This window comes from Chelon labrosus (genome assembly GCF_963514085.1).
Source record: "Chelon labrosus genome assembly, chromosome: 12".
Lineage (NCBI taxonomy): Eukaryota > Metazoa > Chordata > Actinopteri > Mugiliformes > Mugilidae > Chelon > Chelon labrosus.
In genome coordinates this window covers 4,310,567-4,382,655 of record NC_140345.1, presented here as the reverse complement: position 1 = coordinate 4,382,655, position 72,089 = coordinate 4,310,567, and the positions used below count along the sequence as shown (strand labels likewise).

Below are 72,089 nucleotides of genomic sequence, written 5' to 3'. Positions count from 1 at the left end.
CTCTGAAGACGACTCAAGATGGACCTCCTGGCCTTAGCCGTTGGCTCTCCATCTGCGTCGTATGGAGATGGAGGGGTGAAATGGAGACTTGTCCCCACCTGTTCTTCACACCACACTGTGCCATCTTTCGCCGTCTCTGTCCGGTCAGTCCCCACCCGAGCTTACTGTTACTTACTGTTTATTTTTCCCTACTAGAGTTTTACTACAGCTTATTTTAATCCCACTCAAAGGAAGTTCACCGTTCATTATTTAATGTTCACCATTTTATTATTCAATCACTTTTTCTATAACTATTTGCAAACCACTGCTGTTGTTTGTCTGCAAACTGCTCTGTGTGCTTGCTGCTGCGGAAAACTCAAATTTCCCTGAGGGAGTCACCCCAAAGGGATCAATAAAGTTTTAAGTCTAAGTTCTAAGTCTAAGTCTCACTCACTTCCACTCTCTAACACTGTATCCTGATAATGCATTTTTTTTTTATTATTATTTGTAAATATGTGTAAATATCATGAAGGCCCAGTTGGGATAACCACAGATTTTGAGTGCTTTTTTGATGTGGTTCTGTTCTTTTACTTTTCCTATGTGTCTGGTGGGGATGTTGGAAGCCCAGTGTTGTAGGGTCCTGATAAATTCTACATCCTTCTACATATATTACATTTTGATTCAGCTCATTTGTTCTGCCCAGGCTGCCACCTGGTGAAACTGGTGAAAGACAGACAGTCAGTTAGCAGACCGGACAGAGCAAATGAGTTCACAGCCCTCAGGTGTGCCTCCCTCCCCCACACACTCTGGCCTCCAAACCCCCAGCAATCTTGCTCCTCTCCGATTCTCCACCTCCCCCATTTTATGTCAAGGTGTTTTGTCTTTGGGATGAACCAGTTTCTGTCTCAAGGTGTTGCCAGGTTAGAAGTGAACAGCCACCCTCTCCCCCATAAACTCTCTGGGCCCACTCCCCCTCCCCTCCCCACGGGTTTCCTTGAAGTGGCTCAGCATGTCCCCTCCTGTGGTGCCCCAGTGACTGCCTTGTTTACATAACTAAAGGAGGGTTCACAGGTGATTAGGATATTAGCTAAAAGCCTTCCAGCCGATCGGCTGCCCTCTGGGTTTTATAGGTAGAGCAAAAAATGCTGGGACTTCTAGTGTTAACCGCGAGCTAACCGGGATTTAACCGCGGACCCGCGGGACTTAACCGCGAGTTAGCCGCGGGAGTTAGCCGCGAGCTAACGCGGAGGCTAGTGGGGTTAGCCACTAAAACTGTGTCAAACTGATATATTATTCCATCACATAAAGTAGGAAACGTTTATGGCTTGTAACAACATTAATGACAGTATATATAAATAATTGGAGTAATTTAATATAATATGATGTTTTTAATTAAATAAATAATGAGCTGTTGAACACTCATAAGAGTTATATTCAGTATGTTACATAACATTATTTGACAGGTCTATTTGTCCGCGTATAGTTTTCCTCCAGCTGATCCAGACAGACTGCAGTGACGTCCAACATGAGACAAAGAGCTGGACTAACAGGACAATTTGAAGGTCTTCACTTCATCGCTGATTCCTTGTTACAGCCTGGATGTGTTAAGTTTATTATAGATGTTTTTCTAAATGTAACACTGTGCCGTAAACTGTTAAACTATTGCTCAGATAGCAGTAATGAGTTTTATTATTAAAATTATTATGATTAATGATCAGTTATTAAGGTTTTCTTGTTCTTTGTCTGGGGATCCTAGTGAGGACAGCCCTCTTAAAGGTGGGGGTGTGACGATCCCTCCCACTCTCTTCCTTATTTGATGCTGGCTTTCAGGTGGAGCTGGGAGGGGTCTGCTGCCTGTACCTGCCCTTCAGTTTGTAGAAGGCGAAGCATAAAGGACGACCCTTCTCAGTGTCTCTCTCTCTCAGCCAGGCCTACTGCATCCTCCTCATCCTGTTTGGTTTGTTGTACCCTGCATGACATCAAACTCACACCCATCCAGTCACTTTGTTGCCGGGTTGCCGAATTTAATAATGTGATATAGTATGATGTTTTTCCTTATAAAATGATTTACCACGCACACTTGAAACTGGACGTCAGCATCATCGGCACAGTCAAAATTTCCGCAGGAATTTTCTAGTTATTCTTATATTTCTTCCGTAATTTTTCGGTTCGCTACTCCTCCCAGAGTTTTGGAGACAAATAGACAAATTGTATATCCAGACGTGCGCCTTAATCGGGACAAGTGTGCTATGACTTTTCTAAGCGATTCTTCCAACGGGGCGAGAATAATCGGGCAAAAACCGGGCGTTTTGGCCCATTGAAATGAATGGAGACGCCCGAAAAAAGCGGCAACATTCCAAAATGTCCTGCTTCGCTTTCCTGAGCGATTACTCGGCCGTGCTTCACAGTAGAAAAATGCTTGGAAGTTTGTACGAGGCACGGGAAGTAGGGCTTTATTTTCCCGAAAAACGGCGTTTCGATACCTTTTACGGTTTGGTCAGGGTCGCAGTTTACGTTTTGGAGAAATTTTGGAAAAAACGTCAGAAATCATCGTTTATAATGGATCTCTATGAGCACACTCTAACTGTCACTCTAGCTTCAGAGTTTCGTCGAAATTCATAAAAAAAAAAGGTTCAATCTTATGGGGTGGCCACAGTTTTTGAGGTAGAGAGATAAAAACTATATAAAAACGTAGGGATTTTTGTTGGCTTTCAGATGGTGTGGGTTTTATTTGTGTGGGACGTACGGTTTGGTCTGGAGGTTCCTCCGAGCGAGGAGTGCGCCGATCAGTTTTCGAATTTTTCCCCATGTGTGTGTATGTGGAAAGCGAGAGGGATTTTTCGACGATTTTTCGTGTCGCATATTTTTTTCCTAAAACGACTACGGCAACAATTTTCGCAGTAGGCGCGTGGGAACAACACTAAATTGTAGAAAACCCTCGGCTGACGCTCACAATGTGCTCGTTTTCCCGATAGGACTTGTAGTTTTTGATTTATGAGCATTTGTTCGGAGGGCAAATCCTAGGGTCCAGTTTTTTTGGACCTCCTTCTCACTCAGTCAGAGGTGAGAGTCAGAAGGAGACTTCAGCAGCAGGTGGCCCTGGTAGCCATGACAACCGGACCCTAACGAGCTTACACACGCAGCAGAAGAGGAGCACATTCACACAGACACAGAGTGACAAAACATTAGGGACTCTCAGACTGTTACAATGGGGAGGCAGAACACTCCATGACCCCCCCCCCCCCCCCCCCCCCTTCTCCCTCCTCTGTTGGTGCTATCACTTTATTAGGTAAGTGAGTTTCTAGAATTATTTATATGTTAAGTGTTTATGCCCAACATAGCTGAACTGTTAATAGAAGTTAACTACTAGCCGCCCAATGTTTTAGCCTTAGGCTAGCCTTCCAGCATAGCTCATGTATGTTAGCGAGCTAGCGGAGCTAGCCGCTAGCTTACCGCGGCGGACTCAACCGCGGAGTTAGCCTCGAGCTAACCGCGAGCTAGCCTCGAGTTAACCACGAGCTAACCGGGATTTAACCGCGAGCTAACCGGGATTTAACCGCGGACCCGCGGGACTTAACCGTTCGCCGTGGGAGTTAGCCGTTAGCGAGCTAACGCGGAGGCTAGTGGGGTTAGCCGCCGGCTAATTCGCCGCGTTGCTGGCGGGAGCTTTTCACAGTCATCAAACCGGCACTGAAGTTAAAACATAATGTTGAAGTTTTACAATTTAAAGGGAAGATATTTTTAAATAAAACTGTGTCAAACTGAAAAATATATTATTCCACCACATAAATTAGGAAACGTTTGTGGCTTGTAACAACATTAATGACAGTATATATATAGTTGGAGTAATTTAATATTTATGATGTTTTAAATTAAATAAGCTCTTCCTCCCTCCTCTCTCTCCCTTCCTCCCTCCCTCCTCTCCCCCTCCTCTCCATCCTCTGTCTCCCTTCCCCCCTCCCTCCTCTCCCTGCTCTCCCCCCTCCCTCCCTCCTCTCTCTCCCTTCCTCCCTCCCTCCTTTCTCTCCCCCCTCCTCTCCATCCTCTCTCCCCCTCCCTCCCTCCTCTCTCCCTTCCTCCCTCCCTCCCTCCTCTCTCCGCCTCCCTCCCTCCCTCCTCTCTATCCCTCCCTCTTCCTCTCCCTCCCTCCTCTCACTCCTCTTCCCCTCCCTCCTTTCTCTCCCCCCCTCCTCTCCCTCCCTCCTCTCCCTGCTCTCCCCCCTCCCTCCCCTCTCTCCCCCTCCCTCCCTCCTCTCTCTCCCTTCCTTCCCTTCTCCCTCCCCCCCTCTCTTTCCCCCCCTCCAACATGCATGACATCAAACTCACACCCATCCAGTCACTTTGAGCCTAGCAGCCAGGCCTTTAGACCACGCACACTTGAAACTGGACGTCAGCATCATCGGCACAGTCAAAATTTCCGCAGGAATTTTCTAGTTATTCTTATATTTCTTCCGTAATTTTTCGGTTCGCTACTCCTCCCAGAGTTTTGGAGACAAATAGACAAATTGTATATCCAGTAGTGCGCCTTAATCGGGACAAGTGTGCTATGACTTTTCTAAGCGATTCTTCCAACGGGGCGAGAATAATCGGGCAAAAAGCGGGCGTTTTGGCCCATTGAAATGAATGGAGACGCCCGAAAAAAGCGGCAACATTCCAAAATGTCCTGCTTCGCTTTCCTGAGCGATTACTCGGCCGTGCTTCACAGTAGAAAAATGCTTGGAAGTTTGTACGAGGCACGGGAAGTGGGGCTTTATTTTCCCGAAAACGGCGTTTCGATACCTTTTACGGTTTGGTCAGGGTCGCAGTTTACGTTTTGGAGAAATTTTGGAAAAAACGTCAGAAATCATCGTTTATAATGGATCTCTATGAGCACACTCTAACTGTCACTCTAGCTTCAAAGTTTCGTCGAAATTCATAAAAAAAAAAGGTTCAGTCTTACGGGGTGGCCACAGTTTTTGAGGTAGAGAGATAAAAACTATATAAAAACGTAGGGATTTTTGTTGGCTTTCAGATGGTGTGGGTTTTATTTGTGTGGGACGTACGGTTTGGGCTGGAGGCTCCTCCGAGCGAGGAGTGCGCCGATCAGTTTTCGAATTTTTCTCCATGTGTGTGTATGTGAAAAGCGAGAGCGATTTTTCGACGATTTTTCGTGTCGCATATTTTTTTTCTAAAACGACTATGGCCACAATTTTCGCAGTACACGCGTGGGAACAACACTAAATTGTAGAAAACCCTCGGCTGACGCTCACAATGTGTTCGTTTTCCCGATAGGACTTGTAGTTTTTGATTTATGAGCATTTGTTCGGAGGGCAAATCCTAGGGTCCAGTTTTTTTGGACCTCCCTCTCACTCAGGCAGAGGTGAGAGGCAGAAGGAGACTCCAGCAGCAGGTGGCCCTGGTAGCCATGACAACCGGACCCTAACGAGCTTACACACGCTTACACACGCAGCAGAAGAGGAGCACATTCACACAGACACAGAGTGACAAAACATTAGGGACTCTCAGACTGTTACAATGGGGAGGCAGAACACTCCATGACCCCCCCTCCTCTGTTGGTGCTATCACTTTATTAGGTAAGTGAGTTTCTAGAATTATTTATATGTTAAGTGTTTGTGCCCAACATAGCTGAACTGTTAATAGAAGTTAACTACTAGCCGCCCAATGTTTTAGCCTTAGGCTAGCCTTCCAGCATAGCTCATGTATGTTAGCGAGCTAGCGGTGCTAGCCGCTAGCTAATCGCGGCGGACTCAACCGCGGAGTTAGCCTCGAGCTAACCGCGAGCTAGCCTCGAGTTAACCGCGAGCTAACCGGGTATTAACCGCGAGCTGAGCGGGATTTAACCGCGGACCGGCGGGATTTAACCGCGGACCCGCGGGACTTAACCGCGAGTTAGCCGCGGGAGTTAGCCGCGAGCTAACGCGGAGGCTAGTGGGGTTAGCCGCCGGCTAATTCGCCACGTTGCTAGCGGGAGCTTATCACAGTCATCAAACCGGCACTGAAGTTAAAACATAATGTTGAAGTTTTACAATTTAAAGGGAAGATATTTTTAAATTAAACTGTGTCAAACTGAAAAATATTATTCCACCACATGAAGTACGAAACGTTTATTGCTTGCAACAACATTAATGACAGTATATATATAGTTGGAGTAATTTAATATCATATGATGTTTTTAATTAAATAAATAATGAGCTGTTGAACACTCATAAGAGTTATATTAAGTATGTTACCTAACATTTTGTGGGTATTATGAAGCTATCTAGTAGCTGTACTGTGTTGTTTGAAGTCTGGGGATCCGAGTGAGGACACCCCTCTTAAAGGTGGGAGTGTGACGATCCCTCCCACTCTCTTCCTTATTTGATGCTGGCTTTCAGGTGGAGCTGGGAGGGGTCTGCTGCATGTACCTGCCCTTGTGGACTCGTTTGTAGAAGGGCATAAAGGACGACCCTTCTCAGTGTCTCTCTCTCTCACCCAGGCCTACTGCATCCTCCTCATCCTGTTTGGTTTGTTGTACCCTGCATGACATGAAACTCACACCCATCCACTCAGTAGGAACCAGGCCTTTAGGGCAGACATCACGCACACTTGAAACTGGACGTCAGCATCATCGGCACAGTCAAAATTTCCGCAGGAATTTTCTAGTTCTTATTTATCTTCCGTAATTTTTCGGTTCGCTACTCCTCCCAGAGTTCTTAAGAAAAATAGACAAATTGTATATCCAGACGTGCGCCTTGATCGGGACAAGTGTGCTAAGACTTTCCTAAGCGATTCTTCCAACGGGGCGAGAATAATCGGGCAAAAAGCGGGCGTTTTGGCCCATTGAAATGAATGGAGAAGCCCGAAAAAAGCGGCAACATTCCAAAATGTCAAGCTTCGCTTTGCCGAGCGATTACTCGGCCGTGCTTCGGAGTAGAAAAATGCTTGGAAGTTTGTACGAGGCACGGGAAGTGTAGCTTTTTTATTCTGAAAACGGCGTTTCGATACCTTTTACGGTTTGGTCAGGGTCGCAGTTTACGTTTTGGAGAAATTTTGGAAAAAACGTCAGAAATTATCGTTTATAATGGTTCTCTATGGGCGCACTCTGGCGCTCACTCTAACTTCAGAGTTTCGTCGAAATTCAGAAAAAAAAATGGTTCAATGTTACGGGGTGGCCACAGTTTTTGAGGTACAGAGATAAAAAATACGTAAAAACGTAGGGATTTTTGTTGGCTTTCAGATGGTGTGGGTTTTATTTGTGTGGGACGTACGGTTTGGGCTGGAGGTTCCACCGAGCGAGGAGTGCGCCGATCAGTTTTCGCCTTTTTCCCCATGTGTGTGTATGTGGAAAGCGAGAGGGATTTTTCGACGATTTTTCGTGTCGCATATTTTTTTTCTAAAACGACTACTGCCACAATTTTCGCAGTACGTGCGTGGGAACAACACTAAATTGTAGAAAACCCTCGGCTGACGCTCACAATGTGCTCGTTTTCCCGATAGGACTTGTAGTTTTTGATTTATGAGCATTTGTTCTGAGGGCAAATCCTAGGGTCCAGTTTTTTTGGACCTCCTTCTCACTCAGGCAGAGGTGAGAGGCAGAAGGAGACTTCAACAGCAGGTGGCCCTGGTAGCCATGACAACCGGACCCTAACGAGCTTACACACGCAGCTGAAGAGGAGCACATTCACACAGACACAGAGTGCCAAAACATTATGACCAATCCTGACGAGCAGGCTCAGCACAGGTGCACACAGAAGGCTGAGGGAGACAGAGGGAGACGATCTGCCAAAACATTAGAACTACCCCTTCCACTACTGTAGGAGACCAGAACCTGACACTATGACCCCCCCACTCCAACCCCCCCACCTCCCCTCCCACTATAGCATTACAGACACAGACTGACAAAACATTAGGGACTCTCAGACTGTTACAGTAGGGAGTCTCTCCCTCACCCCCTCTCCCTCTCTCTCCCTCCCCCTCTTCCTCTCTTTCCCTCACCCCTCTCCCTCATCCCCTCTCCCTCCCTCTCTCTCTCCCTCCCTCTCTCCCTCCTTCCGCCTCTCCCTCTCTCCCTCTCCCTCCCTCTCTTCCTCCCTCTCGCTCTCCCTCCTTCCCTCTCTCTCTCCCTCCCTCTGTCCCTCCTTCCCTCTCTCTTTCCCTCTCTCACTCCTCTCCCTTCCTCTCTCCCTCCCTCCCTCTCTGTCCCTCCCTGTCTCTATCCCTCTCCCTCCCTCTCCCTCCCTTCCTCTCTCCCTCCTTCCCTCTCTCTCTCCCTCCCTCTCTCCCTCCTTCCCTCTCTCTTTCCCTCTCTCACTCCCTCTCCCTTCCTCTCTCCCTCCCTCCCTCTCTGTCCCTCCCTGTCTCTATCCCTCTCCCTCCCTTCCTCCCTCCCTCCTCTCCCTCCTTTCTCTCCCCCCTCCTCTCCCTCCTCTGTCTCCCTTCCCCCCTCCCTCCTCTCCCTGCTCTCCCCCCTCCCTCCCCCCTCTCTCCCCCTCCCTCCCTCCTCTCTCTCCCTTCCTCCCTCCCTCCTCTCTCTCTTCCTCCCTCCCTCCCTCCCTCCTCTCTCTCCCTTCCTCCCTCCCTCCTCTCTATCCCTCCCTCTTCCTCTCCCTCCCTCCTCTCTCTCCCTTCCTCCCTCCCTCCTCTCTATCCCTCCCTCTTCCTCTCCCTCCCTCCTCTCTCTCCCTTCCTCCCTCCCTCCTCTCTACCCCTCCCTCCCTCCCTCCCTTCCTGCCTCCCTCCCTCCTCTCTACCCCTCCCTCCCTCTCTCCTCTCTCTCCGTTCCTCCCTCCCTCCCCCCTCTCTTTTCCCCCCCTCCAACATGCATGACATCAAACTCACACCCATCCAGTCACTTTGAGCCTAGCAGCCAGGCCTTTAGACCACGCACACTTGAAACTGGACGTCAGCATCATCGGCACAGTCAAAATTTCCGCAGGAATTTTCTAGTTTATAATTAAGCTTTATTTTTTCAAAGATGAAGAATAACAAATTAACTCACATAAAACAGTAAGTGCTGAAGTTTTACTGCTGTTTGATTGATTGCTGCCATCTGAGAAGCAGTGAAGGTCAGAACAGAGGTCTGGACTTTAGTTTTGTCCTGATTCTCCTGCAGTGTCTCCTGACTGTCACCCAGTCTGGGGCTCCATGTCAGAGTTGGAGGATGAGACAGACAGGGAGCTGGAGCAGAGCACGTCAGACTCACTGAGGTTCCCTCCTCCACCTCCAGTGTGGACGGAGTCAGAGTGGGTGAGGGAGGATCAGCTGGTAGGAAGGAACAGTTGGACCAGTCAATAGATAATCAGCAATTTAAGACTGATTACTTCATTTGTAGTAAATCCACTATTGAATTGTAAAACAATTTTATAGATAAATATCACGATTTCCCTTTGACATTAATGTTGATTGGGTTGGAGCTAAAGCTGTATTTCAAGTCATTCTCACATTCCAGTCAGAAGTAATATGTGTCATCAGAAACCATGTTATTCAGGGTTGTGGTGCAGTCTCTGTCTGTCAGTACTCCCATCAATTCTCCATTTGTTCTAGTTTTACTATCAAACGCAACTGCGTTATTACTTTTCTTTCTCCATATTGCTTTGCATGTCTCTCTTAAATGGTGGATATATTTCCTCTCTATATATCAAAGGAGCAGGGGATGGTCACACAGGATCCTCTCAGAACCTCTATATTCTGCGACATATTGACTTTCCACTGTCCACACTGGACACCTGAAATAAAACGTTTTGAGAAGACTTTTAAGAAGCCATTTTCTGCTCTCATTTTTCTGAAATGATCGTAAAATAAAATACAATACAATACAAAATTAAAAACATTATACATATACTGAAGGCTGAACAGCGCTTTTCCATGTATAAATGAACTCAAACTTGCCTTTCAGAAGACAACAAATCAGAAGTAAAGTCAGGGCTCGAGACATCTTTGTTTGTCAGGAGAGGTCAATTTTCAAACTGTCTGGGGGTTATTGGAACATGTCGGATGTAAAACAGAAAATAAAAACAGAAAAGCATCAGTAATATCATGTAAGTGAGTTAAGATTTGGAGTTGTTATTGATACAAATTAAATTGTATAATCAAGAATAAGAATTATTGTAATATATTCACTGACAGGTCAGTATAGACAGGCTATGCCCTTATTGGAGAGTACTGAAGACATAAACACTGTTCCTCTTTCTGAAATACTATACTTTAGCAAGCAAGCATTTGTAAAGAACATTTACAACAATTATGCCTTTCTAACAGTCAGCCACATGTGATGAAACATTTTGGGAAAACAAAACAAAACAGTGCAGAACAAAATAATCAGAAAGATGAAAGTAGTAATTAACAGTGACAGAAATATGATGTGCAATGTTGCATTAAGATTTTTAAAGTCTATATATAATTTTAATGATCAAATACATTCAAGACCAATGACGAGCAGTGAAAAAAAAGAAAAAGGGAATTCTCATCTAATCTATTAAATATTTCATCACGAATCCTGACTCTTATTTATATAGCATCACTAACAATATAAATTGTCTCAAGACACTTTACAAAACCTGAAGTGAAAGCCCCAGAGCAAACGTGAAGGTGGCAAGGAAAAACTCCCAAGAAGAAGAAGAAGAAGAAGAAGAAGAAGAAGAAACCTTGAGCAGAACCCAGCTCATATGGAGGGACCCATCTGCCTAAGGGCGGCCGGGTAGAGATAGAAAAGAGAGAAGAGAACAGCAGGAGAAACAAGATAAACATACATCTGTCAAAGATACATACATCTGACTAAAGAATACAAGTCGAATCTAATGTGGTCTGTTGTGCAGATGGAGACAAGTCAAGTTTAGAAGTGAGGTGACAATGAGAAACTATTTTGAAAATGAGGAACTTTAACAAGTGTGCATGCAGTGTGAAAATGCTTTAATGCCCTTCTTGTTTTCTTCATCTGTTATTTATATTAACTCGCGTGTAAAGTTATTTTTACACCACAGAACAGTGACTCATTTCAGTCTTCAGGTGGCTGATTAGTTTATTACATTGGTTTGTCAAAAAGTCATTCACTATCACTGTTTTACCCGACTCAAAGATTTTAGGTCGGTTTAACCCGTGGTTTCTGCATAACATGTGCAGAGGAAACAACAGTTTATGCTTAGATTTACTTGACACCACAGAGAGAAGTAATGCTTTATTTTACAGCTGAAACATGTAATCAGTTTAAAAGTGTATTTGTGCTGTTAACGTGACTCTTGGGGGACTCTTAATATGCTGATTTATGATAGCTGAGGTGAAAGAATCACATTTGGCTATAGGATTTTAGGAACTCCTTGAGCTTTGTTTGGAGACCCTCTGTGTTCGCCCCTTTCTCCACCTTTTCTCCTGCCTCCTGGAGTTCCTTCAACTTGGTCTCTGTAAACCTGGATCTCTTCAACCTAGTCCAAGTAGGCCTTATTGGGGTTGAACGACTTTTTCAACGAGATTGAACGAGATCTTTTAAAGTCAACTAATATGTGGTGAAAGTCGAGTCGACGTCGACTAATCGGGGATGCCACACATAAAAACAAAGTAGAAAGTAATATTTTGTAGCGTCTCACACAAAAGAAGCCACAGAGGCTTTTCTGCAAGTTTGCTGAAGCTTGAACACAAACTACTGTCAGCTGTAGTAGCCCACATCAACACCATAGACATCATCAGGCCAAAAGCGGCCCGCCACATGGTCTAATCTGTACAAGGGTACAAAAATTAGAAGACTGCAGTTTTTCAATTAGCCCTAGATTGTCCACTGTTTTAGTAAGAGAAGTGGACAGAACACAACACAGACACCCAGGACTAAACAACAGACAGCAAAGTGCCCAAACTGCACCTATTTTACTTACGAAATTTTGCTTTTTAAAGGCTAGTTTATCAACTGTAAACATTCTCCTAATTTACTTGTTCTTTTTTGCACTAAAACAAATGAAAAAAATCAGGAGCTGTCGTTACTTATAGGTTATTATCTTACTGGTCCGGCCCGCTTGAGATCAAATTGGGACTGTATGTGGCCCTCGAACTAAAATGAGTTTGACGCCCCTGGCTTAGCCTATCAGCACCGTCAGTAGCCTTTAATGCAATAGCGCTCCTACCGGTAACAGGAGAGTATTGCGGATTGCGGGGATTAATCCGCGACATCGGTATGTCATAGCTGGACGCAGTAGCGGTTTTAGGCAAGGGCGAACCGGGACTGGGGCGGCATTTTTTGATGACACAAGAGGGGCGGCAGAGGCGGTCCTGGCTGAATTTATGCCCTGGGTGAACCATCCCTTGTAAGAAGACTTACCCCCAAACCCCGCCACCAACACAACAATATATATTATATTATTTGTATTATTTTATTATATATAATCTTAAATACAAAAAGGTAACAAGAACAAAGAAAAAACAAGATAAATAAATGAAATACAGTATATAAACACCAATATCAATTGCACAAATCCTTCATCACAGGATCTAATAACCATGCTTGAAAAATCCCTGATGAAAGCTAATAAATAAATAAATAAATAAATAAATAAAAAACTACATAAAAAAAAAAATCCTGCAAAACTATTTCGTATTTTGCATACGAGTTTTGTTTTGCATCATCCTAATACCATATGAACAGTTCCAGTTAAGATGAAGACTGGACATCATTAACTCTTGGGATTAGCTTTTGCCAACACCGTCCGTTCGCCCTTCAATCAACCGGAGTTACGTGAGAATTCGAGGCAGTAACCAAGGAGCTAAGTGTTCCTCCCTGAAAGATCTAGCTTCTAATGACAGACACTAGCGTGTAAGGGCATGTTTATTTAAATGTACTGAGTTATATTGTAGTCTACGGTCGTTTGATGTCAGTTTCAAATGCAATTCAATTGCAATTTCAGGGGTACTTCTGAATATTTCTATACTTCTATATTGGAGGTGGAGATTGTGCACTTCAAAAAGTGTGTTTCCTGTTGTAATTGCAATAGTTAACTGTATTCTCTCAAGTGTGATTTTCAAATGTTCTATTGAAGGATTTGTGCAATTGAGAAATATAAGTTTCTGTTTCACTTATATTGTTATAATAAACATGGCTGTTTGTGCAAAATTTTGTGTAATTTCTTTTCAATGTAGAACCGCCACTGGTTGGACGAATTAAGGTAAGTACAGCAAATGTGTTTAATTAACATTTGAGAACAATATAACATGTTGTCAGCTCGTTTTAATGTTGTTTCGCTGTCTGGTATACTATCTAGAATTACTACGGGGATAAAATTAACGTTATAAGAGCTAACGTTACATTAAAACAATGCTTGCCAAAAGTTATTTTTTTGCAATGTAAGCTTGCTAGCTAGCTAGCTAGCTAGCATTGTAACAGCTATGTAAATTAGACTTTTAGAATGGAAAAGGACAGACAGATAAGACAGGTGTCCATTGGTGTCTGTAAGCCGATTTCAAATGCTATTATCATACTTTACATACTTAATTTACCAATCACAGTATCTATTGTTCTGAAGAGAAAGCGTGTATTGAAGTAGTTAAGTAATATATTAATTTATAACTGCCCTATGTCTGAAATCAGGCATGGTCCCTGAGAACCTGAGGCCCTCTTGACAGGTCAGAGTGATCATTGGATCATTTAAAAGTGTGTCATCAGTAATTTTATTATCACTATATGAATACCTGTCAAACTTTTTTTTTTTTTTTCAGTGAGAACAGTCTCCTTCTCGCCTTCTCTTAACTCATAGCCTGCATCGTTTGATTGGAAATGACTTCTACAAAGGAACATAATGTCATGAAGGGGTAGCAGGGGTTGGAGATTTGGACTCAAATGCAGGACTTAAGAGGCAGGAGTAGGCGAAAAACAGTTTTTAATTAACAAAAAAAATGACAAAGCTAACAAAACCAAAAGTGCTGCCGAGGTGGCAGGAAATCCAAGAACTAAAAAACAAAAATCAAAAACACTATCAAAACTACAATGTGGCATGAAAATCTGTGGCAAGAATAAGAATAAGAAAAAAACTTTATTCGTCCCACAATGGCGAAATTGCAGTTTGCAACAGCCTGCAGAAATGACACAGATATAATAAATAATAGCTATATTGCACATATTAGGAGTGCTCATTGTGGACCCTAACAGCAGCAGGAAGGAAAGACCTTCTGTATCTTTCCTTCACACATCGAGGGTGAAGCAGTCTGTCACTGAAGCTGCTCCTCAGTCCCATCAGGTCCCTGTGCAGGGGGTGGGACTCATTGTCCAGCATGGAGGACAGTTTAGCCAGAACTCTCCTGTCACCCACCTCCCTCACTGAGTCCAAGGGGCAGCCCAGGACAGAGCTGGACTTCCTGATGATCTTATCCAGCTTCTTCCTCTCCCTCTCTGTGATGCCACTGTTCCAGCAGACCACTCCATACAAGATGGCTGATGCCACTACAGAGTCATAGAAGGTCTTCAGGAGTGCCCCTTTTACTCCAAAAGACCTCAGTCTCCTCAGAAGGTAGAGCCTGCTCTGTCCCTTCCTATAGAGCGCATCAGTGTGGTGAGACCAGTCCAATTTGGTGTTGAGGTGAACACCCAGGTACTTATAAGAGTCCACTTGCTCAATGTCCATTCCCTGGATGTTCACTGGTGAGGGGAGGGCAGAACGGCGTCTACGAAAATCCACCACCATCTCGTTGGTTTTCCCTGCGTTGATAAGGAGGTGGTTTCGCTGACACCAGTCTACAAAGTTCCCCATCAGTCCTCTATACTCTGCGTCATCATCGTCTCTGATGAGGCCTACAATTTCAGAGTCATCAGAGAACTTCAGCAGTACACAGCTGTCAGTGTTGTGTCTGAAGTCTGTTGTGTAGAGGATGAAAAGAAAGGGGGCCTGGACAGTCCCCTGAGGGGCACCCGTGCTGCCGGTGAGCAGGTCAGACATACAGTTCCTGCTTCTCACAAACTGTGGTCGGTGTGCGAGGTAGTCCAAGATCCATGTGGACAGCTGGTGGTCCACACCCATCCTCTCCAGTTTGTCCCTCTGAATCACCGGCTGGATGGTGTTGAACGCACTGGAAAAATCAAAAAAGGTGATTCTGAGGTCTTTAGGGTGAGATGTTTTGGGCACCGGTACCACGCACGAGGTCTTCCAAATCTGTGGTACCACTCTCAGCTCAAGGCTCAGGTTGAAGACATGCTCCATAACTCCTGACAGTTCATTTGCACAGGACTTAAGGAGCCTGGAGCTGATACCATCCGGTCCAGCTGCTTTCCTCGCTTTTATCTTCCTGAGCTCTTTTCTCACCTGGTCTACTGTGAAGGACAAGGGTGGGGGATGAGTGGCTCCATCTTGGTGAAAAGATGTGAGTTCATGGTCTGGTGAGCCAAAGGTGTGAGAGGCTGAGTGAGGAGGGCATAAGCCAGGTGACAACAAGTGAGGGAGCAGCTGCATGGGGGGAGGAGTGGGTGCTTGATCAAACCTATTGAAATGTAGATTTAGATCACTGACCCACTGTCGATCCCCCTCAACCTGTGCATGGGGTGTTTTATAACCCAAAATGGTTTCCAGGCTTCTCCACACCCCTCTGATGTCCTGCCGCTGCAGCTTTTCCTCCATCTTCCTCCTGTAGCTGGCCTTTCCCTCCCTGATCTTCTTTCTCAGCTCCTTCTGCACAGTCCTCAGCTCCTCCTTATTCCCTGATCTTCTTCTCCTTCAGCAGAGCTTTAATATCAGGGTTGATCCATGGCTTGTTATTTGAGAAGCACCGTACCACCCTGGAGGGAACGGTGTTCTCAAAGCAGAAGTTTATGTAGTGTGTACTGCAGTCTGTCATGGCACTGATGTCCTCCCCATGTGGATCACAGAGTTCTGTCCACACAGTGGTGTTGAAGCAGTCCCTGAGAGCTGCCTCACTCTCCGCAGTCCACCTCTTCACCATGCGTGGGACCACAAGCAGCCTGTGTACAGTAGGCTTATACACAGGCTGCAGGTGCGCAATGTTGTGGTCAGCTCTTCCTAGGGGAGGGAGGTGGGATGCAGAATATGCCTCCTTGATGTTTGCATAAAACAAGTCCAGTGTTTTATTGTCTCTTGTGGGGCAGGTGACATACTGAGTGAATGTGGGCAGAACCGATGAGGGAGAAACATGATTGAAGTCCCCAGAGATGAGGAAGAGGGCCTGTGGGTGCTGTGTCTGCAGCTTGGTGGTAACTGAGAGCAGGGCATCAGAAGCTGTGTCGGTCTTAGCAGATGGGGGGACGTACACCGCTATCACAATAGCATGTGAAAACTCCCGCGGCAGATAGTATGGCCTCATGCTAACTGTTAACAATTCGGTGTCCTTACTACACAGTTGTTCTTTAACAGTGCAGTGTGTAGATTTACACCATCTCTCGTCCACAAACACAGCCAGGCCTCCTCCTTTCCCCTTACCGCTGTCAGCTGTTCTGTCTGTCTGCAGAAGGTGAAAGTTGTCCAGCATAACAGTGGCGTCCGGGATGCTCGGTGTAAGCCAGGTCTCCGTGAAAAGAAGGACGCTGCTCTCTCTGTACTCCCGTTGGTATCGTGATAGCGTTGTTTTCCTGCTCGGCATCCACGATGGGTCTTACGAAGTATCTCCGTAGGGATCTCATGTCTGTCCCGAGGAAACACTACAGCGCTACACAGGGCAATCAGCTGTTCCCTCCTGTAAACAATGCGTACGCTGGCCGCATCTTGCATAGTTACGCCGGCCGTTTTTTTCATAGTTGCACCGGCCAGTCTGGATGTTATTAAAAATATGACGAGACTCCCAATAAAAAATAAAACTTAGAAAGTGCAATACAGTCTTAAAAAGTATATACAAAAGTATTCTCCACAAAACGGGAAGCAAAAAGTGAATTAAATTGTTTGTTTGTTTGTTTGCCAAGTGTTTTATGACCTAGAACACTTGGCAGACAAACAGTATGACACGACAAGGAACAAAGGGGAAGGCAGGGCCATATATACACACACGAGGAACAGAGGGGTGACAAGACACAGGTGAAGCAAATAAAGGAACAAGACAAGGAGAAACCAATGACCTAATCAAAAGGAAAAAAGACATGGAGTAACAAACAGGAAATCCAGAACTTAACAAATTAAAACAGGAAACAGAACAGAAAAACTAAACACTAACCATGACTATGAAAAACCAAGAACTTAACAAAATACAATAAACAGAAACCCAAGAAACTAAACCATGACAGAAAACATGACACATAACATGCATATAATAGTAAGCTATTGACTGGAAAATAAGGGGCAAACATGAAGTTAAACAGACAGGTAGCTCCTTGATTAGACAGTTTTGCTGTTGTCATCCAGCATCAAAAGGACTTAAAGTCAAATCTAATTTTATTTATACAGCCCGAAATCAAATCAGTTAAATTTGTCCCAGGGGGTTTACAATCTATACAGTATGTGACATCCTCTGTCCTTAGACCCTCAATTTTGGAACGACTATGATTTGTGTTGGGAAACCAAATTCTGTCATAAGTTTCTGCAGTACATTATATTTCTGTTGTTTGAACTTTGACATGTTTGTACCTTGTAGGTGCCTGACTACATAGTAGTTGTGTACTACATGCATACTGTGTTACATAATGCACTTTTTTATCTAACTTGGCTACACTAATTTATCACTTCAAATATAGGCTGTTGCATACATATACAGAAAGTGGATCATTTTACCAGGTATTCTGATTACAAAATGCCTGCATAACTGAGGAATCAATGTGTCATTGGAAATTGCACATTTTCCAATAACAAAACAATTAAACAGTAATACTTGCTGTCTATCTATCTATCTTGCAGTGGGACAAAGTGGAAAAACTCCTGGGAGCCAAAAGACAACATTCAAGGCTAACATCCCGAAATAGCCAATAAATTGTTTGACACTGTTATTGTGTCATATTGATTTTGTTATTGTTGCTGTGTTGCATTGTTTGTTATTGTTGCTGTGTTGTATGGCAGTTATGGAGACTGACAGTTATTATATATTCTTTGATATAACTGCTTTATGATCTGTTTTGCTTGATCTTTGAGGAGGCAGGCTACATGAATTAATTCATTCATTCATTTTCTATACCCGCTTATTCCTGTTAAGGGTCGCGGGGTCTGCTGGAGCCTATCCCAGCTGTCATCGGGCGAGAGGCAGGGTACACCCTGGACAGGTCACCAGTCTATCGCAGGGCTAACATAGAGAGACAGACAACCATTCACACTCACATTCACACCTACGGCCAATTTAGAATCACCAATTAACCTTTATGAGCATGTCTTTGGATGGCGGGAGGAAGCCAGAGTACCCGGAGAGAACACATGCAGACACAGGGAGAACATGCAAAATCCACACAGAAAGGCCCAGTCGGCCCATGGATTCGAACCCAGGACCTTCTTAAATTAGCAGCCTGAATAGGTTTGTTTTCACTAAAAAGGGTGAGGGGTTAACAGACAACTTCATCCAATCACACCCATTACAGTAGCTTAGCCAGCATAAAAGACAAGCCCATGTCATCAAGAAGTACATTCTTACCCATCAGCTGTATTTTTGTGCTTATATTGCTTGTTAATCACTCAGAATGGATTTAGTTTTGATTAACATTTATTGTTAAAGGCATAAGCCGTGAATCTGTAGTTCCACTATAGGTGAGGATAGAAGTCACAATATTCTGAAATCAAGGAATGCCCCCTGTTGCATATCCTCATTAGTGTTTTGTTGAGATGCTGTTTTTTTATTGAAACACAGAGATGTCAGAAATGACCTATTGGAGATCATAACAATGGTATGTGTAACTGATTTACTCAAAGTCCCTTGACAAATAGCTGTTGTGATGTTCGTTTTCACACTGGTCCAAGATGTCTGGTGGAATTAATTAACTGGCAAAAACGAAATGAGCAGATACAATAGAAATTACTAATTCAGTTGTAAATCTGTCAGATATGATTACCTTACATGATTTTTCTCATTGTTATTAAAAAAAAAATAAAATCCTTATTTCATGGGCTGAGCCCTCAAAAGGCTCTCTGAATCTAAGCCTGTGCACAGCTGTGTCCATGAAATGTGAAAATCCATACTTTGTTGTAGGATAGGAAAGATATTGTTGGAAAGGGCTCAACCTGGGGGATAACATTCGTCAGTTTGGGGATTGTAAATGGCTCCTTCTTTGAACTATTGACCTTTGAACCCTGACTTGTGAGAAGTTCTGAAGGGCTGTAATTCTGCATCAAAAGGGGCTATAGACCAGTGGCGGCTGGTCAATAGAGGGCGCTAGGGCGCCGCCCCTCCTGTGAAATATTGACTGTTTTATATATCTACCAAGATCAACCATGAATCAATCAAACCTAACAAATACGAAATAAATACACAAAAATACATCGCGTTTTTACTTGTGCAATGGTGTAGTGGTACCTGCCACACTGCCAGCAACCATTAAATGCGTCTGACTTTAGGCTAAGCTTGCGATTTGCCATTCGATATAAAGCCCTCCTCCAGGTCAAGGGCGCCGGTAATGCTGGAGTCTATGAGAGCTAGCAAACTTTTTTACTGTTTACGAGCAGAAACAGCTTTTCATTGGCGCATGAAAATTCGATTCTAGTTCGCAGCTCTCTGCGCCCAGACCAATGGCATTGTTTTCTATTTTTTTTTATCTTAGCATGATTGGACAATTCATCAATCAATCACGTCCATCAGCAAGCATTCGGGCCACAGCTGTATCTCGTTCTAAGAGACAAGATGGCTAACGTTAATAGCGGAGACTCAATGATGCTTAAGGAAAACTCAATTATTTCACTTAAAAAAACTCCATTTTTTCGTCGGTCGGCTGTGGAGAAGAAAAGGGTGAAGGAGTTGGGACTCGACTGTCCGGACTTAAACATTTCGCAGCAGGCTACTGATCGTGGGAGGACATATACAAAGAGCTTCACCTCAAATGTGTATGCTAAACGGAATTGGCTAGCTGGATGTGCAGTAGGTAATGCTTTTTTTTGTTTCCCCTGCGTGCTGTTTCAAAGTCCCGGGACAGAGATGTTATTATGGACTACAACGGGGATGAAGGACTTAAAACATTTCTCTCTCTCTCACACACACTCTCACTCTCTCACTCTCTCTCTCTCTCTCTCTCAAACTATACAAACAGAGAGAGAATGTTAACTTGTGTATAATTCCTATTTTTATTGATGTATTAGCACTTTTAAACTTGCTGGATTTTACAAGGCAAATAAATTAAGTTAAAACTTAGTTCCATATGCCCCATTTGTCTTTGTAAGGAAATGTTCTATTTTGTCTTTATTATTTTGTCAGAATGCACCAGAATGCTTAGTTTGTATGTGAAAATCACAAAAAAAATCTACTGGGGGAGGATGCCCCCAGACCCCCCTACAGGGGTTTGATTTACAGACTTTGCGCCCCCCAACATAAAATTCACCAGCCGCCACTGCTATAGACATAGGACAAAGTGTTCTAGAAAGCTTATGAACTCAGCCGTGTGACTATACCTATCGGATATAGACAGCAGGGGGGTTAAAAAATGGTAAACGTATCTTTTGATACAAAGTCGCATGATATTTGCAGTTTTTCGGTTTTCAAACACATGTTAAAATTGGGCTGTAAAAAGATATATACTGATTACATCAAATATCTAGTATTGCCGAACTAGTGATGACATTGCTTTAAGTTGATATATGTTAAGAAAAGTGTTTTCACACTAATCGGCTCGTTTTCTACCCCGGGATGACGACGGAGGTTGACCAGCCGATCACCTCAGGAGGCCGGCTGCTCGTCTCTGAGATGACCCGCTGCTCCCGGTCAGCTGGTTCCACAGGTGGCGCTTCACTCCTCCGAAAACGTCCGAGCAAACTTCCAAACAGGCGTTATTTGAATAAACTGGTCACATATTGGGGATCTACATGGTTACTTTCTCGAATGAAAAAATATTAAAACTTAATTAAGTGACATATTAACAGCTCTAGAGCGGGAATTAAAACAGCTTTTAGCCTGCTTATTACGATGCCGCTAGAGGTCACTAGCGCGGCTAGTCACCCTCAAACGTAACACTGAGTCGTAATTTGGGTGCATGCTAAACGACAACTGTGACCAGAGTGTCGATATTTACTCGACCACTAGAGGTCACTTAACTTTGAAACGTAACATGCGGTCGTAATATGCCGCTTGTACAAACGACCTATGTGGTCGTTTTTTCAAGGAGGACAGTCTCCTGCAAGCTTATATACACACAGTATACAGCACAAACATCATAAGAGGCCAGATCAATTTAAATTAAATAAATTTCGTTCGTTCGTTCGTCGTCTTCCGCTTATCCGGGTCCGGGTCGCGGGGGCAACAGCTTCAGCAGGGAAGCCCAGACAGCCCTCTCCCCAGCCACTTCCGCCAGCTCTTCCGGAGGAACCCCCAGGCGTTCCCAGGCCAGACGAGAGATATAATCCCTCCATCGTGTCCTGGGTCGGCCTCGAGGTCTCCTACCGGTGGGACATGCCCGAAACACCTCTCCCGGGAGGCGTCCGGGAGGCATCCTTACCAGATGCCCTAGCCACCTCAACTGACTCCTCTCGACGTGGAGGAGCAGTGGCTCTACTCTGAGCTCCTCCCGTATGTCCGAGCTCCTAACCCTATCTCTAAGGCTGAGCCCGGCCACCCTACGAAGGAAACTCATTTCGGCCACTTGTATTCGTGATCTTATTCTTTCGGTCATTACCCAAAGTTCATGACCATAGGTGAGGATTGGAACGTAGATCGACCGGTAAATTGAGAGCTTCGCCTTTCGGCTTAGCTCTCTCTTCACCACGACCGACCGGTTAAGCATCCGCATCACTGCAGATGCCGCTCCGATCCGCCTGTCGATCTCTCGCTCCCTTTTACCCTCACTCGTGAACAAGACCCCGAAATACTTGAACTCCTCCACTTGAAGCAGGACCTCCTCCCCGACCCGGAGTGGGCAATCCACCCTTTTCCGACTGAGGACCATGGCCTCAGACTTGGAGGTGCTGATCTTCATCCCAGCCGCTTCACACTCGGCTGCGAACCGCCCCAGCAGGAGCTGAAGGTCGTTATTCGATGAAGCTAAGAGGACCACGTCATCCGCAAAAAGCAGGGATGGGATCCTCCCATCACCGAACACAACACCCTCCTCCACCCGGCTGTGCCTAGAAATTCTGTCCATAAAAGTTATGAACAGAACCGGTGACAAAGGGCAGCCCTGGCGGAGTCCAACCCTCACTGGGAACAGGTCCGACTTACTACCGGCTACACGGACCAAACTCGCACTCCTTTGGTACAGGGACTGAATGGCCCTTAGTAAGGAGCCATCCACCCCATACTCCCGGAGCACCCCCCACAGGATGCTCCTGGGGACACGGTCGTAAGCCTTCTCCAGATCCACAAAACACATGTGGACTGGTTGGGCAAACTCCCATTTCCCCTCCAGCACCCTAGTGAGGGTAAAGAGCTGGTCCATGGTTCCACGTCCGGGACGAAAACCGCATTGTTCCTCCTCGATCTGAGGTTCAACCATCGACCGGACCCTCATTTCCAGCACCCTGGCATAGACCTTGCCAGGGAGGCTGAGGATTTTTAAATAAATAAATTTAAAAAAAGAAAACACACACACAAATTCCTCTGCCACTGCAGGACATATTTAACTTAAATTTAACTAAAATTAACTAAAATAATTTAACACATATTGGTCCCTCACCAGCCGACCACTGTCGTCATCAGGGAAGATTGCAGGATTGTCCCAGTCCATGGCGGGTGGCACTCTGGGGGCCCTCTCCTTCCTTAGGCAGGCCACATTGTGGAGGACAGCATAAGCCACAGTAATGTCACATGCCCTCAAAGGTCTGACCCTTAATTTGTGAAGACACTGAAAGCGTGCCTTCAGGAGGCCAAAGGTCATTTCAACCCTGGCCCTGGTCCTGGCATGGGCATGGTTGTAGGCCTGCTGTGCTTCCTGGGGGTCTGTGAAAGGTGTCAGGAGAAAAGGCTGGCAGGCATACCCCCTGTCTCCTAGCAACACACCAGAGAATTCACCTGTTAACACAAAATCTCATCATTACAACCTCACAAACAGAGTGACATTCTTGACACAGCCATGATCAATGTTCACTCTAATTTTTCATGTGTCTGGGCATACACAAAAACTCAGTGAGTACACTGTGAGCAACGTCAGACACCGTGGCCACACATCAGTATCACACCTGTCCAAAACCCGAGATCATAGCAAGTTACATGGTTTATTAAAAGAATCACATTATAGCAGTAATTTCCGTTACTTTTAATGTAAGTGATTTGGCCCACTTAACATGGAAAGGACAAAAATCTTGTTGTTCATGAGCTGTGTAGTATGTTATATGTCAGTCAGAGGCGCACCTTGTCAACAGGCAAGGCAGGCAACTGCTTGGAGCCCCGTGCTGCTAGGGGCCCCCGATTGCCGGTGGGACAAACGAGAATTTCGTCCATAGGGATTGAATGATGGATTACGTGATTTTGCGTGCTCCTGTCCTGTTGTACAAACAATACATCTGTACATGTATGCTATCTGACTGTGTTCAAACGAGTTCAAAGAATCCACACATATAGCCTATATTTTTTTTAAAACGACCGACATGCGCGATATTCTTACCATGTTTTGCTTAATTTAGCAACAAAGCTAGAAGATAGTTGCTAACGTTCACTGGTCAAGACGGCTGAAGTGCACACACAGTTCTAGTGATTATAAGAGATGTTGTCTCATCGTAGTGAAAGTGTCATGATACATACTTATGTAATCGATATGAATATGATTGTCACAAACATCTTTTAATGAACACATTGATTCTCGGATGGCCAGCTACACCCGGTAGATAAATAGCAACAGGCGAATACGTATCAAGGGCCAACGTAGAAAGGGCCTACTTAACACGAGTGCATATCAAAATTCCGATTGGATGGAATGTTGATTGACATTGGCTTTGCTCAGTCAAAATCCAGCCCAGGTGGATAACTTCCCCGTTTCGAAAATGAACGTAGCGAATGAGTGACGTTGTATCATTCAGTAACCTAAATTGGAAAATTAGCTGCAGGAAAATGAAGAGGAGCTATCCATCTAGTGAAAAGAAGAAAAAAAAAAAGAAGAAGAAGCAAAAAGAAAGAAAGACAGTGGTAAGTGAAGCAGATAATGATTTAGGCTACTTTAAATTTTGTACAAAGTTTATATTGGGTTGTTAAAGCAATTTACTGTATTTTATTATACAGTTATTTTATTATTATTTTTATTTATTTATTCTTTACTTTTATTATTTTATATTTTCCAAAATAACAAGGTTGTTCATGTTTAGAACATTTGGAATTAAAAAAGGTTTTATTTCATACATTTTTCGTTGGTGTCAGATTATTTATAGCCTAACATAATGGTGATGAACACCGGTTGGTAGGGCCCTCTAGGAATTTTTGCTTGGGGCCCCCACAGACTCTAGAATCGCCTCTGATGTCAGTGTGAGGGTCCTGCTGTGGTCTGGCTGAGGGAGAGTCCTGCTCTGGAAGAACTGAGACATGTACACCTTTCAGAGATAAAATAAACCCTGTATTAAAATTTTTTTTAAAATTTACAGAATAAAAAAAAATATCTTTCTTAAACAGAAACCTGTCCTGTTTAACTTCAAACTGTATAAATTAATATTAAACAATAGAAAGCAGAACATTCCTCTTGTAATAGTGCAATAAGAAAAGTGCAAACAGAAAGTGTGAGAAAAAGTTGTTGCTTTGTTGTCTTCTGGTATCTTCTTCACAAGCAACAGTACCTCGACCAATGAGATGAGAGGGATTCCTGCTGTCACCTCATTGGTCACAGAGCAGGAGACGGGAATAAGTTTATCGTAAATTTTCATATAAAGCGTCCTGTTATTCATTAATTCCACTGACATTTTACACACTATTTTTGTTTCTCACGGTAATACGGGACAAAGTGCGTCCCGTTTCAGCTCTAAATACGGGACGATTCTGTTTTTCAAGGCATGGTTGGCAACGCCAACTAGTAGTAACATCATGTTTTGCAGAGCAGACCTTTCTCTCTCGAAAAAGAAAAAAATCTCACGCAGTTTCACCGCTTGTTCTTTTGTTTGTACACACTCCGACAGCCATTACATCTTAAAAGAACCACATTTAATTTTTACTTTGTCCTGGTGGTTGGATGCGCCACTGCCTTAACTCCGGCGCACTGTTACTGTTAGGGAGGCATTTGTGGTGATGCAGATGAAGAAGAAGAAGTACCAGAGTCCTGTATGTCTTATGCTGAAGGAGTTTATTTAGGCTCGTACGAGGAGAACAAAAGCTTCGTCATCACAATATAAGTGCGTGAGTCCACCTCAATTCTAAGGGTCAAACAGTAAAGCTCAGATTCTTATACTAGAAAGGTGGGCCGAGGCAGCAAAGGGGAGGTATGTTAATATCCAATTGGCTATAGTACATAAACATGAAGATAAGGATTCACACCAGCTAGGAAATACAAAGTGTCACCCAGTGACGGAGGGCGTTATCATCTAACTCTACAGCTGTGTCTGTAGACAGCCAGAGAGTGAGATTGAAGACGCCAAAGAGGGACCATGGCCTTGGCATGTTCCTCAGAGAGAAAATAGGGCAGATAACTGACCCTAGCAGTAATCTAACATTAACTACACAAACTATCTATAGGCAAGTTAAATTATTCTCTAACAGTTACCTAGCTAACCTGCAAAACACCGGCGCCGCGGCCCGTATGGGCAGGCACGTACTGTCATGGATTGACAGCGTAAGTGAACCGCATCATATCATTGGCTGGACACCTGTCACTCACTGAGTTACATTGCAAAATGGTACATAAACAAATAATTTATAAACAAATAATTTCATTGTTTAATTTATTTACAGTTCATGTTGGATTTTACTTTATGCGCTGCATAGATTTTCTTGTGCGCGGAGAATGTGCGAGCAGTGCGCAATTGCGCAAGCGCGCAGCTTAGCGGGATCATTGGCCATGATGTAAAAAGTGGTTGTTAATAGGGGTTGTGTGGCTCACCTTGTGATAGGCGCTGATAGATTTCAGAGATCTGAAAGACTCTGGAGTCATGGACTGAGCCAGGCCATTTTGTTACAACATTGCTGATCAGACAGTCAGCATTGCAGACCATCTGAAATCATAAGATGAGGACTATTAAACCAATCAATGCACATCACAAGCAATGTACAGTGTTCATCAATTGACAACATCAAAAAGTTACGTTCACCTGAATATTAATGCTGTGAAAGGATTTCCTATTCACAAAATCCGCCTCATGGGCACCTGAGGGGGATTTTATCCTGATGTGTGTACAGTCCAGTGCACCAGTGACATTGGGGAAACCTGTAACACCAAGTAATGAGTATCCTACTATGACTGTTAACAGTTGTCCTGTAATTTGTAGATTCTCTTACCTGCAATCCTATAGAACTCCTCTTTGATGTTACAGAGTCTTCTGTGGCCAGGGAAGGAGATGAAGACATCTGACAATGCTTTGATAGCCAGACACACACTCCTTATTGTGCGGCAAATTGTGGCCTTGTTCAGCTGTTCTGCATCCCCCACTGAGTACAGGAAGCCTCCACTTGCAAAAAAGCGCAAGGCCACACAAACCATTTGCTCCACACTCAGTGCATGGCTCCGTGCTGTGCGGTGTTTAATCCTGGGACCCAGCAGTCTGCACAGATACCTGATGCCATCTGCAGAAAACCTGTACCTTTCATATAGATGGTCATCAGGGAAGGCCAGTGAGTCCAAAAGGTCCCTGGAGGCCCTGTCTGGCCTGAAGGCTCTCCTTATTTAAGGTGTGTCATCCTCTTGGAGCTGGAAGGAGAATAATGATTAATACATTTGTGTTACAGTCAGCATACAGTGTGCATTGAAGGCATAACTCACCTCCCGCCCAAGTTTTTTTATTTTAAGGTCCAATTTTCCAATTGTCCTCTTTTTTTATTTCGGACTCCAGTGCAAGGTTTTCCATCTTTTTCTTCTTGTACTGCATGTCTATATCTGCCAGTTGTATTTGGTGCTGGGGGTGGTTGGCATACAACTGTCTGATAGCTTGTGAGTTCTGTAAACACATGACAATTGGCACAGCGGGAATTTTGCACAATGGAGTGTCCTTCCATTAATACTCACGATGTTGCCAGGCTGGCTTTCCCCCTGTACAACATCTGGGTCCTGTTACAGAAATGAGATTTTGTGATTTTATGATGACTCCTCACCATTGTAGACTGAATAATACTTTCACAGTCTTGACATGATACCTCATGCCTTCTGGAATCCAGAGAGATGGTCTCCTCATCATCATCATCGGCGTCATCTGCTGTTGCTGCTGCACTGGTGCCTTCACCCTGTCACATTTAATGGGATTCATACTGAAGCTAGTAGACAAGACATGCCAGGCCTACAGTATGCCTTTGATGGAGTACTCACTGGATCAGCATCGTCTGGTGCTTGTGCTGGTGGCTCTAACAGTGAGACAGTGCTGCCAGAAACTGCAAGGCAATAGGCAAACCAAAGTCAGACAGTCCAGATGGATTCAATATGAATGTGGTTGTGTCCCACGCAGAGGTGGAAGAATATACCTTGTATGAAGCGGGTGGCATCATGGGAGGGACATATGCTTGTCTCTGTCCCCCCAGGGATCCCCTCCAACACGGGCCTGCCTTTATTTAGTTCCAAGGCTATGTCCTCTGCTGGGGTGAGGTCAGCTTTTGGTGACCCACCACCCGTGCCTTGTCTGTGGGTTTTCTTTTTCACTGCTAAAACAGTCAAAACAATTTGACCAGAGACTTTGGAAGTTAACTACAGTAGATCTTTCACTTTGAGAGATGTTATCAGAGACAGTGAGATGCTAAAGAATGAATTCTTTAAATTAGGAACAGTACACTCTGATAATCTTTAAATAATCTCTTTACAAACCAAGTGTTAATGAACCTCAACAGAACATTGTTAGTGGGGGCCTTTGGGTCCTATGGGTTGAGGGGAGGGGCAGTTTTAAAACTTTAGTGCCATTCATCAATGAGTTCACACCAACTCTCATTCCATGCTGTCTAATATTAATGATGCTACAAAAGCTATTGACGTTATTAAACACAGAAGGGAAAGACTCTATAATCAATCATGTGATCATTTTAATTGATTCATTTTGGCTAACAGTGGCTAACAGTTGGCAATGCAAATCTATCCACTACACAGGCCACATCAGCCATCCAATAAGGATATGTGAGAAACTGACTTCACAAACTGAATTCACAATCAGATAACTCACATAAAGATGTAAAAATCACAAAATATCTCATTGAAACATGCAGAACTATAATTATAGCCTCTTATCATAGGGTGATTGAGAAAATCATAATTATCCCATGAAGCTCATAATGTCAAACAAGAATTGAATTAATAGCAAAGAAAAGAAACATTAGGCTGTGATATGTCCAGCAGGTACTGTCATAACACATTGCAGTTAGGAGTCATGCACTAGAATTTCTAGAATGACATGTCAAAAGGACCACTGTGATGTTGTTGAAGTAATACACATATGTAACTCAAGACAGAAAGAAAGATATTAACAATTAATGTACTGTATATATTCCATATCATCCTGTCTCTACACTTGAACAAATAATATAAAAGAGATATTTAACTTATATATGACTAACAACTGCATTTCAGTAATGGAAGAATCCACAGCATTTTATATAATTTGCTTAAATTATTATATACAAACTAAAAAATATGTTCCATGAATATATACCATGATAATAAAGAACGTGTTATTTCAAACCATGTTAATATTGACACAGTTTTGCATCAGGCTTTGCAGACTAACCCCACTCTGGACTGTGTTGATATAGAGCCAGACTGTCCCACAGACTAAGATGCTGCTGTGCATTGGTACATTTATCAAATCAACCAGCCAGTCCTCAGTCTTTTCCCATGTGTTGTGTGACACATGAAAAAAAAAGACTGGAGCTAATTTTTGCTCCCTTCAACTGATGGGGGACCTTCAACATGGAGGTTTATTGTGCACTCTGGCATCTGGCAATATTAGGAATACATTTTTGTGTCTTCCTCAACTTTGGTTTACAGTGTTGTGTCCTTTCAATGTTACACAATAAGAAAACATACATGTAAGACAGAAAGACTAGTTATTTTTCAGCATCAATGGCATTAATACAAAACAGTCTATTTACGTATAGTGCTCTTCTTCTTAAATTTAACTTAAACTTAAATTTAGCATATTCACACTCCACTTCCTTCTCCACATTTCTAGGCTCTTCTTCACCATACAGCAGGGGTGTCAAACTGATCCGTGAAAGGGCCGCTGTGGCTGCAGGTTTTAATTCCAACCATGCAGCACCCATGCAGTGGGTGTGGCTGGCAAGTTTTTGTTCCAATCAAGCAAGAGGACGCCTGAAGTGACTGTGTGAAGGCAGTTCAGTTGATTGATTAAGCCAAGTCAGGTGTGCTGCTGCATGGTTAGAATGAAACTGCAGCCACAGTGGCCCTTTCACGGATCAGTTTGACACATGTGTCATACAGGTTTCCCATCACCATTGCGTTGCTTACAATTTTTTTCACATGCCCTCTGCCATGTACTTTTCCTCCTCCAGATAGGAGCTACCAGATGGATTCATGTCCACAGAGTCTTCTACCTTGTTTTTCTTGCTTTTCTTTTTCCAATTCACAGCAGAGTAAACCAAATCGCTCCCTTCTCCATTCTTCTCCGAGCTTTGGCTTTCTCCTTGTACATTTTCTGGCCCAGCACTTGCCAAGTTTGTTCCATTTTGTTCAGAGATAGTTCCAGGGTGAGCTGAGTCTGCTTGTCTCAACTCATCTGTGTTGACATATATGTCCTCTTCTCTTTTGTTGGGTACCTACAGTTACAGAGGAAATGTCAGTGATAGAGATACTCTTTGTACCCTCTAATTCAGATCAAACTCTAATTCAGAGTACCTCATTTCCCTCTCTTCTCAGATGTTGGCTTGTTGCAGCTGGGCTGGTTTCACCTGTGAGCTGACTCTTACTGTCACGGTGATTCTTCAGAGTCCTGAAACATACAGTACAATGTCTAGAATATGGGTATGTTTGGTTAATCTTTGTTTTCCACACATCTCCAGTCCCACAAAGGTGGATTATATTAGGTACAGCATGAGAAAAGAGCAATAAAACATGATGGACAACTGAAATAAAAGTAATTTAAGTGGTAGAGATTAAAGTAACCACCAAGGTTATGATAGACATGTTACATGGGGGTTGGTGAATGTTTGAAATGTTGAAAATAAAAACCTATGCTTTGATACAGTTGACGTATTGCCTTTGGAAAGGACCAGAATTTAGTTTGTTGTTATGGATGAAGGCCCAAGCAAACTGAAGAATTGAAAAAGCCAGTAAAAGTGAGGACACCCATTACTTTGTAGGGTCATCTAAGCATTTTGGCATCTTACCTGATGACAAAGAGCAGAACACAAACTAGAACTAGTAAAGCAACAGTTGTGGTGATGAACACTAGCAACATCACTTGACCTGAAACACAAAATTAAATATTAAAATAAAGATGTAATTCAGATGGATAATTCTCCTGATAAACTATGCTTGGTTAGTTATTTCAAGTATTAATCATTGTACTGCTTATGTTTTGTGTCTTTGGACATGGACATACCACTATCTGGATGAAAACAAGATTCTAGGGATACACTAGTACCGCTTTTTGCAATACCATCTTACTGTACATTTGGGTATTTTACAGTTTTAACAATAACGTATCTGAAGTTTGACTGATTTACTTTAGTAGTGGATGTTTTCACTGCTTCAGGAGACTAGGGAATGGTAATTATCAGTCAAACCCTCAGGCTTTATCAGAGTTTTACAATAATCCAGTCGAAAATTAATACAAAAATAAATAAATAAATAAATAAAATAAAAATGAATGAATAAAATTAATTTCAATCTTCCCTCAATAACACAAGCATACAAAAAACAGACCTTGATTTTCTGCAGAACTTTGAGTCTCAGGGGTTTTGACACAAAACTGCTGCCTGGCAGATCCCAGAGAGTTGAAGCTGTGACAGAGCAAGGTGGAAAGACTCCTCTCCTTTAGTTGATTGACAGTGATGAAGCTCCTCAGGCCTGTGTCATTTAGAGACGCACTGCTGATTAAAAACTCTCCAGATTGATTGACAGGTCTCCCATCCAAATACCAGTGTAAAGTAGGAGAAGGGTTTCCCACAGTCTCACAGGAACAGGTGACCTGACTTTCAGTTTTGTTGCAGTGAGATGAGGCCAGGATCTGTGGAGGAACTGCAATGAAAGTGGAGAGAAGAGTTAAAAGAAGCCATATCAAGAAAAGTTGACACAATGAAATCAAAAGATTTACTGAGAAAATAATTGTTTAAATGTTTTCTAGAAATTGATTCAGACATATAAATTTCCTGTGAAAGTCTCTGGCTTTTGACAGGTCTGTCTAAATCACAATATAATGATCAACTGTATGTGCTGTATGTTGAGTGGCTGATGATCATCCAAGCCCAGATATTTGGTAGCTACTACACGGTCAGAAATATGTCCCTATGGATTTTTATCACCCCACATAGATTTCCAGATGGGTTTAATCATTTTATACATATTTTTCTTTTCATTTAATGAAATGAGAATATCAAAAATAGAGAACCCCATCAGTACATTGTATTTAAAATAATGTCTAAATAATTATATGGATATCAATAAACCCTGTTACAAAAACACATCCTGCTTTCTGAAATGAGGAACTTCATCTTTGAAACATACACTGAACATCTATTTGTGTGTCTGTGGATCGTCCGACTCCAAGATCATTCTCAGCCTTGCAGAAAAAAGGACTGCTGACTTCAGAGGCTTCAATGTTTAAAATGTGTCCAGTCCCAATCAAAGTCTCCTGGTCTCTGTCAGCTCTGTACCAGGTGTAGCTCCTTACTGCTGGGTTGGCAGTACTACTGCAGGTCAGAGTCACATTTCTGTTCTCTGGTACTGGACCAGAGGGACTGACGGACACTGTGGTGTCTTTAGGTGAATCTGAAAAATAAGTAATAAATGTTACTATGAATACAATTGTTTATGTAAATTATGATATTTGTAATAGGAATAAAAAAAACTAATAATACCAAATATTATACCACAGAGAGGTTTTCATTTAACAGCCCATCATGTGCTCCAAAGATAATTAATATTCACTACATTTATGCTTGTAAAGCCCAACCTTTTCTGAACTTCAACTGACCTGTTGATTAAATCTGCAGGGCTACACTAATTCTCAGTTTTTGTTTTTCTCTTATTAAAACTTTCTGGTAAAATGCATAATACTCTTGGTAGTGTTATGTATGGCTACACATTTTAGAGCACTAAAAGTTTGACAGTTCTTGAAGGATCATCAATGAAACAGTGTGGTGGATACAGGAGACACTGCAGTCTGGAGGAGACAGTTCAGTTCAGAGACTGAAATTCATCTCCATCTACATGGAGGTAGTTTGTTCCCAGAGACACAGATTCAACCTAGGGCTGCACCTAACCATAGTTTGTACTGAGTTCATATATTGATCAAACATTCCCATTACCATTTTCTAGGCTCAGACGCCATCTTTCTATAACCTGTTTATTCAAAGTGACAAAGAAGATTCAATTTAAACTGGTTTAAAACGAAATGATTATTAGTTAAAGTGCTACTGATGAGATTTAATGTTAGAAATGAACTCACATGAAACAGTAAGTGCTGAAGTTTTACTGCTGCTCGATTGATTGCTGCCATCTTGTTTCCTGTAGACAGCAGTGCAGGAGATGTTCTGTCCATGATGGAGGTGAGAAGCAGTGAAGGTCAGAACAGAGGTCTGGACTTTAGTTTTGTCCTGATTCTCCTGCAGTGTCTCCTGACTGTCACCCAGTCTGGGGCTCCATGTCAGAGTTGGAGGATGAGACAGACAGGGAGCTGGAGCAGAGCACGTCAGACTCACTGAGGTTCCCTCCTCCACCTCCAGTGTGGACGGAGTCAGAGTGGGTGAGGGAGAATCAGCTGGTAGGAAGGAACAGTTGGACCAGTCAATAGATAATCATTGATTAATAATCAATGATTATTGATTATTATTGATAATGATGGGAACTTTAAAAGATAAAACATAACAATAGATATCAAAATTTACCTTTGGCCACAATCTTGATTACGTCATTTTTGAAGTCATATCTCAAGGGATTCTCACATTCCAGTCTGAAGTAATATGTGTCATCAGAAACCATGTTATTCAGGGTTGTGGTGCAGTCTCTGTCTGTCAGTACTCCCATCAATTCTCCATTTCTTCTAGTTTTACTATCAAACACAACTTCATTATTACTACTCTTTTTCCACATTGCTTTACATGTCTGATCTAAATTGTTGTTATATGAGCTCTCTATATCAAAGGAGCAGGGGATGGTCACACAGGATCCTCTCAGAACCTCTATAGTCTGCGGCATATTGACTCTCCACTGTCCACACTGGACACCTGAAACACAAACACACAGTTTAGAAAGAAGAAAAGGAAACAGTAGTTCTCAGCAGCAGTCTAGTGGTAATGACTGATACTCACGATCTATAAAGTCATTACTGTTACCATGGTTTCAGTTATTTTAGATCTTCATAATAAATCATTGATTTATTTTGTAGTTTACAGCAAATCTCACTTTGAAGGATGTTTTCTCAGACATTGAGACAATGAGCATGAATGCTTGAACTTAGCAAAAGAGTATTGTGGTCATTTGAAATAATCTTCCAAAGCAGGTGTTAATGGACTTGAACTCACCCTGCAGCAAACAGCCAATGAGAAGGAAAGTCAGAGCTCCAGCCATCTTTGTTTGTCAGGAGAAAGTCTAGTTTAAAGGAGTCTGGAGTTTACACATGAAACATGTTTGGTTAATTTTTATTTCTATTAAGAAAAAAAGTGACACAAAGAATTAAAGTTTGTTGTTAAAACAGAAACAGTGGAAACAGTGGTTCATTATTGAGTGAAAGGATGATTTTAATTCATTAATTTGTGCTAATTTAAAAGACAGAGACAGATAATGTAAGTCTCTGAGGTGATGATAGTTCACTGAAAGGTCAATGTTGCTGTCTAAATCTCACTACAGAGATAAATGTTCAGCTCTCCAAAATGATATTCATTGAAAATGACTCCCCACTTTTATTCAGCAATGTCCAGAAGATGAAAAGACAGTAAAGAATAAAAACAGGAAGTTCTATGCTGGAAGCAGTCATGACAACATTTGATATAATTCCTTGTTCCACATTCCATGTGTTTCATGTTTCTAATAGACTCAGCAGCAACAGTCTCCAAAACACAGAGTACTGTGTCACATTTAGAAAAGAAAAAATCTCACCTCTTCCAATGGAACTGTTTGACCTTTTTCTTTGACTTCAAGCTTGTAAATATGACGATTGATCCCACTAAATCAAATGATCATTGGACATTATATTAACCTTGTATTAATCTTTGATATACAGTTATTCTACATTAAAGATAGAGTAACTTCCATTTTCATGAGGTCTGTAGAAAAGCCAGCTTCCTCAGAAGGGAGGTTACACTTTGAAGAAGTGACTAAAAAATGGTCAAAGAAAGTTGATGTTAAAGAAAATCAAGATAAGTCAAGTCTGAATCCCAAGATTTTTATCAACAGTCTCTGTTGTAAATAGTCTCAACTTAAAGACATGCCTACATCTCTCACTCTACATGGCAATAAATATGAGCTTCAGAATGAACAGTCCAAGCAACAGCATATGTCTCAGCATGAACGTTCAGTGCAAAGCAATTTGCTGGTGGGAAAAGCGGTTGTATCTGATCACCACAACATCTTGGACGCAGCTCATGATAAGCAGCATGATGCTAAATCTCAACAGGATATGCAAACAGTGCTCCAATCAACTTTGGATCCGCTGGCAAGGCAAGCAAAGCCAGAAATCATTCAAATCTCTTCACCTTCTCAAGGCAATAATCAAACATCAGGAGATCTATACAGTTTGCTGCAACGACAAAATGAGATCACAACACTCCTCGTTCAAATGCAGACTTCTCAGTTTCTACCTCGCAGGGAAATTATGGTTTTTGACGGAGATCCTCTGCAGTTCAAACCATTTATAAAAGCGTTTGAGCATTGTGTGGAAGCAAAGACTAACAGTAAAGGAGACTGTTTGTATTATCTTGAGCAGTTCACCAGGGGGCAGCCAAGGAATCGTATACGCAGCTGCCTTCATATGACTCCAGATAGAGGTTACGCCGTTGCCAAGCAGTTGCTTAAAGAGCATTTTGGAAATGGATTAAAGGTAACAGCAGCCTATATGGAAAAGATCACTGGATGGCCAAGTGTTAAGTCTGAGGACATTAAAAGACTCCAAGCATATGCACTTTACCTGTGTGAATGCTCCAATGCTATGGAGGAACTACAATACTTGGAAGAGCTAAACATGCCAGCAAGTATGAAAACTGTGATTCAGAAACTTCCATACAAACTCAGAGAAAAATGGAGAGCAAGTGATATTTTGGACGGAGAGGATCGAAGAGCTTGTTTCACCGACACTGTCAAATTCATTGAGCAACAGGTCAGAATAGCTTCAGATCCAGTCTTTGGTGACATACAGGACACTCCGCTTCTTAAAGGAGGAATCAAAAGCAAGCCTCAAATGAAATCACAGTTCAAAAGAAAGAGTTTTGCAACTCATGCTTCAATTATTGATGAATTTAAAGCAGATGCTCGCACTAATAAAGTTCAGAAGGAAGTTATCTCCTATACAAAGACAAGCCCTACTACCTGCATATATTGTTCTTGTGGTCATGCATTGGAGCAGTGTCCACAACTGGGAAAAAAGGTGCACAGAGAAAGGCTAAACTTTCTAAAGGAGAAAGGTCTTTGTTTTGGTTGCTTGTGCACAGGGCACTTAAGCAGAACTGCGACAGGCGCATTACTTGCAGACATTGCAACCAAAGTCATCCCAGTATTTTGCACATTGAAAAAAGGGAAAGGCTTATCCATGGAGATACTGAACTGCCAAAGAAAAGAGCTGAAAGTTGTACCACCACTTCAACTTGTGGTCATACAGGGGCTGGCAATGGCATTCTTCCCATCTTGCCTGTACAAGTGAAGTGCACAAAAGGAAATAAGGTGATTGAAACATACGCTTTTCTGGATCCAGGAAGTACAGGTACCTTCTGGCGGACAGGTTGAACATTGAAGGACAAAGAACTAAAATTCATCTGCGCACCATGGGTCATAATAAGGGAGTATCAAGCTGCATCATTAATGGCTTGGAAATCTCAGCATTTTCTGGCAAGCACTTCTGCAATCTTCCTGATGTGTTTACCCAGAAAGGGCTGCCTGTGTCAACAGACAACATTATCAGTGATGAGGAACTTGGTAAATGGCCTTATCTCAAAGATATTCAGATTCCTCAGATAAGAGCTGATGTTGACTTGTTAATTGGCACCAATGCCTCCAAATTGATGGAACCTTGGGAGGTGATTAACAGTCAAGGAGATGGACCATATTCTGTCAGAACCTTACTGGGGTGGGTAATTAATGGTCCACTTCAAGGAAATAATGACAAGCAGAGTTTGAGTGGCTACCCTGCGGTTGCTGTTAACAGGACTGTTGTTGACAGAATTGAGGAATTGCTAATCAACCAATACAACCATGATTTTAATGAAATGACTCCCAACGACCAAGAGGAGATGTCAAGAGATGAAAAGAAGTTTATTGAAATCATGGAAAACTCTGTTCAGCTTCAGGACACTCATTACAAAATGAATTTGCCTTTCAAAAGAGAAAATGTCACCATGCCAAACAACTTCTGTGTTGCCAAGCAACGTATTCACAGTCTGAAAAGGATGTAAATTTTCATAGTGAGTACACAAACCAACTGATATCTTATTTTTCTGACTGGCAGAAGCTAAAGGTTTCAGTTGCATGGATTCTCAAACTGAAAGGAAAGTTGTTAAAACTGAGTAAGAAAAGATGGAAACAAGTTCAATATATCGCAGATCTCTTCTGGAAGATGGGCTGCAGAGTATCTGCCATTGTTGCAAGAACGACAAAGATGGACAAAAGAAAAAAGAAGTTTCATGCCTCAAGATGTTGTTGTAGTTGTGGATTCTACAGCACCACGAAGATCCTGGTTGCTCGGAAGAGTACTGAAAACCTTCCCTGATAGGAGAGGTCTGGTACAGTCTGTTCGTCTTAAAACTAAGACAAGTGTTATTGAAAGACCTGTAACTAAAATCTGTCTTTTATGTGAAGGTACAGATTAAGGATTAATGTCAAGTTCAGATATTGACAATAAGTAATGAAATGAGAAACATAGCATGAGGTATTATTACCTGTATTTATGAATGTTATCTGATATGGATTCGTTTTATTTTGTATTTTGTTTATTTTGTTTCGTTTTGCATTTTTGTGGCTCCCTTTAAATATTGTTTGAAAATTGCTCTGTCTTCTGCCAGATGCTATTAGGGGCTGGTGTGTAGGAGCCATATATTTATTTGTATTTTCTTGGTTTACTCGTCCTGCACACTAGGGGGTGTAATGGTCACGGCCAAGGCTGGCCAGAACACATTTAAGTTCATGTTAGGAATCACAGGTGTTGCTAATGAGGGCGAAGCAAACAGTTTTTGACTGTGCTCGAAGGACCTGTATGGAACGTTTTAGTTTAGATTATGTATGGAAAGGTCTATGGATGTATGGATAGTCTGCAAATAAATGCACTTTGGATTTCAAGTAAAGAAAGTTTCAGCATCAGTTTCTCCGGGTTACACGTCAGAACAATCTACCAATTAGCAACCAGTAGCGACCGAAAATTGGGTCTCGGTCACTACAGTCTCATTAAACAGACTATTAATACAACAGAGAGGTTTGCCATCCTGGTTCTGGTTTTACATGAGAAGAGGGAAAAAGGCTCTCTGCGACTCTAACCAGAATCAAATTTCAGTAACAAAAAGGATTTTCAATGCTTGATTTGATATGGTAAACATATTTACTCACCTGGCAGGAGAAGATTTCAGAAATGTTAAGGCTTTGAAAGAAAACTCTGCTCTGTGCCTCCCATCAAAGTCAACCAGTTTATACCTTGTGAGTTCAACGATGAGCTCATAAAAATGTTGTAAGCATCTGGAAGCATCTATTTATACTGAAGCCCTGTGCAACACTCTGCTCTACCCAGCCCATACTGAGCAACGAGCACACACCACTTGGTTATTATTAACTAAAATGCAAAACTGTGGCTCATGTTGACTTTCATCTTGGGTATATTAATAAAGGACCTGTTCTTACTAGCTCTTTGCTGAAATAAATTGTAAACCTTACAGTTACATTTGGATTTCATCAGCCCATGAGTCTGCATTTATTCCAAATTACTACATAAGAAAGACAGGCCTTATTTTAAAAAGACATTCTATTTAGAGTTCATTCTTTAAGTTTATGTCCAATGTGGCATCATTTGAGTTGAGAATAGCTATATATGTAGTCTGTAGCCAGTAAATGTTTTATATCTTGTCTGGGAACAACAAAAGAATTGATTTCCTTCCTGTCATCACAGGTTCTCATATCATATCTATATCTATTATGCAAGTCTTAACTCTGTAAAAGTGATCTCTTAAACAATTTTATATAAATATAAATATTACATTATATATAGTTTTTTCAGCAATATACTTACAGTAGGGCGGCACAGTGGTGAGGTGGTTAGCACTGATGCCTCACAGCAAGAAGGTCCCAGGTTCGAAAATACCTTTCTGTGTGGAGTTTGCATGTTCTCCCTGTGTCTGTGTGGGTTTTCTCCAGGTCCTCCAGCTTCCTCCTACTGTCCAAAGACATGCTGGTTAGGTTCACTGGTGATTCTAAATTGGCCGTAGGTGTGAGTGTGAATGTGAATGGTTGACTGTCTCTCTGTGTTAGCCCTGTGTTAGACTGGAGACCTGTCCAGGGTGTACCCCGCCTCTCACCCAATGACAGCTGGGATAGACTACAGCAGACCCCGCGACCCTTCACAGGAATAAACGGTTACAGAAGATGAATGAAGATACTTACAGTAAGTGGTGACTGGAACCTGCTATGCACCACAACCTGCACTGGCACCACAACACACAAATACATGACGGGATAATTGTTACTATGGTACTGGTACCAGATGACCCCAAAATGAGGTTGTGTCTGACATGGCACCACAACACAACTCCCTTCCACTACAGTAATGGTTTTAGGTAGAGATGATCCAGCTTCTCACCTGCTGGAGGACTGAGATGCCTTTGTAGAAACGGAGGAGAAGGAAAGGAGGAAAGTAGTATTATAGAGGACAGTAAATGTTAGTTGTGCTTGTTGTTGTTTTTTTAAGAGTTTTGTTAATGAGAAAAAAGAAACACATACATAAATAAAATAACCACAATGCTATACATGGTAAGTCATATACCATATTAAAATAACAAAGTACAAAACCTTTCAGAAATGGTTAAGTAAAAATTCTGCTAGAACATTAAGCCAAAGAAGTAGGATTGCCAGTTTTCTTCAAGAATGTATTTATACATATAAGGACCCGTTTTCATAAATGCAGATATGCTATGTTCCAAGCAGTGTTAAAATAATTGTATGTATGTAAGAATTATGCAGATTTAGTGTTGAATTTTTCCTTTTGAGGGGTTCACTCCCTGTTCTTTGGTATAGTGCTTTAAAGATGCCACTGATACTTGAAATGTAGCTCAAATAGTGTTTGCTTTAGAAGTAATAGCAACTGAACCAGCAACACAAACCGATAAAATATATTACCAGTAAACAAGATTATCAGTTCAAGTAGATGCGGGGTCCCCATGAAGAAAGTAGTTGCTTCCCACCATTCAGTAAATCACTTCTGATGTATTTTGTTCTGAAACACAGCAGCTTTAACAATGTTTATACAGTTGATGATTTTGTATTATATCATCAGTACATCATTGCCACTTCTGATCCTGAAGATATTGTTTCTTCTTAAAGGCCTCTTTAGCAAGTAAACTTATTTTTTACGATTATTTCACTAGAAAGTAAGTATATGTACTAGCGTGCTTACCTTGCCAGATGAAGTCTGAAATTTATAAATGATATATGGACAGACATTACAAAAAGATCTACTACACAAACCATGGACCATCGAAAAGCACAAAAGCAATCATACAACTCAGACATAAAATTTACTCCAACTGTCTACATGCCAGAGGCTCATCCCCATAACCTGTTTATGAATACCTACTGAGCAGTAAGAAGAAGAAATCAATGAGCAGTCTCAAAACAGACATGTCGTGCTCACAAAAAGCAAAAAAAAAATAATAATGTGAGACCTCATAACAATAAAAGGAACACATTTGTTGTTAGCTATTTGCTAAGTCTTTTAATGTTTAACATAATCTTTTCCAATATGCTGTGTTGGAAAAGAAACAACATGTGTATTGATTAAGTTGATATGAACTGCATACATATCATACAGTTGACAGACATTTAAATTATGTGTTCCAGTCCCATCACTGAGATCAGTATCAGAGCTGATCAAGGCAGTTTGAAAATGATGAATATTTGAATTCCGGCTGCCTTAAACCAAAACCTAAGGCCCTGTTCAGACGTTGTCTTGCGTTAACGTCCAACCTCGGTAATCCAGTCGTAAATGGCCAGCTTTAAGTAGCTTCCGCCACACCTGGTATTAAAATGTATCTCCATGCGTCCACAGCCAGCACTTGAAATCTGATCTCAGTTTGGCTCTCTGTATTAAATAAACACCAATATCATTTGTATCCACAGTAGAGTATTATAACAGCTACTCTCTCCAGTGGGTCTCTGCTGCTGTATCAGAACCACAAACAGCTGTTTGAAGGACTTGTGGAAATGATCCATATTATAGAACAAGCTGTGAAGTCTCTCTCACTCAATGAATGCACCTGTGTTAAGTTGTTATTTATATATGGATCTCTACCCAGACGTTAGTTATTTTAGAGACCTGTGCGAAGCTCAGATTATACCTCAAACCCCAAAAGTTTCCATACGCAAAGTAATTTCACCGCTGTGCTGTTTGAAGCAGAGACTGAAAAATGTTGAGTAATTAAAAATATTTTTAAAAGCCAACGATTATTGTTGAGGAAATGTAACTTAACTCCTTATACGTTTAAACAACAGAAGAACAGTGTAGTAACAACTGAAAAAGGAAGACAGTCACAGTGATATGTAAATTGTACAATGTGAATGTTTAGTGAGATGGTAGTAGTAGAGTGGAAGATGCACAGTAGATACAAATGAGTCTGCAGATCTTATACAGCTATTTATTGTTTCAATATTTGAAAGAGAAAACAAAGGATACACTGTAAACAATTTTCCTGTAAAATAACAGTAAAGAGCTGGCAGCACAGACGCCAGCAGTATACCGTTATTTTAACGGTATTTAAACGTAAAATACTTTACGGTATTAGTCTGTAAACCATAAAAACAGTATATTCCTGTATTTCTATAATTTACAGTAAAGAGCTGGCAGCAAAGACGCCAGCAATATACTGTAATTTTACAGTAGTAGTGTGTAAACCAGACATACAGTATATTTCTGTATTCATACTGTTATTATACAGTCTATTACAGTAAAAAATAAATGCCGCATATTTCTGTGATTATTTGGAAATTAAAATAATATTTTGTTTAGGTTGTTACTTTGTAGACAGTGCATCTACAGTAAACAAACAATTTCTACCTGACCCTAAGCCTGGATTCAAGTGTCTCTCCACTGAAAAAATAAAAAACTTGGATCAACTTAAAAAAATTGAGGTAATCGATCACACGAAATATCTGACGTTAACTCAAAGCAAATAATTTTATTTCGTTTAACCTGAAAAGTTTAACTCCATGCAACCACTAATTAAAGGTTGGCGCAATCTAATTGTTTTTAGGTTGGAGCAAACTAATTATTTTAGGTTGGAGCTTTAGGTTGGAGCAAACTAATTATTTTAGGTTGGAGCATAACTATTTTAGGTTGTCTCAAATAAAAAAGTAACAGTTGTCATTATTTGAAATGTATAGTAAATCAAATTTTAAAAAATTGCTTTTAATACATTTTGATCAGTGACTACTCAGAACACTTTCCTTAAGAACACATTCATATTTATTGTTCCATAAATTGACAACACTGAACATGTGTTTAAAATCTATTTAGATAAACAGTCTTCTTCAGCTGAACACCAGAAACGAGACTATTGATGTCATCAGAAGACAAATCATGAAGCTGCAATAGTAGCTCAACTCCTAAGACATCATGCCAGGACATACATTTTCTTATTCAGATGTAAGCCTTATTATCAACTAAACACAAAAGCTGTTGCAACTGAGGGCAACTCGTTCAGGACCTCTGTTCCTTCGATGACAGTCTTAATGTCTTTGTGTGGATGGAGAGGATCCTCTTTCTCAGTGACAAAGATCGCCATGGTTTGCTGCAGCTCTTCAACCTCATTTTCCTGCATTAAAAAGAAAGAAGAAGAAAAAAAGACATGTTATTGTTTCAGAAATCTCCAGATTTCATGTTAGATCATAATATCCTTATGACATTGTAAATATAACTTACCACAAGCAATGATCACTGGCAGGAGCTTCCAAATGCACATGGTTGCACAGCAGAAACACGACTGATTGGTGGCTGCTTCCCTTAAGTTGAAAGAGAATGCATTATTTAGTTTTTAAGTTAGCCATCAAGTGTGTTAGCTTCTAACATGATGCACAAATTACCCAACTTTTAACATAAACAGATACACTTTATTTTATGATTTTAGGGAAGCTGGCTAACATTTTGGTACTTTTCTACCACATGTAAATTCTGTTAACAGTGTAGCATATTAACATTACCAGCAAGAACTAGCTGGGCCTTGTAATATTATGGCTGATAAATACTGAACACAAGATAATTAGGAGGGTGAATAAAAGATCACAGATGTCCTTATGCTATTGACAGCAGAAATAACCATCAGTCAAGTTTGCAGCTTGAACCTGGGGATTAACTAACGTTACCACGTCAAGTGTCAAAAACACAACAACAACAACAAACTTTGGAGCGTTAAGCCCCTTCCTGACAAGCTAGCATGTCATGGTTGGTACTATCTTCAATAGCTTTAACACAGAGCACTTTAAGACAGTATTGTCGGCTCTTCGCGCCACTGTTAACAATTAAATACACTAAGCAGAGCAAACGCATTTTAAGGTACGAACATAACATTAGCTGTAACCAGGGGCGGGGCTTCAGGAGGGGCTGGGAGGGCGGCACCTAGCGGAATCGGCCCGGGCCCGTCTCTCGCCTCCGTGCTGGGGAAGGTGGGCCTCTCTCGCGGCTTGGCCCGGAGGTGCTTCGCTCATAAGAGCAATGCTTTCAAAGTATCACTATCAACTTCGCTGCCCGTATGTGGGCTTATATAGGTTGCCCCAGTCGGGATGAGTCATGGTTGCCAAAAAACTTTACATGACTGACTTTAGTGATGTAGTAGGTGTACAGTATTAAATAAAATGTTGTGCTGTATGACTGGCGTTATTTTCACTCTCACATTTCACTTTACGACGTGCAAATTTACAAGTGGATCGCCGATATTGTCTCCAAGTGTATTTTGGGTAAAATCGCTAAGCTAATCACTAGCCGCTCAGAGTTTACAGAGAGGGAGCGGGAGGGGACGAGGCTGGATGACGAGGAGCAGGAGAGACGAGGGGATTGGATGGGAGCCATCCTCATGGCTCCCATTGGTCAATTTCTATGCAGGAATGGCTAGGCGCTACGTCATCATGCCCAGAAAAGCCACTTCCGTGTCCATTCGCTAATATTCTAACGGTTACGGTGCTCTGTCAAACTGGACTACAACGGCATTAAAATGGTGCAGATCTCTTATTACCGATTTCCCCTCGACGAAAAAGAGAAGAAGAGATGGCTGAAGTTACGGTAAGTTGGATCTCAAATGATGAACATTAATAATAATAACAATAATAATAACCGGCTAGCGATTACTACCGAGCTAACATTACTAGCTTACTGTTATTTTGATTAGACTATACCCAATTATTTCACATTTAAACACAATATCTAAATAAATAATAATACATTTAAATACCACCAGCCATTTCATCTTCAGCAGAATTTACATGCACAAAACTATCCTGTTTTATTCTTATCTAATGTATGTTGGGAAAGTTACTAGCGAGTTAACGTTACTAGTTACTAGTAGTACCTAGCTAGTAACGTTAGCTCGCTAGTAATCGCTAGCCGGTTATTATTATTATTTTTGTTATTAATGTTCATAATTTGAGATCCAACTTACCGTATCAACTTCTTCTCTTTTTCGTCGAGGGGAAATCGGTAATAAGAGATCGTTTTGTTCACGTCGTTTCTGTTATTGCAACACGGGACACAGCACTGCACCATTTTAATGCCGTTTATTTGAACTATTTCGTGTATTGAATTGTGTTTTATTTTAAACAATTTGTACGGTGACCTTGAGTGTCGTGAAAGGCGCCTATAAATAAAATGTATTATTATTATTATTATTATTATTATTTAGTCCAGTTTGACAGTTTGACAGAGCACCGTAACCGTTAGAATATTAGCAGAGCCCGTCTACGGAGAGCCTTCCCACTCTCTATTAAGTCCCATTGTAACGAATTTTGGTTGCAGTTCCACCAGATTTCCACTGGGGGCGATCACCATGAGTGCAACATGAATGGGACTCTATGGAGCTAAACGGCTAAATGTGTCTCTTTCACCCGATTGTCGTTGAGAAATCTCAGATTTGATTGTAGGTTTTGCAAGTTCAACATGGGTTACAGGTCAAAAGTTGAATGAACGAGAACTTATGTCCTTTCGTTTTCTTACAGGTTGAGTTGTTGTTGCCCATAACACGCTAGCATTGTGCTAATGAACGCTGATTGGTCAGTGAAGGACTGATTACGACCAGATCCCGCTTGACGGCATCGTGGCATCCGAAGCGGGACCAGAATGTTAAGACGGACTTTTTCGCCCAAGTTTTTTTTTTTTTCGGCCCGGTCTTTTAAAACAACGAAACAGAAACTCTTCTAGCACGATTATTTACCCGTGTCAGCTGTGTTGTCCATGCCTCGAGAGAAAAGAAAGTGCAGAGCGCGAAAGCACCAAAGCAGTGACTGAAGGATTGCCGTAAAGCAGTATCTGGTCGTACGATGTGTATGACGTCATTGACATTTTAAAATACTTTTTAAAGCAAAATAAGTGACTCTAAAAAATCTAACACCCAGCAGTGTGTAATTTCTTTGCATCTCCTTTCAAATTCAATATTCAAATTACTGCACAAAAAATTATATCCTGAGAAAAGTGGATTTTGAGGGGTACTGCTCCATAGACCGCCATTCATTCTGCACTCGTCCTGAGAGCGCCCTCATATGGAATCAGAGTGGAACTGCAACAGTTCAGAACCCGGAAGTTCAGTGAGAGTGGAACTTCTCCCCATATTAGACGTTCTCTGATATTAGCGAATGGACACGGAAGTGGCTTTTTTGGACATGATGACGTCACACTAGCCATTCCCATAGAATGAATGAATTTTTTTTTTGTTCTTTTTGCTATCCATATTGTGAAGATCGGACAACTACCATATTCCAGATCGTAGAGTATAGCTTTAACATGTGTATGTTGTAAAATGACGTTATGATGAGCTTTATTATTTGGGTTTAAAGGGCCCGGTCATGTGACCCCGCCCCCGGCCCGTCTCTGATTCGTTCCGCTAGTGGCTGTAACGTTAACTAACTTAAACGTGGTAGCTACCATCAATGCCGCCACATAATAACATTACGTTTACAAATTATTGCTTGAATTTCTTAGTTAGCTAGCGAACTGTGATAACATAACCCACCCACGACCAGAGGACGGCTAATGTAAGTTAACTTTATAGTTTGAATGAAGAATGATAACGTTAGCGCTATCTTAACGTTAGCATTCATAAGATATCAAGCGGAAGTGCTGAGATTACGGCCAGAGTCAAGGCCAGTCAGGTATACTTGGAAACAAACGTTAACGGTAGACAAAGTTTAATGTTTTTATCTTACCAGTATCATTGTTGCTCTTTGTGTTCTTCTGTGTCGCAGCCTGGATCGAGGGTCTGTTGGAGTGAACGGACCGCCGCCCACTGATTGTTCAGTGACGGACGTTTTTTTTTAATTCCTTTATTTGGACGTAAACAGGTCAGAGAGCGGGATCTCAAACTCAACAATGCGCATGTGCAAATCATGCTTAATCAAAAAATACTGTAGTGTCCTGTAATTTAAAACATCACCATACTGTTTGGGGCCTCTGTCCTGTTGCTCCAAGTTAAGCAGCCCACAATGCATTGCTAACTACAGTACTAAGCTGTTTAACACGAAAACAGTATTTTAATGTTGAAAATTGGCTGTAAATTTACAGCAATTGCTTACAGTGTATATGAGATTATATAGATTATCAGTAAATGTCCATTACACCTGCAACAACAGGCCAAAATGACTGCTGTGAAATGTTTTAGATTATAAACACATGCAACTCATTCAAAGAAAAACATAAAAAGACATTCTGTATCACTCTATTTGCTTCTTTATGTATATATTGTATAATTTCTGAAAGTAATTTAATTAAAACATGTAAATATACAGCATTTTGTATTAGTTTAAAATGATTATATACATCTAAATCAGAGATATACACATAATCTAACACTCCTGCACTAAAGCTCATCTCCATGAAGGTTATGGTATTCAGCATTGGTCATTTTGGAGGCTGTGGTTTGTAGGACTTTTGAATTATATTGTATTTACCGACACATGTTTAGTCAGTGGGCTAGGCTAAGTAACTGAAACACTTTTATGTTTAACTCAATTCAGCTTAATAGCACCACAAACTACAATGATCATCCAGTTGAATTAGGCTGATTCAGCATAAACTGAACATTACAACAATCATGAAGGGGGACTTAGTGCAGGACTGTTACATTAGAATGTCACATTCTGAGTTACATTTGCAGTAAAAATACAACAACTCTTAGCTCTATGAACATATATCAGGATAACAAGGAACCTGCCATTTCAAATCTATGTAGAAGAAAGAAGAAAATGCTCTGAACACCCTGATATAGATCTGGATGGGAGCAAATTCATAACTTGCTGTAAATCTGATCAATGTACATGTTCAAATAATTGATCGACCCCAAGTGGAACTAGGTTTAGATAACTTACTTCAGTTATTCATCAAATCAACCAGCCAGTCCTCAGTCTTTTCCCATGTGTTGTGTGACACATGAAAAAAGACTGGAGCTAATTTTTGCTCCCTTCAACTGATGGGGGACCTTCAACATGGAGGTTTATTGTGCACTCTGGTGTCTGGCAATATTAGGAATACATTTTTGTGTCTTCCTCAACTTTGGTTTACAGGTTTACAGCATATTCACACTCCACTTCCTTCCCCACATTTCTAGGCTCTGCTTCATCATACATGTTTCCCATCATCATTGCTTTGCTTACAAAATTTTTGCACATGCCCTCTGCCATGTACTTTTCCTCCTCCAGATAGGAGCTACCAGATGGATTCATGTCCATAGAGTTGTCTTGGTTTTCCTGCTTTTCTTCTAATTTATATCAGCGTAAATGACATCCATCCCTTCCCCACTCTTATCTGAGCTTTGACTTTCTCCTTGGTGAGCGTTGTCTCAACTCATCTATGTTGACATATATGTCCTCTTCTATTTTGTTGGGTACCTACAGTTACAGAGGAAATGTCAGTGATAGAGATACTCTTTGTACCCTTGTTTAACTAAATCAAACTCTAATTCAGAGTACCTCATTTCCCTCTCTTGTCAGATGTTGGCTTGTTGCAGCTGGGCTGGTTTCACCTGTGAGCTGACTCTTACTGTCACGGTGATTCTTCAGAGTCCTGAAACATACAGTACAATGTCTAGAATATGGGTATGTTTGGTTAATCTTTGTGTTCCCCACATCTCCAGTAATACAAAGGTGGATTATATTAGGTACAGCATGAGAAAAGAGCAAATTAAATGAAAGTGTTCTGGTAGAGATTAAAGTAACCACCAAGGTTATGATAGACATGTGGGGGGTTGGTGAATGTCTGATTCACATGAAATCTAGCAGTGTTTCCCACAGACTTGAAAGCAATGTGTGGTGGTAGGCCGGGGGGGGGGGGGGATTCCTAAAGGGATTTCCTAATTCCTAAAGGTTAATAATTAAAAAAAACAGTTAATAATTGGTTACACAGAACTTTATTACATTAATTTTAACACCCTATATATACCGTAATATGGCTACATTTAATTCGTTTTTAAAAGTGCTTGCCTGTAACACGGCAGCAAAAGTGCAGTAACCCGCTGCTCAACAGAATAACCAGCATCTTTTTCGAAAACAGCCAACACAGCAGTAAAGGTGCAGTAACACGGCCGTTTACTGTATCAAAATAACCAGCCTACTATACCAGAAAAGTCAGCCAGATCGATCGCCTTTAACTTAAAAGCAGCTCTCGTACTGCATTTGGACTCACTTGGTTTGTTTTGCTCTCGTTACCTGGCGCAAACTGTCTCGCTCTTGCGCTTCCATGATAGTGCGCCCCTGGTGACCGTTAGCTGTAAAAATCCATCCGCCGTTGTATAAGCCGCAGGGTCCAAAGCAAGTGACAAAAGTAGCGGCTTATAGTCCGGAATTTACGGTATGTGTGTGAGAGAGAGACGCGTGAGTGACAGAGAGACGAAGAGAGAGCAGGGAAAGGAAATGCAGCTGAACGAATACGCGCGTGTTTTAAATAGCGTAAAAAAAGAATTTTTTTATTAATTTTTTTTTTTGGTCGGTGTTGAATCTGTGGCGGTCGGAGTTGAATCTGTGGCGCACCGCCACAGATTCGTCTATGTGTGGGAAACACTGTCTAGTATTACTGAGCAGTTTTGCCAATAGTGAGTAAAAAGAAGAACATTTCTGTTCCTGTCATAGTATTGACTTCTAAACATTTCTGTAATCCTGTTTGGTTTTCTTTGCGTTTCCAGTTTGTGTTTTGAAAGTTTCTTCCTTGGTGTTTGGTTTCTTGCTCTCCTTCCTGTGTTTTCCCTCTATTATTTAGTTTGATTAGTTTCGTGTGTGTCTTGCGTTTGGGTCCTACCTCCGTGCTACTCATCATAACAGTCCATGAAAATGAAAACCTGTGTTTTGATACAGTTGACGTATTGCCTTTGGAAAGGACCAGCATTTAGTTTGTTGTTATGGATGAAGGCCCAAGCAAATTGAGTCAGTAAAAGTGAGGAAACCCATTACTTTGTAGAGTCACCTTTTGGCATCTTACCTGATGACAAAGAGCAGAACACATACTAGAACTAGTAAAGCGGCAGTTGTGGTGATGAACACTAGCGACATCACTTGACCTGAAACACAAAATTAAATATTAATATAAAGATGTAATTCAGATTGATAATTCTCCTGATAAACTCTGCTTGGTTAGTTGTTCCAGATATAAATCACTGTACAGCTTATGTTCTGTGTCTTTGTGGTTTTGTGTACATCTGTACACATGGACATACCACCATCTGGATGAAAACAAGATTCTAAGGAAACACTAGTACCACTTGTGCAATGCCAATGACTTACTGCCAGAGGTGTTAACACAAAACTGCTGCCTGGCAGATCCCAGAGAGTTGAAGCTGTGACAGAGCAAGGTGGAAAGACTCCTCTCCTTTAGTTGATTGACAGTGATGAAGCTCCTCAGGCCTGTGTCATTTAGAGACTCACTGCTGATTAAAAACTCTCCAGATTGATTGACAGGTCTCCCATCCAAATACCAGTGTAAAGTAGGAGAAGGGTTTCCCACAGTCTCACAGGAACAGGTGACCTGACTTTCAGTTTTGGTGCAGTGAGATGAGGCCAGGATCTGTGGAGGAACTGCAATGAAAGTGGAGAGAAGAGTTAAAAGAAGCCATATCAAAAAAAGTTGAATCAAAAGATTTGGACTGATTCAGACATATAAATTCCCTGTGAAAGTCTCTGGCTTTTCACAGATCTGTCTAAATCACAATACAAGATCAACTGTATGTGCTGTATGTTGAGTGGCTGATGATCATCCAAGCCCAGATATTTGGTAGCTACTACATAGTCATAAATATGTCCCCATGGATGTTTATCACCCCACATAGATTTTCAGATGGGTTTAATTATTTTATACATATTTTCCTTTTTAATGAAATGGGAATATCAAAAATAGAGAACCCCATCACTAGATTGTATTTAAAATAATGTCTAAATAATTATATGGATATTAATAAACCCTGTTACAGAAACACATCCTGTTCACTTCCATCTTTGATGCATACACTGAACATCTATGTGTGTGTCTGTGGATCGTCCAACTCCAAGATCATTCTCAGCCTTGCAGAAAAAAGGACTGCTGACTTTAGAAGCTTCAATGTTTAAAATGTGTCCAGTCCCAATCAAAGTCTCCTGGTCTCTGTCAGCTCTGTACCAGGTGTAGTTCCTTACTGCTGGGTTGGCAGTACTACTGCAGGACAGAGTCACATTTCTGTTCTCTGATACTGGACCAGAGGGACTAATGGACACTGTGATGTTTTTAGGTGTATCTGAAAAATGGGGAACAGGAATTGCATTATATTAGTATATACTGCGTATACATCTGGGATCTAAAGATTTGAATATTTGAAGTTGGCTTCAATAATGAATATGTAAAACAGATAAGTGCAAAATGTATGTCATACACTGAACATCTATTTGTGTGTCTGTAGATCGTCCAACTCCAAGATCATTCTCAGCCTTGCAGAAAAAAGGACTGCTGACTTTAGAGGCTTCAATATTTAAAATGTGTCCAGACCCAATGAAAGTCCCCTGGTCTCTGTCAGCTCTGTACCAGATGTAGTTCCTTACTGCTGGGTTGGCAGTACTACTGCAGGTCAGAGTCACATTTCTGTTCTCTGGTACTGGACCAGAGGGACTGACGGACACTGTGATGTCTTTAGGTGAATCTGAAAAATAAGTAATAAATGTCACTATCCATGCAACAGTTTAATGTAAATTATGATATTTGTAATAGAAAACAAATAAACAAATAAATAAATGTTATACCATGGAGAAGTCATTTAACAGCCTACATTAATTCTACTTTTTCATCAACTCAGTAGTAATGTGGTTTTTTTTGTATTAGAGGTTTGTGGTAAAACACATACTAATCTTGGTAGTGTTATGTATGGCTACACACTTTAGAGCACTAAAAGTTTGACAGTTCTTGAAGGATCATCAGTGAAACAGTGTGGTGGATACAGGAGACACTGCAGTCTGGAGGAGACAGTTCAGTTCAGAGACTGAAATTCATCTCCATCTACATGGAGGTAGTTTGTTCCCAAAGACACAGATTCAACCTAGGGCTGCACCTAACCATAGTTTGTACTGAGTTCATATATTGATCAAACATTCCCATTACCATTTTCTAGGCTCAGACACCATCTTTCTATAACCTGTTTATTCAAAGTGACAAAGAGGATTCAATTTAAACTGGTTTAAATCTAAATGATTATTAGTTAAAGTGCTACTGATGAGATTTAATGTTATAAATGAACTCACATGAAACAGTAAGTGTTGAAGTTTTACTGCTGCTTGATTGATTGCTGCCATCTTGTTTCCTGTAGACAGCAGTGCAGGAGATTTTCTGTCCATGATGGAGGTGAGAAGCATTGAAGGTCAGAACAGAGGTCTGGACTTTAGTTTTGTCCTGATTCTCCTGCAGTGTCTCCTGACCGTCACCCAGTCTGGGGCTCCATGTCAGAGTTGGAGGATGAGACAGACAGGGAGCTGGAGCAGAGCACGTCAGACTCACTGAGGTTCCCTCCTCCACCTCCAGTGTGGACGGAGTCAGAGTGGGTGAGGGAGGATCAGCTGGTAGGAAGGAACAGTTGGACCAGTCAATAAATAATCATTGATTATTAATTTGTAGTAAATCTACAGCTGAATGAAACTAAATGATGGGAACTTTAAAAGACAAAACATAATAATAGATATCAACGTTTACCTTTGGCCACAATTTTGATTACATCATTATCGAAGTTCCATTTCAAGGGATTATCACATTCCAGTCTGAAGTAATATGTGTCATCAGAAACCATGTTATTCAGGGTTGTGGTGCAGTCTCCGTTTGTCAGTACTCCCATCAATTCTCCATTTGTGCTAGTTTTACTATCAAACACAACTTCATCATTACTTTTCTTTTTCCACATTGCTTTACATGTCTGATCTAAATAGTTGTTATATGTGCTCTCTATATCAAAGGAGCAGGGGATGGTCACACAGGATCCTCTCAGAACCTCTATAGTCTGCGGCATATTGACTCTCCACTCTCCACACTGGACACCTGAAACACAAACACACAGTTTAGAAAGAAGAAAAGGAAACAGTAGTTCTCAGCAGCAGTCTAGTGGTAATGAGTGACACTCACTCTCTACACAGTCCTCACTGTTACCAGATTTATAATTATTATTTTAAAAACAGAATAATCTGACAATTATTTTCATGATTCATTTTTAAATGTAAACTGAAAAAAAAAACTCACAGGAAACATCAGCTGTTAAACTTGTGGTAACAGATGCATCAGGGCTGCCATCTTGTTTCCTGTAGACAGCAGTGCAGGAGATTTTCCGTCCATGATGGAGGTGAGAAGCAGTGAAGGTCAGAACAGAGGTCTGGACTTTAGTTTTGTCCTGATTCTCCTGCAGTGTCTCCTGACTGTCACCCAGTCTGGGGCTCCATGTCAGAGTTGGAGGATGAGACAGACAGGGAGCTGGAGCAGAGCACGTCAGACTCACTGAGGTTCCCTCCTCCACCTCCAGTGTGGACGGAGTCAGAGTGGGTGAGGCTGGTAGGAAGGAACAGTTGGAGCAGTCAATAAATAATCATTGATTATTAATTTGTAGTAAATCTACAGCTGAATGAAACTAAATGATGGGAACTTTAAAAGACAAAACATAACAATAGATATCAAAATTTACCTTTGGCCACAATTTTGATTACGTCATTATCGAAGTTCCATTTCAAGGGATTATCACATTCCAGTCTGAAGTAATATGTGTCATCAGAAACCATGTTATTCAGGGTTGTGGTGCAGTCTCTGTCTGTCAGTACTCCCTTCAATTCTCCATTTGTTCTAGTTTTACTATCAAACACAACTTCATTATTACTAGTCTTTTTCCACATTGCTTTACATGTCTGATCTAAATTGGTGTTATATGTGCTCTCTATATCAAAGGAGCAGGGGATGGTCACACAGGATCCTCTCAGAACCTCTATAGTCTGAGGCATATTGACTCTCCACCGTCCACACTGGACACCTGAAACACAAACACACAGTTTAGAAAGAAGAAAAGGAAACAGTAGTTCTCAGCAGCAGTCTAGTGGTAATGACTGATACTCACTTTTTACAAAGTCATTACTGTTACCATGGTTTCAGTTATTTTAGATCTTCACATATAAATCATTAATTTATTTTGTAGTTTACAGCAAATCTCACTTTGAAGGATGTTTTCTCAGACATTGAGACAATGAGCATGAATGCTTGAACTTAGCAAAAGAGTATTGTGGTCATTTGAAATAATCTTCCAAAGCAGGTGTTAATGGACTTGAACTCACCCTGCAGCAAACAGCCAATGAGAAGGAAAGTCAGAGCTCCAGCCATCTTTGTTTGTCAGGAGAAAGTCTAGTTTAAAGGAGTCTGGAGTTTACACATGAAACACGTTTGGTTCATTTCTTCTATTAAGCTGTTAAAAGACATTTAAGAAATCCTTCTCTATATATTTGGTTATTGTTATGTAAAAATATTAACACAAAAGTGTTAATTTGTATTAAGACAGATTTGACCCAAATGTTAAAGTCTGTTTTCAAAACTATGAAATAAATGTACTGAATTCTTTCAGAGATAAATGTTCAGCTCTCCAAAATATTCATTTGATGTTCACTGAAAAAGACTCCTCACTTTTATTTAGCAATGTCCAGAAGCTGAAAAGACAGTAGAGATTAAGAAAAGGAAGTAATGTATGGCATGAAATTAGTCTCAAAATGGTCACAAATGCGTGTTCCATGATCCACACGTGAAACATGACATTCACAAATGCGTACGTACAACTTGTGTGTGCATACAACGATTTGTGCGTGAATTTGGGGGGTCACAAATGCGTACCGAGCAATATGAATGTGACTGTATTACAAATTCACAAATCAGATGGTTCAACTTCACAAAGCTCATCCTTTTCGTTTTCAAAAGACTTCCTGCGCTTGTGAGTGTCCAAGCCCGGACAGATCAGGCTGCGCACGCACACAGAGTTTTGAGACTATTTTCACGCTGCTCAGATCCGCAGATCCACAAAGGCCTTTAAGTGTCACCGAGAAAATGGGAAATCTGGGCTTTGGGCGAAACCTTTACTGATATAACTCGCTTCTCGTTTAGTTACAGCATTCAACTCAACAGAGGACCACGTAGATATATGTTTTTAATTTAAGATTATTTAAAAAATGTAAAAATCTTTGGTCCAATCAGTCTTTGATACAGGCAAAAGTAGTGATGGCGAGATGAAGCCTCATGAGGCATCGAACCACTTGAGCCAACTGGTTCGAGAAAGGGTACATTTCTCGAAGCTTCATGTGCACATGAAACCACCTACTGGCCAGGTGTATAACCACATAATGTGTGATGCATTGATTTTTTTGTGTCTGTAATTAGTGATGTGCGAATCGAGGTTTTGTTGAAGCCTCGACACGTGATTAAAAAAAGGTTCATTACTCGAAGCTTCAGTGACTCCGTGCTCTATTTTTTGTATCTAGTGGACAATAAAATGTAGTGCAATGGAGACGTGTCTTACTGGTTCATGCTTGTGTGGGACTTGATTCGCCATGCACATTCCTATTCGACTACGTTACATGGATATGTGGTTTAAAGTTGATTATAAGAAAATTATATACATACTAACAATAAAAAAAACAAATAAAAAAAAAACAATGGGAATCGATCCCTTGATTCAATAACGAGAGACCGGTGATTTCACAGTGTGCCACTAAACCCGTTAATGGCGGTCGGTTGTCGTTGGACCATTTTCATTACGTCACTACTACACTCTGTGGACCGTCATTAATTTGCACTAATGTTTATGTTTCAGCGCTTACGTCAACTATTTTCTTTTGCTCTTGGTATCATGGTTTAGTAGTGTGACTATATATAGTCAGAAGTGCGTGTATAGTTTTGGGCTATAGTTTTATATTACATATATATCTATATCTTATCTGTATCTCTCTCTCTGTCTTATCTATATATACCGCTATTTAGGACTATCTATGTAACTATGTCTATCTATCAGTACAGTGTTATCTAACTATGTAACTAATTTATCTATTTCTCTCTGAATCTCTAATTACGATCTATCTCCACAAAATACGCAACTAACTCCAACAAACCACTCTGCAAAGAAACATTCAAATGAGCACCACCAAATAGGGTATCCGGGAAATCCCTGAACACACTCGATCCGCCAAGTGATTCACATGACAAACCGAACCCCTCAGGTGATTCGTTTGCTGCTGAAGCGTCCGAAGCACCGAAGCAGTTCAAGTGCTTCGAGTGACGTCCGAAGCACTTGAACTGCTTCGGACGTCACTCAGCTGCTTCGAACGAACCACGCCTCGGCACAGTAGTTCGATACAATTGCTTCATGAGGTACGGCGCATGTGTCGGAGCCTCGGGTGTCAGAGGGCCATCACTATCTGTAATGGCTCTTGGGAATGACTATGAATTACAAAAAAGTGTATGACCAAATAATTTCTCTACTTAAATTATCACAGGTGTATGATATTTTTTGAATAAAACACACAATATATATTGTGTGTGTAACTTTTCCCAAAATGGTAGTATGATATGATATGGCAGGTTGTGTGTTTTTCCGTCACTTTAGGCAAATGGCATGGGCTTAAACAGGCAGAGGAAAGTGAAAGTGCTTGTGGAACTAGGAAGAGGGCACTCATTATGTCTCTTCCTAGCTGGCTCCATCCTCTTACCTATCTTTCTCTCCTCACTCTCCTAAATCTTCAAACTATATCTCTCTTTTTAAACTATCCAAACTATCTCCAAATTATATAAACTCTATCCAAACTCCGCAACTTGACACTCTATCAAAAACCCCGAGGGGTTTATAGTGCTGTCAAACCTCGCGGGAAAATCAGAACCACTTTCTGAATCAGTCACGTGGTACAGCCGGGCAGCGAGGCTTCGGACGTCATTATTTTTGGCCCCTCCCCTAAATGAAGCAAGCCTCGATACGCGCTTCGCGGAAACCCCGCCTCCATTCTCGACACATGCTTCGAAGCCTCGACACGTCTCGTAACATCACTAGGCAAAAGCGATTAGTGCGCAACCCCAGACAGTACCGGTGATGGCGGGACCCCCGAGTAGTTCCTCTGAAGTGAGTATATAAATCAAATTTAAGTATAAATAATACAAACTAATAATTTGTCTTAAGCTCCGCGATAATGTTTTGGATAGATGGCGGTATCTAATGCATTGCTGATTCCATTCATGGGTAAATGTCAATAAATATCAATGCTAACGCTAGCTTAACCAGCAGCCAAGCTGAAGTTTTATTTTTTTCAATTAAGTAATTGGCCTAATTAATGATGTCTTGTATAGTAGGCCTTTATAGTCAGATATATTAAAATCCTGCATTCTTGATGATTTGTCAACCAATATACGACTATAAAGGGATTGTCATTGTCAGTTTGCTACAGGTTTTATTTATCGTAAGATATTACAAAAATAATATATATATTATTATTATTATTATTTTGTTTTTTATGCAGATTGTGAAGAACATGGCTGAGACTCTTGTCTCTGTGCTGGCCAGGGAGATGGTCTGCTCTAAGATTATTGGTGGTCTGCTCTAAGATTATTGGCCTGCCTGTAAGAACTCTTACATATATTCATGACCAACAGACACTCAACTCGGCAGTAAAAATCACCAAAGACTCCTCACACGTCCTCCACTCAGCATTCCAGTGGCTCCCCTCTGGACGACGGCTCCGCTGCCCTGACTGCAGAACTCAGAGGAGAAAAGCGACCTTCGTCCCCAAAGCCATCCTCCTCCTCAACTCCTCCCCACACACTCTCTCTCTCTCTCTCTCTCTCTGACTCTTCTCCAGCTCACACACAGTCATAGTAGTCAACCTCCACTTGCCCCACACCCCCATACTCACATACCAGAGACTCTTGGTTGTTTTTGGTTGTTTTTTTATTTATTACCCATTCTACCTCTAACTTGTACATACATATTCCCTGGAACTACTGTTTACTGTTTACATTTGCACTTTAGTCACTTTACTTATACAGTCTGTTTACATTCTCCATGGACATTTTGGATAGTCATAACATTTATGGCATGGTAACTTGTATATACTTTGTATTTTTTTTTTTTTTTTTTTAGATTAGATTCAACTTTATTGTCATTACACATGTACATGTACAGAGCAACGAAATGCAGTTTAGCATCTAACCAGAAGTGCAATAGGCAGTAAGTGCACGTGGCATAAATATTATGGTAAATCAGTATGGTACAGCATATGGACAATATTTACAGATTAGAACCTATGTACAGATGAGACCATATATACAGGTTAATGATCAAGATATACATAACGATTGAGTGAGGTACTATGAACATATTATACAGATGGATTTGTTCGTTAATTGTGAGTAGACTATAAGCAGGAACTAGCATAACATAATTTACAATAGAGGAGATGGCAGATGATAAATTAGGCGATACAAAAACAGATGACGTGAGCAACTTACAGTGCAAAAATAAATAATAGCAGTGGCTATCTAAGTTACTAGACTAGTGCAATATTCGTTACATAGTACTGTGCAAACAGATTGTATAAAGTGAGCATGTGCAGAGTAGTCCAGTAGTGCAGTGGTGATGGTGTAAAAGTCTTTGGTCAGTGATTGAATGATGAGTTAAGGGGTGTGAATTGGTGTGTAGGGGTCAGCAGGGGTCAGCGGGGGTTCGAGTTCAGTAAGATCACAGCTCTGGGGAAAAAGCTATTCCTCAGTCTGCTGGTCCTTGTCCGGAGGCTTCTGAAACGCCTGCCTGAGGGCAGGAGGGAAAATAGTCCATGTGCCGGGTGGGAGGAGTCCTTCAGAATGCTGCGGGCACGACGCAGACAGCGCCTCTTCTGGACGTCCTCAATGGCAGGGAGTGGAGTTCCTGTGATGCGCTGGGCAGTTTTCACTACGCGCTGCAGGTGTTTGCGCTCCGCAGCAGAGCAGCTTCCATACCAGACTGTGACACAGTTGGTTAGGATGCTCTCAATCACGCAGTGGTAGAAGTTCACCAGGATGGCTGAAGACAGATGGTTCTTCTTCAGTGTAGTATCTTGTTCTGTTTTTTTGCACCTTAAAATGTCTGTACATGTTAAGCTGCTCACTTGTGCCTTAAATTGCCCCCCGGGGACATTCATTAATACACAGGATTAGATGTAACAATCCCTTGTGCCAAAATCCCAGGCAAAACACATTTAGAGGCCCTGTCCAGCTGAGAAACCCTAACAAACCTACAGTCATGTGATATGACGCTTAACCTACAATCTAAATGAACTGAGTAAATGCTGCTGGCTTGTATGGCCCGCTCAGCAGCAGACGCTATCTCAAACCTTGTGAAATATAAGCTAACCAAATGCTACTGGTTAGCTTAACCTAAAATCTAAATAAACTAAGTAAATGCTGCTGGCTTGTAGGCCCACAGAGCAGCAGAGGATAATTCAAACATTGTGAAACATAAGTTAACCTAATGCTGCTGGCTTGTATGGCCCGCTCAGCAGCTAACCATAGCTACCAAGCAATATGAAGACATCAGGAACCTGGCCTAAACAACAGCAGTATGGAGCATGTCATTGGGGTTTTCAAGTGGGCACTTCCCTTCACCGATGTTTTGTTAAGTTAGGCCCACGACACCTCAAGAAGGCTTAACAGTGAATTCCAGCGTCCTGGAGTCACCCCCCTCCGCACTGCCACTACTAAACCCGTTTTTCTCACCATTTCACACCATTAATATTAGACAACAACTAATATTTCATTAATTAGTCTAGTCCTTTTATGAATCACAAAACAAACAAATCTACCGTGGTTCGCCCCGTTGATGCGGACTAAACCACGAAACAAACAAATCTACCGTGGTTCGCCCCGTTGATGCGGACTAAACCACGAAACAAACAAATCTACCGTGGTTCGCCCCGTTAATGCAGACTGAACCACGAACCAAACAAACAAATCTACCGTGAATCGCCCCGTTGATGCAGGCTGAAACACGAAACAAACAAACAAATCAATCGACCACATCTATAATGATTTGTAAGCACACTAACGTCATGCAGCCATCCTTACCTTTAGCTAGCTCCCCAGCTAGCATGCTTCCTACGTACCCATAGCCACTTATTCGCTCTCTCTGCTGCCCGAGACATCTTACATACCGCAGTCCTCTGACTTTTTCCCCGTATGCCCAGCTCGCTCAGAAGGGCAATCGCCGATTTTGCTACAAATCCACGGCATCCCACTTCTACCGGGCGGACAAAAGCTCTCCAACCATTCAAATAAAGTTTTCTCAATCTGAATCTGAGTCTGAATGAATCAGTGGCAATTTGACCACCACTGGTGTTACAAACCCAAGTGTGCAACCCACCAGCAATACAGTCAATGGGTGAAACGCCGTTTTTTGGCGAGTTTGTTTATTTGTCCTGCTAGCCAGCTAGCTAGCCCTGGATAAATGTTAGCTAGCTGGGTAGGATTTGTTGCACTGGGAGCGACGGCTCATATGTTGTTCATTATTCTTCCATTTCTTCCGTAATTTTTCAGAGTTCTGAAAAAAAAAACAAAAAAACAAATTGTATATACAGACGTGCGCCTTAATCGGGACAAGTGTGCTATGACTTTTCTAAGCGATTCTTCAAACGGTGTGGGAATAATCGGGCAAAAATCAGGCATTTTGGCCTATTGAAATGAATGGAGAAGCCCGAAAAAATCTAACATTCCAAACTGTCCAGCGTCGCTTTGCCGAGTGATAACTCTGCCATTCTTTACAGTAGAAAAATGCTTGGAAGTTTGTATGAGGCCCGAGAAGTGTAGCTTTTTTTTTTCTGAAAACGGCGTCTCGATACCTTTTACGGTTTGGTCGGGGTCGCAGTTTACTTTTTGATTAAATTTTGGGAAAAAAATGAAACAATTCTCATTTATAATGGGACCCTATGGCCGCACTCTAACGCTCACTCTAACTTCAGATTTTCGTCAAAATTCTGACAAAAAAAGGTTTCAAACTTATCGGGCAGTTTTTGAGGTACACAGATAAAAATTAGATGAGACGGGCAAGCAGCTGTCACATGAGGACATCATTGATGACTTTGCGAATAAAAAAGCCAGGAAGCAGACATTTTGAGGAAAATACACTGTGACTTTTACTGTGAATAAACTGTTATTATTACTTTGGTTATGTATATTAAGTGTTATGCCGATAAGTGTGAGACTGTGATGTTAAATAAGCATTATTTTTAGTGTTTTGTTTTCTTTGTTGCACTTTAAAGTGGATTTTTGGTTTTGTTTTATTTTCTAATTTAAAGTAAACATTTTTATAAACACTCAAAATCTGTTTTATTTATTGACGTATAGAGGATTGTTGTTTTCCTTGTATTATGTTTTTTTTTTTTATCAGTTTAACTTGTCTGAGTGGCTCAACTTAAGATGTTTAATTTTAACTGTAGCCTGTTTTGCTCATGAAGTGTAATAGATAGTCGCATCTTAGTGGACCATCTAAGTGTTAGGAATCTCTTCATCGTATTTTGACAAACTAGGGGCCCCCTAACAACATCTTGCTTAGGGCCCCCACGAAGCTAGAAACGGCCCTGGTGAATATTAAACAAAACAAACACGGTAATGGCATCAAAAAGAAGTTATCTCGGCGGCGCGGAAAAACGGAAGAAAATAAAACGGATGAAGAAAAACGGTAAAAAGATAACGATAAGGCATTTGTTGGTGATGTGGGCTGGATAGGTGGAGGTGAAAAACCTTTTTTAGAAGGTTTGTTTATTTGTCCTGCTAGCCAGCTAGCTAGCCCTGGATAGAATTTAGCTAACCAGCTAGCTAGTCCTGGATAAATATTAGCTAGCTGGCTATGATTTGTTTGTCATAAACTCAGCTTTAGTGTTTGCTTCATGGAAGTTGGCTAATATAAAATAAATATGTCGCAGGTGAATGGACAGTCTGTCCTGACATGGAATGACTGACTGACTCCAGACCCATTTATTATTAGTATTGTTATTATTACTACAGGGAGGGAGGGCATGTTGTTGTAGTTTGCTCTGTCAGTGTTCAGTGGAAGTTGTCTCTCAGATATTTGACACTTAACATTATTTTAGCATTACCTAGGATTCATTTACAAAGTTTAGTGTGTGTTTTATATGCCTCTAATTAGAAGTGTGCTACTGTTTTATAATTTAAATCAATATTTTAAAGGTCTGTTTTTTAAGTGAAGGCATCGTGTTTATTATTTTAGACTATTGTGGCAGTGGATCATTTATCTTAGTTTTATTTCTTTAACTAGTCCAATGTGTAATTTAATGCAGAAAACTCTTTAAAGTGACAACTTTGTAATTAGGTACAAGCTTTAAAGGGACACTGTACATCACAATGTTTAATATAAAAACAGATTAATTTTAATTTTAATTTTCTATGTTACTGCAACATCACTGCAATTATACAATAGGAATATGCGCCCATGATCTATTTTGCTTGATAAGGAGCTTTGTCTTTGCAGGAGCAATTCTAAAATATTTTGGAGCTTCAGACGCTGAGCCAGAGGGATCTTCTGAACTTCTTGACTAGGAAGCTCCAGGAACATCACATTCCTCATCAACCATGCATGGGCAAGCATCTGTCACATGAGGACATCACTGTTGTTTTGTTTTCATTCTTGCACTTAAATTAGATGTTGGTTTGTTGTATTTTATTATTTAAAGTAAACACTCAAAATCTGTTTTGTTTTGTTTTTTATTGACGCATAAAGGATTGTTGTTTTCCTTGTATTATAGTTTTTCATCAATTTAACTTGCATGAGTGGCTCAACTTAAGATGTTTAATTTTAACTGTAGCCTGTTTTGCTCATGAAGTGTCATAGATTGTGGTGTCTTAGTGGACCATAAGGTAGGAATCTCTTCATCGAAGTTTGACAAACTAGGGGCCCCCAAACAACATTGTAAGCGACCACCAGGGGGGTTCTCGTATCTGGTTTGATCCTATGCTGTTTTCCTGGTGCTCCGGAAACGGTATAAGGGTTATTAGTGTCGTCACACGCTTCTTTCTTTGTTACGCGCGCACGCCAAGTTTATCTGAGTTGCTGCCGGGTTTGGGGAAATCAAACGGATAATGGACATGGTATGTAACTTAAATGCGTTTGATGTAATATCGTTTGACGCGATCGTGTGTGTGTGTAAATGCAACTTTGATTGTGGTGTTTGTTTAGCCACTGCCAGAAGAGATGTGTGTGGAGCTGATACGTGTTGGATCAGAGAGTTTACGCCCTTGGTAGGCGACCCACTAAACATTAGACGTCTGATAGACGTGCAGATCATGTCTATATTGCGTCCGTCGGTCCATGACCAATTCTGAACGTCTACACGACGTGCAAACTAGGTCCGCTATTTCGACGTCTAACCATGACCCCATTTAGACGTCAATATGCCGTTCAACATTTGATCGTCAGACTAGATAACTTTTCTGGAGGTCATATGGACGTCTATGACAGGTGCAGGAAATTGACGAATGTAAATGACGAAGATAAATATCAAACTTGTTGTTATCAACATGATTAATCAATATGAATGATTAATAATTTATATTCATATTCATTGTTTGTTGATTTGAGATTAAAAAATATTTATTATTTATTTATTGTATACATAATATTTTGTTATTTTACATTTTCGTATTTTTCCTACTGGTTTATTTAAGGGTCTCTGGACCGTAGTTTGTGCAACCATTCCGGTCTGGCTACATTTAACTGAGTTCTGCGCCACAGTCATATCGGGTGAAATGTGTGCGAATTCGCGACTCTAACTGGCTGAGGCATTGTGTCATCACATACACCGTAAGAGCCACTCCGATTGGCCCAGGTGTTCCTCTTCTGTGGAAGCAATGGCCGAGTCTGCAGCGTAGGCTACCTCTACTACAGCTGGTCTAAATCATCGTTCACTAAATTGCAGGTAAGTTCGGTCAACCCATACTGCCTAGTTAACTTTATGTTCATTTATAGTGTTTGCAGTTTTAGCTTTGTCGTATTAATCTAAGCAGTTGTTGCTACAGTTAGCATTGCATCTTTTCCCATCAGCTCGTTAGCTTTTGAACACAACCATCATGCTAACGTGCTACAAACGCTTTAACGTGAACAATTGTACACATTAAAGCGTTTATTAGACGTCGAAATGTTTGCAGGGAACACTGCAAACAACAGTTGCTCGGTCGCTATCATTATCAGAGCGATAGTAGTTATTCCTGTGTGAGACTTTGGCTGGCCGCCATTGTTGGGATAACTGTTCTTGTTGTTGTTTTTTTTCCGGCAATACAGACGCATTCTAAAAAAGCTGGCGGTGTTAACTGCCGTTTCGATCGCTAATCATTTGTCTTTTTCTACTTGTGCAGATGGAGTCATCCTGTTTCATAATCGGGCAACTGAGGACTTCATAAGGGCACTTTTTTTTTACTTTTATTTTTATTATTATGTTATTGTTCTATTTGTATTATATTTGTAGGCTATTGTTACATTTTAATTCACAGACCGAAGGTAATTTTATTTATTGTATTTTACCACTTTTTCACAAATTGTACTGCATTTTATGTTGCCTAAGACTGACGTTTGCAATAAAGATTGGGGAAAAAACTGTCGGGATTGGATTGTGATTTATTGTAGACCAGACTGTAGTCTAAAATGAGTTTAAGTTTAACGTAGAAACGACGTCTAGAAGACCACATTCGGACTACCACTGGCTCCTATACAGAGGTCCTGTGGACGTCAGTAACGGACGTTCACTCGACGTCGGGAAAAGACGTCGTCTGTTGTAACAGTCTGCACCTTCAGAGGACCAAACTTCGACGTGCAAAAACGACGTTGAAAAGACGTTATTTGAACGTGTCTTTGCGCAGTGGGGAAGTGAGGTAAATGTTTGTTTGTTTGTATGGGTTGATGGTTATGATGAATTGTTTTATGAATGAAATGTTGTTAAACTATGAATATGGATGAGGATCGGAGGTGTGTAGCGAGTTTATTGTGTAGTATGTTTTAATATTGACAATATGTAATTGAATCTTTTCGTGCTTTTTAGTTTCACGGTGCCAAAGATAAAATAAAAGGTCGTGCACCAGTCGAGCTCCAGCCTATGTGTCATGAATGCCGAGGGACCGTAACAGTGAAACTCAGCGCTGATGGAGGCAGTGAGCCGCGACGCTGCATCGGAGCGATGCAAGTTTATCGCGCACGGGAGAAAGTGAAATTGGACATTGGACTGAGATCTTGAAACGGACATCACTCAGCAGTGGTTTCATCGGACTATGGCTGCAGTGAGAAACTCTGGTTGAAGTGGGGTAAAGTCACTCACAGTCTGAACTGTTTTTGCCAGTAATCAATTTAATGGACATTTACGGTTTAAATGCTCAAAGCCCAATTAATTCATAAATGACTATTCGTGAATGTGTGATGGTTTCCTGGTCAAATGCTTGAATTTAGGTTTGACCAAATAATAAGGGCTGCAGCTAAGTTTAACAAAAGTGACCCTAGAAACTAAAGCCTTTATAAGACGATTTTTGATGGTATATTTTATACAGGTTTTGGATATTATGTGACTGTTTATGAACTTTGATGTGCAAGAAGTGTAAATGCCTAACATAAGTGATGGTACAAAATATTTAAATATCAGTTAAAATCACAGCCTTTAAATTTGAGTTTTGTAAAACACTTAAAGGCCCCCTTTTGCTTATAAACAGTCAAAAAAGCAATATGTTAGCACCTGTTGAAGAAATAAATAGTACCCCAGGGGTTCAACAAACAAGGTCCAGCTCACGGGAGAGAACTTTGACACAAAAGGGCCAAGAGCTGCAAAATCAGGAAGCAAAGAAGAAGGAAAAGGCATTTGGCAAAGCCTATGAAATTTGGAAATTAACTGCCAAAGGCATAAGAGCTAAACTAAAGACTTTATGCTCACCAGAGGACCTTGAAGAGATCCAAAGAGACATTAAGAATAAACATGATAAAGTGTGTCAACGTTATGAAGTGATTAAAGGTAATCGTATAATTTCTCCAGAGGTCGTAAAGAAAATGGATGCATGTAGCATCTTGTCGTCTGAGATCTCTGCTATTGTAAATAATAGGATGGAGTTCATCAATGAAACCTTTAATGATCGTCTCGAAAAGGATAGAGTGAGGATGCAGTTGAGCAAAAGGGAATATGGATCTGTTTTTGGAAGAAGTGACACTGAAACAGTTGTCTCACAGTCGTTCAATGGATGTGATGACCACGACAGCAACGTCTCCAGGTCCTCTAGTAATCGAGCCGATGCAGAGGCAGACCTGGCAGCAAAAGTGGAGCAGGCAAAGGCCACTCAAATGCTACAGGATCACCAAACAGAATTAAATAAAATGGAGACCGAGTGGAAGCTCGAAGAAACAAAAATGCTTGCAGAAATCAAACAAAGGGAGATTGAAACAAAATTAAAGCTGGAGGAAAGTAAATCAAGATTAAAGCAGTTGCAAGTAGAGAGTGAAGTGAAGGTTGCAAAGGCCCGTGTCAAGGCATACAATAGTTTTGACATGTCTGGAAATTGTGTGGATGAGGACGGCAAAGTTGCTCTTGAAAGCCCAGTTACAGAGTATAAACTTATGTTAAACCCACAAGCTACCCCCTTTGAAGCTCGACATGTGGCACCTCAGAGGTCAGCTCAGGAAGAGGCCATTATTTCTCAGGCCAGCTTGGCTCAAGCAATAACAAGCTCATTCACCTTAAGTCGCTTACCTGTTCCAGAACCAACAACTTTTACAGGCGACCCCTTAAAGTTCATCGATTGGAAGGTGTCCTTTAAAGCCTTGATTGACCAGAAGCCTCTTCCAGTAAGTGAGAAAATGTTTTATTTGAAAAGTTATCTGGCAGGAGATGCACGTAAGGCAGTGGATGGGTTTTTCTATCGGAACTCTGAGGATGCGTATCAGGGTGCTTGGGCTGTTTTGAATGACAGGTATGGTAGTCCATTCATTGTTCAAAGAGCCTTTAGAGAGAGATTGATGAAATGGCCCAAAATAACAGCTAATGATCCCAAATCATTGAGAGAGTTTGCAGATTTCCTCCAAGGCTGCGCAGAAGCTATTCCCCATATTAAAGGTCTGTCAATTCTCAATGACTGTGAAGAAAATCACAAACTCCTGATGAAGCTGCCTGAGTGGATGGTGCGTAGATGGAGTCGGATTGTTGCTGAGGAGCTGGATCAATCTGGTAATTATCCCAGCTTTCTACATTTCACTGAGTTTATGCAAAGAGAAGCCAGAATAGTGTGTAATCCCATCACCTCCCCCTTTTTGATTAATATGAAAACAACAGATGATACATTTCCCAGGAGAGCAAAAATATTGAACACACACACTCAGTTAGAAGACTCTGACTCAGTGACACGAGAAAGGCCGAAGCCACCTTGTTTATTTTGTAAAAATGAAGAGCATGGAGTTGCTAAATGTCCAACCTTTGCAGTAAAGCCAATGGATGAGAAAAGAGCCTTTGTATTTGAACATCGTCTGTGCTTTGGATGCTTAAGGAAAGGCCATGCCAGTAAGGATTGTAGAAAGCGACACACCTGTAACACCTTTGGTTGGCGTCATCCCACCTCCTTGCATAAAGAAAACACAAGACCTGCCGCCTCAGGAGATCATGGTAATAATGAGGTCCATATAGCCATGTCTCATGCTTTGACTCAAAATGTCTCTGCTACATCCAGCATTGTTCCAGTCTTGGTGTCTTCAGCAACAGAGCCCCACAGAGAAATACTTACCTATGCTCTTCTCGACACACAAAGTGACTCCACCTTCATTCTGGAAAATTTAATTTCTGAGTTGAATGTAAGTACTCGTCCAATTCAGCTTAAGTTGAGCACTATGACCTCTGTTAATACAAACATAACCAGCAAAATAGCCAGTGGTCTTCTAGTTCGTAGTCTTCAGGCTGAATCACACATACAAATTCAGCAGGCTTACACACGTAACTTCATCCCAGTTGACAAGTCTCATATTCCAACAAAATCTACAGCACTTCAGTGGCCGCACTTAAGCCATCTGGCCAACAAGATGGCACCACTGCAAGATTGTGAGGTGGGACTTCTCATCGGTTATGACTGTCCTTCAGCATTAGCCCCCCTAGAGGTCGTTATCGGAGGTGAAAATGAACCCTTTGCCCAACGAACTGCTCTTGGATGGAGTATTATAGGTTCTGCTAACCCTCATCTGGACAGGCAGGGAAACCATAGTTTTGTGCATCGCGTTGCTGTGAAAGAGTTGCCTGCATCGGCTGTTACTGATGTTTTGAAAGTTTTGGAGTCAGACTTTAATGAGAGGAGCTATGAGGACAAGTTTGTGTCCCAAGATGATGTTTGCTTCATACAGCTTCTGAGTGATAATATAAAGCAGGAGGAAGATGGACATTATCAGATGCCCCTCCCCTTCAAAAATAACAGCCCCCCATCACTGCCAAATAATAAAAAACTTGCTACTGCTCGGCTTCAACACCTGAAAAGAAAGTTAATGGCCAATAAACAATATCATGAGCAGTATACTCTTGCCATGGAAGAAACAATAAGTAAAGGCGATGCAGAGCTCGCCCCTCCAGCGGCGGACGGCAAAACTGTCTGGTACATCCCCCATCATGGGGTGTTCCATCCAAGGAAGCCAGGCAAACTGAGAGTGGTTTTCGATTGTTCAGCAAAGTTTAATGGTATCTCTTTGAATGACACTTTGCTTACTGGCCCAGATTTAATTAATTCATTGGTGGGAGTTCTGTGTCGCTTCAGAAGAGAAAGGATTGCTGTGGTCTGCGATATTGAGAAAATGTTCCATCAATTCCATGTGTTTCCATCAGCTCGCAATTTTCTGAGGTTCCTTTGGTGGGAGGGTGGTAAACTGGGAAATGAACCACGAGAATATAGAATGACTGTTCACCTATTCGGGGCTGCCTCCTCACCGGGGTGTGCTAACTTCGGTCTTAAGTACCTAGCCCAGCAGTATAAGACCATCTCTCCCGCAGCCTCTGCTTTCATTGAAAAGGATTTCTACGTTGATGATGGGTTAACCAGTGTTCCAACTGTTCAAAAGGCCAAAGAATTAATTGTGGAAGCGCAGCAACTGTGTAGACACGGAGGTTTAAAATTACACAAGTTCAATTCTAACCACAAAGATGTTCTCTCCTGTATTGCCCCTTCAGAAAGAGCAGAAACAACGGATCCTCTCAAGTTAAGTCCAGAGGTAGCGTCGGAAGGACATATACTTGGCATCCAGTGGTCAATGGTGAGTGACTCCTTTAGCTTTAACGTTAAAACAAAGGACCATTCTCCAACCCGTCGAGGTCTCTTGTCTGTTGTAGCCTCCCTGTATGATCCGCTTGGGTTTATGGCCCCCTTTACCCTAAGTGGAAAGCAGATTCTTCAGGAGCTGTGCCATAAAGGCATTGGATGGGACGATCCTGTTCCGGAGAAGTTACATTCACGGTGGGAGGAGTGGAAGAATGGCCTTCAAGCATTAAAGGATATCACCATTCCCCGATGTTACCATCCTGAAAATTTTGGGAAGATCACAAACATTGAATTACATTTGTTTTCAGATGCCAGTACTACCGGATATGGTTCTTGCTCTTATTTGAGGTACAAAAGCATTCAGAATGAGATCCATTGCAGTTTGGTTATAGCGAAGGCACGGGTTGCACCTACAAAGATAATGAGCATACCACGATTGGAACTCTCAGCTGCAGTGACTTCAGCCAAAATGAGTGCCCTGTTAAAGGAAGAACTTCAGATGAAAATTGATAAGGTGTATTTCTGGACAGACTCTCAGGTGGTGTTGTCATACATAAATAATGAAGCACGCAGATTTCACGTGTTTGTTGCAAATAGGGTTCAACTCATCAGAGAAAAAACGGATCCAAATGACTGGCACTACATTGACACAACACAAAATCCTGCGGACCTCGTTTCCAGGGGTCTTCGTGCTGTAGATATTGCGTCATCAGGCTGGTTATCAGGTCCTAAATTTCTCTGGGAACAAGAGTTGCTCCCAATGCTAAAACCCTCTTCGCAGCTGTTGGTTGGTGACCCTGAGGTCAAATCTGTGCATGTGTTTTCAACTCAAGTCAGCCCCCAAATGGATGTTTTGAGGCGTCTGGAGAGGTTCTCAACCTGGACCACACTTCTCAAAGTGGTCGCAAGGATTAAAAGACTTGGGGCAAGGCTTAAACATGACAACGTTGTAACCGTGGCAGAACGTAAAAGAGCAGCTGATGCAGTGTTAAAGTTAGTGCAACAGCAAACCTTCCCTGAGGAGCTAGGCGCCCTTCAAAAAAACCTCCAGGGAGTTAGTCTTTCAAGGTCAAGTCCTCTTTTTAAGCTCAACCCGTGGTTGGAGGGAGGTCTTCTGCGTGTTGGAGGGAGACTTAAAGGTTCAACTCTCAGTGTGGAACAAAGGCACCCTGTAATTCTCCCAAAGGATGGCCATGTCACCAAGCTGATTCTGTCCCACTTTCACAGTCATGTTTGTCATCAAGGGCGAAATCAAACCTGGATGGAGCTCAGAGCCCAGGGGTTTTGGATAATAGGTGGGAGTAAAACAATTGGAAGATTTGTACATAAGTGTGTACAGTGTCGTAGACAAAGGAGACCTACTGAAGAGCAAAAAATGGCTGACCTCCCGGAGGAACGCTGTGAGATCTCAGCGCCGTTTACATTTTGTGGAATGGATTGTTTTGGCCCCTTTGCTGTCAAGAACGGTCGTAAGGAGATCAAGAGATATGGGCTAATCATTACATGTCTATCCTCCAGAGCAGTTCATGTGGAAATGCTGGACGACTTGTCCACCGACTCCTTTTTGAATGCCTTGAGGTGCTTCATAAGTTTGCGAGGAGCAGTTTCCCAGCTTCGCTGTGACCAAGGCACAAATTTTGTTGGAGCCAGTAACGAGCTCAAAGAAGCCCTTAAACAATGTGACAGCGAAGCGCTCAAGGCTTTCCTGGCTGACAAGCAGTGTGAGTTTATGTTCAATGCTCCCTCAGCGAGTCATGCAGGTGGAGTCTGGGAGCGTCAGATACGAACCATTCGAAGTGTACTTAACGCCACCATTGCACAGTGTCCTGGAAGACTCGATGACGCATCGCTTCGAACCTTGTTCTATGAGGCAATGTCGATTGTGAATAGTCGTCCTCTCAGCGTGGATGGTATCAACGACCCAAGGTCGCTAGAGCCTATTACTCCAAATCATCTTATTTTAATGAAGGCCAAGGTTGCTCTACCACCTCCCGGAAACTTTGTGAAGGCAGATTTGTATGCAGCAAAGCGATGGCGAAGAGTCCAGTACTTGGCGGAACAATTCTGGAGCAGATGGAGAAGAGAATATCTCCTGAACCTCTCTTTGAGACAAAAATGGCATGTTCCTCGACGTAACTTAAAGGTGAACGATGTGGTCATTATTAAAGAGGAAACCCTCCCAAGGAATGAGTGGCGCATGGGACGAGTTATTGAAACTACGGAAGGATCAGATGGGCTGGTGCGCCGTGTCAAGGTTCAAGTTGGAGAGCGCAGGGCAGTGTTAAAACAAGGTTCTCCTTCAAAACCATCAGTCATTGAACGGCCCATTCAAAAACTGGTACTCTTACTGGAAAGTGGCTAATGTAATGTATGGCAATTTGTATTGTGAAATCATGTTTAATAACGGGTGTGTTAATTTTAACATGATTTGGTGGGAGTGTAAGCGACCACCAGGGGGGTTCTCGTATCTGGTTTGATCCTATGCTGTTTTCCTGGTGCTCCGGAAACGGTATAAGGGTTATTAGTGTTGTCACACGCTTCTTTCTTTGTTACGCGCGCACGCCAAGTTTATCTGAGTTGCTGCCGGGTTTGGGGAAATCAAACGGATAATGGACATGGTATGTAACTTAAATGCGTTTGATGTAATATCGTTTGACGCGATCGTGTGTGTGTGTAAATGCAACTTTGATTGTGGTGTTTGTTTAGCCACTGCCAGAAGAGATGTGTGTGGAGCTGATACGTGTTGGATCAGAGAGTTTACGCCCTTGGTAGGCGAAGTGAGGTAAATGTTTGTTTGTTTGTATGGGTTGATGGTTATGATGAATTGTTTTATGAATGAAATGTTGTTAAACTATGAATATGGATGAGGATCGGAGGTGTGTAGCGAGTTTATTGTGTAGTATGTTTTAATATTGACAATTATGTAATTGAATCTTTTCGTGCTTTTTAGTTTCACGGTGCCAAAGATAAAATAAAAGGTCGTGCACCAGTCGAGCTCCAGCCTATGTGTCATGAATGCCGAGGGACCGTAACAAACATCTTGCTTGTAAGGAGTCATCCACAGATTATATTGTCAGATTTCAAGCAGTTTACTGTGGGGGTTTGTGAGATATAAACACGTAGTCATTGTAGTGCCCCCTACTGCCCGAATTTCACGAAACTTGGCATGACTGTACGCAAGCATATTATAATGATGGTCGCTTCATAAGGATTGGGTGATTACGTCCAAAGTTATAGGCCTTAAAGTCATATGAAATGTTTCCGTGTCACTTGTAGCACCCCCTGTAGATGTGTTACGCAACTTGATGGGCGCCTGCACAGTGTGTTACAGATTGTGTATACCAAATTTCATGAAGTTAGCTATTGCAGTTTTGGAGATATTGAAATGTTGCTTTTATAGCGCCCCCTAGAGACTAAGGGTCACAAAAGTTGGCGTGCTTGTACAGAATCATATTA

General features: G+C 41.5%; 1 protein-coding gene, 1 long non-coding RNA gene and 1 pseudogene across 3 annotated transcripts; all 3 read right to left on the bottom strand.

The window, feature by feature from the left end:
- Positions 1-20,432: 20,432 nt before the first annotated feature.
- On the bottom strand, positions 20,433-51,941 carry LOC311497500 (annotated as a pseudogene). The gene is made up of 13 exons: positions 51,596-51,941; positions 33,142-33,480; positions 32,703-33,014; positions 30,959-31,273; positions 30,421-30,499; positions 29,930-30,023; positions 29,503-29,850; positions 29,167-29,252; positions 27,235-27,321; positions 26,929-27,038; positions 26,383-26,552; positions 22,652-22,962; positions 20,433-20,438 (listed from the first exon to the last, which is right to left on the bottom strand). The product of its transcript is annotated as an uncharacterized misc_RNA (transcript).
- Positions 46,698-49,498, bottom strand: LOC311497126. Its single transcript, XR_014699370.1, has 3 exons — positions 49,317-49,498; positions 47,816-47,909; positions 46,698-47,734 (listed from the first exon to the last, which is right to left on the bottom strand). It is a non-coding gene; the product is annotated as an uncharacterized lncRNA (long non-coding RNA).
- LOC311497499 (myelin-associated glycoprotein-like) lies at positions 51,939-53,696 on the bottom strand (the record flags this gene model as incomplete). Its single annotated transcript, XM_084557820.1, has 4 exons — positions 51,939-52,379; positions 52,578-52,880; positions 53,014-53,352; positions 53,651-53,696. 4 exons carry the CDS (start codon positions 53,694-53,696, stop codon positions 52,030-52,032), a joined length of 1,038 nt encoding a protein of 345 aa, XP_084413946.1. The 3' UTR covers positions 51,939-52,029.
- Positions 53,697-72,089: the final 18,393 nt, after the last annotated feature.